Source organism: Dipteris shenzhenensis, chromosome 11 (genome assembly GCF_047967505.1).
Source record: "Dipteris shenzhenensis isolate YYH24624 ecotype China chromosome 11, Dip_SZ_1.0, whole genome shotgun sequence".
Taxonomy (NCBI): Eukaryota; Viridiplantae; Streptophyta; class Polypodiopsida; order Gleicheniales; family Dipteridaceae; genus Dipteris; species Dipteris shenzhenensis.
Window position 1 is genome coordinate 15,369,597 of NC_141606.1, and position 72,089 is coordinate 15,441,685.

The window sequence follows — 72,089 nt, forward strand, 5'->3', positions numbered from 1 at the left end:
GAGTTGGCAACATTTGCAAAACCTGGCGGCTTTCAACAGGCTGCATTTGCAGCATCTACATGCACTCCAGCCGGTTCTACTTGAATAGCAACAGAGCTGCAAGAATCGATCAATCCAATGACCCACTTATACGGCGCGAATAGATCGAAATACAACTCTTATCATGGAGTGGAGATAGAGCTAGAGACCTTGCTGCTACAGGTGATAATCAAGTCTAGAGGCAAGCTGGAGCAAATGTATAGCGAGTACCTGAGTTTGTGCTGGGTCTTGATGATCCAGTCAGCCAAGTGAAGTCGCTTCTCTTCTCTGGCGAGGAGAAGGTGGTTGCAATAGTTGGAGCCATGGGTGGAATCAGAAAGACAACCCTGTTGGTTCAAACAAGCGTGGCGGCCCTGGCGTAGGAGGCAAGCAGATAATAGCCATCGTTGCCTATTACACCAACATTGAGGTGGAAAATGAGAGATTCTTCTGGAGCTCTACAAATTGATCAATCTGGCAATGACATCGAGGGAGGTGCCTCCAAAGCCAGTGTTGGAAGATTTGCAGCGCAATGAGTATCACTAGCTGCGGCTGCGGATTCCTGGGTTGAAGAAGGTTTCTGGGACATATCACTAACAAGAAGAGGGGAACATCGTGTCGAAAAAGAAGCAAGCTTTGCATTTAATTTGTGTGATGAGGAGAAGTAAGGATGATCAGGGCCGGCTGTGGGCTAGGGCAGAGAGTCAGGCAATAATGACGATAATGTAAGGTTGGTCATATCATGGGTCTGTGGGGCGAGAATAGATCTGAATCGAATTTTAATCGTTGATGGTGGGTAGGAACAAAACGGTAAGTCAAAGGTGGCTCAAATCAGGTAAAGTGCTAAACCATAATTCGAATGGTATGCAATAGCCAGGGTATTGTGTGTTGGGGAGGGATTCTATAAATAACATGATGCTGCACCCGCTTCTTTCCAAAATGGATGGGGAAGCCCAACAACTTCGAGCACGCTTCGTGTGGCATCCAAGATCATGCAAATTTTGCATTTAGCTTTTCCATTGTGCTGCAAAGAATGGGGAATCATAAATAGATGTCTGATGCCATGAGATGCATAATAGTCTTCAATGGAACGTGAGATATGTTCATCCCCACTATCAAATCAAAGGATACGAAGCTTGGTGTTCTTTTGACATTCAATAAAGGCATGATATTGGGTCGTTTTCCCATAAATATAGCTTTAGCTTATAGATTGCAATGTCGTTGAGAGGGCTATGGAGTCCGGTTGCAAGAATCTGATGTGCCTTCATCCTATTATATCATTGCAATGTTTTAAGAAGTTGAGATTCTAGAATTGTTCTAACAAGGGTTATAACATTAGGAATTGAGGGTGTTAGCTACTAGGCAATGTGCATGCCATGCAGTGTTCTTCCTAGAGAGAGATGTAAGAAAATAATATGTCTGTGCTCAACAGATAATAGGATCTCGTACGCAAGAGAGAAAGCAAGATAACATGGAGAATCAAAAATTTGATTACTATAAAACTGATACAATAAATGGCGCTGCCTCCCAACCGTGCGCTCCTGTGAAAGAAGCTTCGATGGTGTGCTGGAAATAGTAGAAGACGGAGGCTGGATGCTAAGGAATTAGGGTTGCTGTAGCCAGTGATGAAATGGGCTTCACCACTAGTCGTAGTTACTTAGGCTCAATTGGGTGATCGACCCAGTCCACCCAAAATCGTCGACTGGGGTTGGTCCCGAAATAGGCCACCGATCATACGATAGAACTAGTGCACAAAACCAAGCCATCCGGGATCATTTGAGGCTCCAAATGGGCCTCGCAACCCGAGAGTGGGCTACCTCGAGAAATGCTCCATCTACCCTCAGTGCAGTCAGTCAAGGAATGCCTTCCTGCACTTGCATGTAGCCTACTTGTCGGTGTGCCAACTCTATCTGAAGCCGTCTAGCCATCAGGCCACACATGGCCCCCCATCTGGTGTCCAAAACAGGACCTACCAGATAACCGAGCTACTCAAATGCCATCTTCTCATATGGGAGGCTTACAAGTAGAGTTAGTTGGTTCTCGCGTAGTTACACAAGAGTGGAGCATTGATATCTATCACCCCCCCTCAATGTCCACCCTGAAGTGAACAACATTCTCTGTAGTCGGATAGTACACCAAGTCGACCTCTCCATCCATGATGAGTTCGCGTACAAAGTGATATTGAATCTCAATCTGTTATGTGCGAGCGTGGCACACTGGGTTCTTTGCAATCGTCATGCAACTCTGATTGTCACATGATAACTGCATAGGCTTGCTCTGCACTGCACCCATGTCCCCCAAAATCCTCCTCAACCACACTACCTTGCAAGAAGCAAAGCATGCAGATTTGTACCCGGCCTTGATAAAGAAAGAGCAACAGTGGGTTGCTTCTTGTTGACCCATGACACAACTCCAGATCCAAGTGAGAAACAGTACCCTGTCACTGATCTCCTGCTGTCCATGTCTCCTGCCCAATCCGAGTCTCAGAATCCAGTCAAGATGTTGCCCTTGGTATAGGTGATGCCATAATCAAGTGTGCCTTTGACGTATTTCAGTACCCACATCCCTACCCTCTAATGGTTCGCTTGGGGCTTATTGGAAAACCTTCTTAGTACACCAGTCGCAAAACTGATGTCCGGCCGTGTGTTACACAGGTAAATCAAGTTGCCCATAAGCCTTCTGTACTTCACTTCGTCCACCAGTGGTGATGAATCCTCGTTTGAGAGCTTCGCATCAACCTTCATAGGGGTACCAACTGTGTTGCACTCAGCCATGCCAAATGCCTTCACTATCTCTCCAGCATACTTCAGCTGTGAAATGAAGATTTGTTTTGGCTCCTGCCAAACTTCAATCCCCAAACAGAAACGCATCAGTCCGAGGTCTATCATTTCAAACTCTCTTCCTAGCAAATGCTCCGTCTGCGAGATCTTCTTTTCATGGTTCCCTATTATGACAAGGTCGTCCACATAAAGGACCACGATCATACATCTGCCTCCTTCTCTGAAGATATACAAATTTGCATCAGATGGGCTCCTCCTAAACCTATTTTGCAGAAAGTAGGCATCAATTTGCTGGTACCATGCTCGTGGGGCCTGTTTTAGCCCGTAAAGTGCCTTCTTCAGTTTGCAAACTTTACCTTCTGAACCAGGGATCTCAAAACTTGGTGGTTGTTCCACGTATACCTCCTCCTTGAGATCTCCATTCAGAAAGGCGGATTTCACATCCATCTAAAACATGGGCTAACTTTCCTAGGCAGCTAAAGCCAAAACACTGCAAATTGTGGTTTGTCGAGCTGTGGGAGCAAAAGTATCTTGATAATCAAAACCATGTACCTGTGCAAATCCTTTTGCCACGAGCCGAGCCTTGTAGTTATCCAACGTGCCCTTGGACTTGTACTTGGTCTTGTACACCCACTTGGTTTCGATTACCTTGCGTTTTGGTGGTCGATCCACAAGGTCCCAAGTGTTGTTCTTCATTATGGAGCCATACTCCGCTTGCATAGCCTCCATCCACCTATTATCACCCTGTGTCTCTTTAAGACACTTGGGTTCATTAGCATGGATCACTTTTGTCATCAAAGCATAGTTGACCAAGTGTTCCTGCGCCCTTCTTTGCTCCTCTAATCTCTTGGACCGGCGGTGTTCAGATGGTTCCTCCTCAATGGCTAGAGGTTCTCTGCTGTCCAAAAGCTGCTTTACCCACTTCGGGAATGGCTGTTGCCCTTGTGGTTCTACAGGCTCTTCTTCATCTTCTTTGTCTTGAATCCTCCCAAGCACCGTTGGGGGAGTTCGGTATGTTACTGGTGGCGGTACTGGATGGATATCCTGGTCTTAGTTATCTGGGAAGGAAGCATCCTCCTCCAATTGATGCGGCTGTTCTGAGAAGACCACATCGCAACTTAAAATTACCTTCTTGGTAACAGGGTTATAGAGATGGTAACCTTTCGCCTCTTCACTGTAGCCCAAGAAAATACACTTCTGGCTCTTCGGTTCCCATTTGGTTCTGGTAGCATCAGGGACATGCACAAAATAGTCACATCCAAAAACTCTGAAATGTGCAGCTGAAGGTTTCTTACCAGAAAAGGCTTGCAGTGGAGTCATCCCATTCACAGCCTTCGTGTAGCTACGATTTAGGATGTAAACTGCAGTATTACATGCTTTAGCCCAGAAAGTCTTTGGCAAATCTTTCACTTTCATCATACTCCAGCCCATTTCGCAGATGACCCACATCTTGCGTTCTGCTACTCCATTTCGCTATGATGTATGTGGCTCCATTTTGCGTTCTGCTACTCCATTTTGCTACGATTTAGGATGTAAACTGCAGTGTTACATGCTTCAGCCCAGAAAGTCTTTGGCAAATCTTTCACTTTCATCATACTCCGGCCCATTTTGCAGATGACGCAAATCTTGCGTTCTGCTACTCCATTTTGCTATGATGTATGTGGCGGGGGTTTCTGCCTCTTGATTCCGTGACTTTTGTAGTAACTTTCGAATTTAGTTGATGTGAACTCTCCACCTCTATTTGATCTCTCAACTTCTTCACCTTCCTCCTCGTTTCTTTCTCGACCATTACATGCCATTTCTTGAACCTACTAAAAGCCTCGTCTTTAGTCTTCGGGAAGTATATCCATATCCTTCTACTATAGTCATCGATCAGTGTCATGAAATAGTAGGAACCACCCAAAGCTTCCATCTCCATCTTTCCGTAGAGGTCCGTGTGAATGAGCTCTAAAGGAGCCTTTGCCCTGTTGGCCTCTTTAGGAAAGGGATACTGATGATACTTGCCTATCATGCAAGCTTCACATACATCGGGCATATCTGAAATTTTTGGTGGATCTGCAATCATTCCACTTTTATGCATCTCCTTCAAAGAACTAAGGTTTAGATGACCAAACCTCTCATGCCACAGCTTAGTGTTCTTCACATCTGCTCGAGCAATCTGCTCGAGCACTGAAAGCTGAGAGTTCAGCCCGTGTACCTTTACCAACGACCTTCCCTTGAAGATCTAGAATCTGTGCACCATTCTTATCGAATTGAACTTTGAGGTCCCGATCCATGATCGCAAAAACGGACAACAAGTTCCTTTTAATATCTGGCATGTAAAGAACATCGAACAACTGTTTTACAACTCCATCTGACTTGAGCGCAATCGTATCTTTTCCTTTTGCTGGACATTTTGCATCATTGCTGACTGCTACCATAATGTCATTCCCTACCGGCTGTAGAGAGGTATACCAATCCTTCTGACTGGTCATGTGGTGCAATGTACCACTATCAATGATCCACGGTTCATCCTTAGGTACATGAATCGCCTCCGTGCAAATCTCCTCAATTGCGACGAATAGCTCTACTGGTACTGCCTGCGCACTGTTGCTAGACTCTTTCTTTACTCCGTTCTTCTCATCTGCAATCTTCTTTCGACACTCATTCTGCTTGTGCCCTACCTTGTTGCAATAGAAGCACTTGATCTTCTTCTTTCTCTTTTTATCATCAGAAGAAGATGGGTTATCAGAGTCCTTACCCTTACCTTTCCAGTCCAGAAAGCCGAATCTTCTCCAGTCCTCGTCTTTTGATGCATCTCCTTCTATAGAAGCATCGCGCTGAAATCCTCAAAGTTGAGGGGTAGATTTTTGTTTTGCATATTCAGCACTATAACAAGACCGTCGTACTTTGGTGGGAGAATCCGTATGCACCTTCGTGCTAGATTCTCGATGGTGATGGTGATGCCAATCGCAGTCATCTGATCGCATAGATTCTTCACCTTGGTGATGAACTTCTCTGCCGCTTACAACTTCTCGTTCACGAGTTGAGTCTCCAAATTCTGAATCCACGTCTGGTTCGTGGTCTCATACTGATTTTTCAAGACCGTCCATGCCTCCTCCACTGTGGTGACATGTTGAACTAACACCATGATGGAATCACTAACACTGTAGACAATAGAACACAACGCATCTGCATTTCTTCTTGTCCACGCGAGAATCTCATCTGCAGTTGGTACTATCTGTTGTCCTGCATTGGCTGGATCTGGTCTCGCAACCGGCCTCACGTCCACCCCAGTAGCAATGTCCCAAAGCTCGTATGTGCTTAGGATGGTCTTCATATTGAACTTCCAGAGTGGATAGTTAGAGCCGTCCAACTTTCTGCTTTCGTCGAACGGTGGGATTGGCAGTCTTACGGGCTAGGCCATCTCTCACAATCTGCTCGCAAACAGAAAACACACTACCAAATCTTCTTGCTAGGATGGTCTTCATCTTGAACTTCCAGAGTGGATAGTTAGAGCCGTCCAACTTTCTGCTTTCGTCGAACGGTGGGATTGGCAGTCTTGCGGGCTAGGCCATCTCTCACAATCTACTCGCAAACAAAAAACACACTACCAAATCTTCTTGCTAGAGTCCCAGGCTCTGATACCATGTAAGAAAATCATACAATGTCTGTGATCAACAGATAATAGGATCTCGTACGCAAGAGAGAAAACAAGATAGTATGGAGAATCAAATTTGATTACTATAGAACTGATACAATAGATGGCCTTGCCTCCCAACCGTGCCCTCCTGTGAAAGAAGCTTCGATGGCATGCTGGAAATAGTAGAAGATGGAGGCTAGATGTTAAGCAATCAGGGTTGCTGTAGCCAGTGATGAAATGGGCTTCATGGGCTTGCTCTTATATAGCCACCAGTCATAGTCGGTTAGGCTCAATTGGGTGACCGACCCAGTTCGCCCAAATCGGTCGACTGGGGGTCAGTCCCGAAATAGGCAACCGACCATACAATAGAACCGATGCGCAAAACAGAGTAACTAACCTGCGGTCACCATTCGGCCCAAAGCCATCCGGGATCATTTGAGGCTCCAAATGGGCCTCGCAACCCAAGAGTGGGCTACCTCGAGAAATGCTCCATCTACCCTCAGTGCGGTCAGTCAAGGAATGCCTTCCCGCACTTGCATGTAGCCTAGTTGGCGGTGTGCCAACTCTATCTGAAGCCTTCCAGCCATCAGGCCACACATGACCCCCATCTGGTGTCCAAACTAGGACCTACCAAATGACGGAGCTACTCAAATGCCTTCTCCTCATATGGGGGGCTTACAAGTAGAGTTAGCTGGTTCCCTCGTAGTTATACGAGAGTGGAGCATTGATATCTAACACCCCCCCTCAATGTCCACTCGCAAGTGAACTTACCTTTTTGGCCCAATGCCAAGTCAATGAAGATGCCTCTCTAGCAAGTCTCTTCCAAGAGCCTTCGTGAAGATGTCCACTGCATTCTCTGTAGTCGAACAATACACCAAGTCGACCTCTCCATCCATGATGAGCTCACTTACAAAGTGATATTGAATCTCAATGTGTTTTGTGCGAGCGTGGATCACCGGGCTCTTTGCAATCGCCATGCAACTCTGATTGTTACATGATAACTACGTAGGATTATTCTGCACTGCACCCATGTCCCCCAAAATCCTCCTCAACCACACTGCCTCGCAAGAAGCAAAGCATGCAGATTTGTACTCGGCCTTGGTAAAGAAAGAGAAACTGAGGGTTGCTTCTTGCTGACCCATGACACAACTCCAGATCCAAGTGAGAAATAGTACCCTGTCACTGATCTCCTGCTGTCCACGTCTCCTGCCCAATCCGAGTCACAGAATCCGATCAAGATGTTGCCCTTGGAATAAGTGATGCCATAATAAAGTATGCCTTTGATGTATTTCAGCACCCGCATCCCTGCCCTCCAATGGTTCTCTCGGGGCTTATTAGAAAACCTGCTTAGTACACCAGTCACAAAACTAATGTTCGGCCATGTGTTGCACAGGTAAATCAAGCTGCCCACAAGCCTTCTGTACTTTGCTTCATCCACCAATGGTGATGAATCCTCGTTTTGAGAGCTTCGCGTCAACCTCCATAGGGGTACCAACTGTCTTGCACTCAGCCATGCCAAATGCCTTCAGTCCAGCATACTTCAACTATGAAAGGAAGATCTGTTTCGGTTCCTACCAAACCTCAATCCCCAAATAGAAATGCATTAGTCCGAGGTCTATCATTTCAAACTCTCTTCCTAGCAAATGCTTCGTCTGCGAGATCTTCTCTTCATGGTTCCCTGTTATGACAAGGTCGTCCACATAAAGGACCACGATCATACACCTGCCTCCTTCTCTGAAGATATACAAATTTGCATCAGATGGGCTCCTCCTCAACCTGTTTTGTAGAAAGTAGGCACCAATTCGCTAGTACCATCCTCGTGGGCCAGTTTCAGCTCGTAAAGTGCCTTCTTCAGTTTGTAGACTTTACCTTATGAACCAGGGATCTGAAAACCTGGTGGTTGTTCCACGTATACCTCCTCCTTGAGATCTCCATTCAGAAAGGTGGATTTCACATCCATCTGAAACACGGGCCAACTTCCCTGGGCAGCTAAAGCCAAAACACTGCGAATTGTGGTTAGTCGAGCTGTGGAAGCAAAAGTATCTTGATAATCAAAACCATGTACCTATGCAAATCCTTTTACCATGAGCCGAGCCTTGTACTTATCCAACGTGCTGTCGGACCTGTACTTGGTCTTGTACACCCACTTGGTTCCGATTACGTTGCATTTTGGTGGTCGATTCACAAGGTCCCAAGTGTTGTTCTTCATTATGGAGCCATACTCTGACTGCATAGCCTCCATCCACCTATCATCGCCCTGTGCCTCTTCAAGACACTTGGGCTCATCAGCATGGATCACTTCTGTCATCAAAGCATAGTTGACGAAGTGTTCCTATGCCCTTCTTTGCTCCTCTAATCTCTTGGACCAGCGGTGTTTGGATGGTTCCTCCTCAATGGCTGGAGGTCCTCTATTGTCCAAAAGTTGCTTTACCCACTTTGGGATGGCCGTTGCCGTTGTGGTTCTGTAGGCTCTTCTTCATCTTCTTTGTCTTGAATCCTCCCAAGCACCATTAGGGGAGTTTGGTCTGCTACTAGTGGTGGTACTGCATGGATATCCTCGTCTAGGAAGGAAGCATCCTCCTCCAATTGATGCGGCTGTTCTGAGAAGACCATATCGTGACTTATAATTACCTTCTTGGTAATACGGTTATAGAGACGGTAACCCTTTGCCTCTTCACTATAGCCCAAGAAAATACACTTTTGGCTCTTTGGTTCCCATTTGGTCCTGGTAGCATCAGGGACATGCATAAAACAATCACATCCAAAAACTCTGAAATGTCCAGCTGAAGGTTTCTTACCAGAAAAGGCTTGCAGTGGAGTCATCCTATTCCCAACCTTCGTGTAGCTACGATTCAGGATGTAAACTATAGTGTTACATGCTTCAGCCCAGAAAGAATTTGGCAAATCTTTCCCTTTCATCATACTCTAGCCCATTTTGCAAATGATGCGCATCTTGCGTTCTGCTACTTCATTTTGCTGTGATGTATGTGGCGAGGGTTTCTGCCTCTTGATTTCATGACTTTTGCAGTAACTTTCAAATTCAGTTGATGTGAACTCTCCACCTCTGTCTGATTTCAACTTTTTCACCTCCCTCCCCGTTTCTTTCTCGACCATTACATGCCATTCCTTGAACCTACTAAAAGCCTCATCTTTAGTCTTTAAGAAGTATATCCATATCCTTCTACTGTAGTCGTCGATCGGCATCATGAAGTAGTAGGAACTACCCAAAGCTTCCGTCTCCATCTTTCTACAGAGGTCCGTGTGAAGGAGCTCTAGAGGAGCCTTTGCCCTGCTAGCCTCTTTAGGAAAGGGATGCCGATGCTGCTTGCCCATCATGCAAGCTTCACATACATCAGGCAGATCTGAAATTTTTGGTAGGTCTGCAATCATTCCACTTTTATGCATCTCCTTTAAAGAACTAAGGTTTAGATGACCAAACCTCTTACTAGTGATGGTGATGCCAATTGCAGTCATCTGATCGTGCAGATTCCTCACCCTGGTGGTGAACTTCTCTGCCGCTTCAGACTCAGACAACTTCTCATTCGCGAGTTGTCTCAAGATTCTGAATCTACATCTGATTCGTGGACTCATACTGATTTTTCAAGACCGTCCATGCCTCCTCTACTATGGTGACATGTTGAATTAACACCATGATGGAATCACTAACACTGTAGCCAATAGAAGATAGTGCATCTGCATTTCTTCTTGTCCACGTGAGAATCTCATCTGCAATTGGTACTATTTGTTGTCCTACATTAGCTGGATCGGGTATCGCAACCGGCCTCATGTCCACCCCAATAGCAATGTCTTAAAGCTCGTATGCGCTCAGGATGGTCTTCATCTTGAACTTCCAAAGTGGATAGTTAGAGCCATCCAACTTTTCGATTTCGCCGAATGGTGGGATTCGCAGTCTTGTGGGTTGGGTCTCTCACAATCTACTCACAAATAGAAAACACACTACCAAATCTTCTTGCTAGAGTCCAGGCTCTGATACCATGTAAGAAAATAATACAATGTCTCTGCTCAACAGATAACAAGAACTCGTACGCAAGAGAGAAAACAAGACAGTATAGAGAATCAAAAATTTGATTATTGTAGAACTGATACAATAGATGGCGCTGCCTCCCAACCATGCGCTCCTGTGAAAGAAGCTTCGATGGCATGTTGGAAACACTAGAAGATGGAGGCTACATGCTAAGGAATCAGGGTTGCTGTAGCCAGTGATGAAATGGGCTTCACGGGCTTGCTCTTATATAGCCACCAGTCATAGTTGGTTAGGCTTAATTGGGTGACCGACCCAGTTCACCCAAAACGGTCGACTGGGGGTCAGTCCCAAATAGGCCACAGACCATACGATAGAACCGATGCGCAAAACAGAGCAACAAACCTACGGTCACCATTCGACCCAAAGCCATCCGGGATCATCTGAGGCTCCAAACGGGCCCTGCAACTCGAGAGTGGGCTGCCACGAGAAATGCTCCGTCTACCCTCAGTGTGGTCAGTCAAGGAATGCCTTCCTGCACTCACATGTAGCCTAGTTGGCGGTGTGCCAACTCTATCTGAAGCCATCCAGCCATCAGGCCACACATGGCCCCCATCTGGTGTCCAAACTAGGACCTACTAGATGACCGAGCTACTCAAATGCCTTCTCCTCATATGGGCGGTAGAGTTAGCTGGTTCTCGCATAGTTATAGAGTGGAGCATTGATATCTAACACCCCCCTTCAATGTCCACACGCAAGTGAACTTACTTTTTTGGCCCAATGCCAAGTCGATGAAGATGCCTCTCCAAGCAAGTCTCTTCCAAGAGCCTTCGTGAAGATGTCCACAGCATTCTCTATAGTCGGACAGTACACCAAGTCGACCTCTCCATCCATGATGAGCTCGCATACAAAGTGATATTGAATCTCAATGTGTTTTGTGCAAGCGTGGAAAACCGGGTTCTTTGCAATCGTCATGCAACTCTGATTGTCACATGATAACTGCGTAGGCTTCTTCTGCACTACACCCATGTCCCCCAAAGTCCTCCTCAACCACACTGCCTCGCAAGAAGTAAGGCATGTAGATTTGTACTCGACCTTAGTAGAAGAAAGAGCAACTATGGGTTGCTTCTTGCTGACTCATGACACAACTCTAGATCCAAGTGAGAAACAGTACCGTGTCACTAATCTCCTACTCTCCACGTCTCCAACCCAATCTCAGTCACAGAATCTGGTCAAGATATTGCCCTTGATATAGGTGATGCCATAATCAAGTGTGGCTTTGATGTATTTTAGCACCCGCATCCCTGCCCTCCAATGGTTCTCTTAGGCCTTATTGGAAAACCTGCTTAGTACACCAGTCGCAAAACTGATGTCCTCTTGTGTGTTGCACAAGTAAATCAAGCTACCCACAAGCCTTCTGTACTTCGCTTCGTCCACCAGTGTTGATGAATCCTCGTTTGAGAGCTTCACATGAACCTCCATAGGGGTACCAACTGTCTTGCACTTAGCCATGCCAAATGCCTTCAGTATCTCTCCAGCATACTTCAGCTATGAAATGAAGATCTGTTTCAGCCCCTGCCAAACTTCAATCCCCAAACAAAAATGCATCAATCCGAGGTCTATCATTTCAAACTCTCTTCCTAGCAAATGCTTCATCTGCGAGAGCTTATCTTCATGGTTCCCTGTTATGACAAGGTCCTCCACATAAAGGACCACGATCATACACCTACCTCCGTCTCTGAAGATATACAAACTTGCATCAGATGGGCTCCTCCTGAACTTGTTTTGTAGAAAGTAGGCATCAATTCGCTTGTATCATACTCGTGGGGCTTGTTTCAGCCCGTAAAGTGCCTTCTTCAGTTTTCAGACTTTACCTTATGAACTGGGAATCTCAAAACCTGGTCGTTGTTCCACGTATACCTCCTCCTTAAGATCTCCATTCAGAAAGGCAGATTTCACATCCATCTGAAACACGGGCCAACTTCCTTGGGCAGCTAAGGCCAAAACACTGTGAATTGTGGTTAGTCGAGCTGTGGGAGCAAAAGTATCTTGATAATCAAAACCATGTACCTGTGCAAATCCTTTTGCCATGAGCTGAGCCTTGTACTTATCCAACGTGCCGTTGGATTTGTACTTGGTCTTGTACACCCCCTTGGTTCTGATTACCTTGCATTTTGGTGGTCGATCCACAAGGTCCCAAGTGTTGTTCTTCATTACGGAGCCATAGTCCGATTGCATAGCCTCCATCCACCTATCATTGCAGTGTGCCTCTTCAAGACACTTGGGTTCATCAGCACGAATCACTATTAAGTTCCAAATGCAACCTCTTCCACAACGAAAGAAGGGCAAGAGTGTCTTCAAATTGGATTTAGACATGCATGAGCACCTCTTGGGGTGTCTTGGGGTGATGGACGAGGACGACTAAGATAGTACTAAGAAAATGTAGTCTCATTGCAAAAGGGAACAATATTCCACTTATCGTAGGAAATGGAAAATGTATTTGAGACTACCCTTCATTTAGTAAATCCCAAACTAACCACCACACTTGTTTTTGTAAATCCCAAATGATAAATCCCATTGTATGACCAACTTTAACTATGATGTCCTTAATGGAGTTACTACATATACCTCTATACAAACAATTCAATGTTCAAATAAATCATCTTTGGGAAAATCACATTAAAAGCATACAACAACATGAAAATGATTAGAAAAAGACATACAAGAGCCCTTTCCACAAGAAGAAGATGAACACATAACATATACCTTAGTGCATGGAATATATGCAAGTCAACGAGTTATGGACTTTGAAGATCAAACTATTGTTGTAGCTCCATCTGAAGGTTTCTCTCCTTTAAGTATATTCAAAGACGAGTTCTGTGAAGAACTAGCATACCCAAAGCTTTTTTTTGGGCATAAATGACAATATAACATTCCAAATCTTACCAATGTATTGCTTCTTGGGAGCTCACAAATGTTGACTGCCACTTCGCGATGTCAATTGAACACCTGTTCTTCAAAATAATGAAGATTTTGGTTAGGCAAGTTCTTTCGAAACATCGTGGGTATGAATGCATAAAGGTCAAACACAAGGAAGAACTTTGCAAGTAAAACATGCTCTCATGGATACAAATATTGAAAAACTTCTTCAATCAAAATATAGGTTTTCGTGGCTTCACACACTTGAGAACTTCCATTGATTACAAGCACTACCTCAAAAAAAACCTATTTGCTATGCTGTGACAATTGGGTCCTCCATGTTTCTTCGTAACACTTTCTGCTACGGAAAGGATTTGGCAACCACTACTACAATGTCTACAATAGCTAAGTCCTCCAAAAGAACAAAGCCATGTCAACACAAGTGCAAAAACACGCAAATGATTCGATCTGATCCAGTGGCCACAGCACAATATTATGTACACAAATTCAAAGCACTAAAAATGCTCTTAAGAAAAGATGAAACCATTCTGGGACAAATTAAGGACTTCTTCTTTGTCACAGAATTCCAAAATCAAGGTAGCCAACATGATCATGGACTATTGTGGGTTCAAGATGCACTTGTATTTGGAATATCTTCTAACCATGACATTGAATACTTTGTTGATAAATACATCACCATCGACATAGACCGATTTCCATATGAGATGCACCAAATGTAAACACACAAACATCGCAAAACATGCTTCAAGACAAAGAACAAGTGCAAATTCGGACTCCCAAGATTACCTATGGCAACCACAAAAGTTTTGATGCTGTTAGAAGATGATGTTAACATCAAATCCATGAGAAAAGAAATGAAACAAATAAAATCTTTCTTGTTGGAAGAAACTAGACAATCCCTTGATTACAATTCATTCTTGGAAGGATTGCATATGTCTAATGAAGAATACATCTACTTCATTAGATCAAGCATTTCACAACTAACCTTGTTCTTAAGAAGAAAACCCAAAGACATATACACAAATAATTTCAATCCAACATTGTCTAAGTTATGGGAAGCTAATACAGATGTTCAATTTATACTAACATCATGCTAAAAAAAAGATGCTATCCAACTTTTAAAATACATTTATTCTTGACTGGCAATGCTGGCACTGACAAAACTTTTATTCTTCTTCTAATTGTGCAAGCATTACTGCGACAATACTCCCACAAAGAAACCTCAAACATTGACCTTGCAACAGTTCTTCTTCTTGCATACATAGGAAAAGCAGCATTCAACATTGGTGGAACAACAATACATGCAGCACTACATCTGCCACTAATGGCATCGCACTACACAGCCCTGTCGTGGCAAAAAAACTACAAGAGCTGTTGCAATTGTACAAAGACATTGAACTTCTTGTATTTGAGAGTGTGAGAGAGATTGTGAGATTGAGAGTTCTCGAGAGTTCTTGTGAGAGTTCACTTCCGTAGAGAAATTTCCATTCATTTGAGAGGAATTTTTGTTCATTTCATTGAGAGGAATTCTTAGTTCATCAAGAGAAAGAGAAATCTGAGATACATCTCTTCCGTTGAGAGATTTTCGATGTGAGATCTCGTCTGAGAGAGAGAGAGATACATAGAGTTTTGGCTTGAGAGTTCGTACCTGAGAGGTTTCTAAGTAGAAAGAGAGGCTCGGTTTGTATCTTTGAGAGGTCCAATGACCCCATCTCCTTCTTCACAAGGCCATCAACTCCATTTTTGGCTCCATAAACCATAGCTCTAAGGCTCTAAGCCTTCTATCGACCTACAACAACTTCTGCAACTCCAACCGTGTGGGCAATGCCTTCTTTGCAACGAGTCTTCATGCAAGATACGCATCACAGAGCTCCTTGCCAGCACCAAGCCTCAGTCGATCTTCGACTCTAGCAATAGCGTATCTACAAGCTATGACCAAAGCATGAAGGCACCACTGTAAGGCGACTCTCAAACAAGCATATCCAAGGATCATGTGATCTTCAAAGGCAAGGGAGCATGATCGTCCTCTATTATTGACTCATAGGCAAAGCCTATTCTCTTGGTCTCGGGCAGTGCATCTATAGTGGCTCTCATTCTCGCCAACACCGACTGCATGCAATAGCACCTTCTTCAACTGCAATTGACACTACAATGATCAGCTTCAACATGCTCCTAAGCCTCTTTTATGACAGTGCAACTGCAACACAGACAACAACTCCCTCGCTACCAGCACTGCTCCTCAACGAGCAATGAAGGGCAGCCAGATGCTAACAAGCTCCTTCTAAGCTTCAACGGCTCTTCAACGACATCTACTGATTGGCAACCCACCTTCAACGACTCGCCAAAGATCTCCAACGACCGTCTGATGCCTCACAACTCCTCCATCGATGTCCAACAGCTCCAACCTATGGCTCCTTCTCCATAGCCGCTGATAGCCTCTCAGCCAGAGCTCCAACCGACCAACCAATGCGCGCACAGTCTCTCAATGGACTCCTAGCCTCCACGGATAGGACGCCTATGTACAGGCCTCCTCCCAATGAAGCAATGAGCTCCAACGAGCTGCAACAAAGAAGGAGATGGAATCTTCGTAGATTATGTCGAATCTTAACGATTTCGGCCACCCCTAGACTAGGACCATAGTCTGCCACATGCCAGACCTTATTTGCCATGTCATCACCCTCGCTCAACATGCCATATCACCATATTATCCTGACACGTGGTAGTCGACTGCCACATCATCAACCCTCATCCTATCTGCCACATCACTTACCACGGTGGCAACCACATCAACCTTATCTGACAATCAGCAGCCCCGTGAGGCTACCATGTCACCCCTGCCAGCTCAGCAGGCCACATCATCAGCCACATCACCCATGCCACATCAGCACAAACATGTCATCTTACCATGTCATCAATGCCACATTATCTACCACGTGACCTTGTTGACATCATCATCTGTGCCACCTCAACAATGCCACCTCAGCTGTCCAATCAGCACTGACCTCTGCAGACACACACAATGCTTCACAATCACTGCATGTGACTACTTCTGCTACCTCAGCACAAGCTCCACTGGCACACCTCTTGCTAGGCACAGTGCCACATCATCACTGCATGTGACTCACAGTGACACATCATCATTAAGCACATTTGCACTCCTTTTGCCCCTCCACCTAGATCAAGTCATATCTCTTGATCCAGGAAGAATTTGAGGGCATTCAAAAAAGGAAAGTCGCTCGTTTTTTCGTGCTCTACGCGCTTGTTACATCACGCACACATTTCGATGCAAGTTACACTCACATCTGAGCCTCACCGACAAAACCACTTCCTTCACGCACATTTGCCTCTACATCGACGCATCTGACCCAGCACTTAAAAAGAATAAAAGAAAAGGAATTATTTGTTGTTCTTTCATCGATCGACGGTTGGTTTAGATCTAGATTAGAGTAGACTAGATCGCCATAGAGGGGACACTTTGAATTTCCCCAAGTTGCCAATCTAAGCCATGCCCGAAATTCCTGACTAGTATCTACTCGGAGTCAATCCATATGCTCACATACGGTTTCACATCATTACATTACCTGAAACCTTATGTTCATCAGTTCAGTGAGCAGACTTCAAAGTTTAGAGGCATTGTAGATTGTTTCAGTGGGCAGATAGCATTTGATTTCACACACACATGCCACCATTGTAAAGCCTATTCAGCTATCTCACGGCATTGTGCACATCATTTTAGCCTTATAAAGCCTCTTGGCTATTCCCGACATCATTGCCACAAGCCTTGTAATACAAATCAGATTTTATATACTGTAGTTCTATCTTCACCGACGGTTCAGAGATTTCACTTGGCATAAATAGTGTATTTGCAGTTGATTCATACAGAGATTTTCACGACACTTTTTGAGTACATTTCTTGCACCATGTCGACTAGCAACCTCAATCTGGAGGCATCTGCTAAGTTAGACAACTCCAATTATGGTACATGGAAATACCGAATGGAGACCATTCTTGTGCTTCAGGACAAACGGGAGTATGTTGATGGGTCTACACCTAGACCATTGGACAATCCAACCACCAATAGCTCTACTCCATCTGTTGTCATAGCACCAGCAACGGGATCTACAATGGGATAAGAAAGACAAGTATGCCTATCACCTGATTAAGCAGAATGTGCAAGATGTCATGCTAGGATAACTCAACATAGTTAAGACATCGAAAGAAGTATAGGATATGTTCGCAGCTCTCTACGAGTCTAAGAACACATCTAGGATTCTCACCCTGAGAAACCAAATCAACCAGAGTTTTCACAACAGCAGTGAAACCAGTCATGCTTATGTACTCTGCATAAATGACTACAACAATCAACTAGTAGCAGCAGGAGAGACTATGAACCCCATAGAAATGGATCAAGTCATTTTGAATGGACTAGGAGAGGGATACAAGGATCTAGTCCAGAGTATTGCCATCCAACGGCAAATTCCAACACCGGAAGAACTTCAGTCAATCCTACTTGGTGAAGAACTTAGAACTCAAGCTATTGAGAAGCTATTCAAGCTCAAAAAGGTCATTCTAATGATCAGGCATTCACAACTTCAGACAAAAGCAGAGGCAAAGGCAGAGGTAGATCATACCAGAAAAGTAGTCATCATCAACAAAATCAAAGTTAGAATTAGCATCAGCATCAGCATCATCCTCAGCAACATCAGAATCAGCAAAGAGGAAATCATTCCAACTGAGGAAGATTCCAAGGACGAGGGAATGCATCCACCAATGTGTCAAACATCCAGTGCAACTACTGTCACACGCTTATACAGAATGCTAGCTACAGTACTAGATAAGCATGCCATGTCAGCTCAACCACAACAGATGCCACCATCTACAAAATGGCACAAGAGATATGGTCATGTCAACTCCGAGTACTTGTTAGATCTCAGGAATCAGAATATGGCAATTGGGATTCCGAAGCTACAGTTTCTTGGAAAGGTTTGCGAAGCATGCTGCTTCGGCAAACGAAAGCGAACCAACTTTGTCAGAAGTACCTCTCGTGCATGAGGTATTCTTCATTTGATACATACAGATGTATGGGGTTATGCCCAGACCCGCAGCATCAATGGTTCACTTTATTACTTGACTTTCATCGATGACTACAGCAGATATTGTTGGGTCTACTTTCTCAAAGAGAAATTTGAAGTGTTTTCCAGATTTCAAGAATTTAAGAATTCAAAGCCATGGTAGAAAACCAAACAGGCAAAAAGATCAAGGTCATAAGATCAGATAGAGGAGGTGAATACATATCTTTAGCATTCATGAACTTTTGCAGAAGTCACAGCATACGAAGACAATTCACATGTGCAGATACTCCTCAGTAGAATGCAAGAGCTGAAAGGAAGAATGGGACATTAACAGACAGTGCTAGAGCAATGCTTAGTGAAAAGCATCTTCCAAATCAGTATTGGGAAGAAGCAATAGCTATTGCAAACTATTTGCTTAATCGGCTTCCTACCGAACCGATACAGTGTATGACTCCTTATGAAGCATTCACTGGACACAAGCCACACATTGGGCATCTCCGCATATTTGGTTGCATAGCATATGCCCACATACATGATGATCATCTCAGGAAATTGGATGCGAAGTCATGCAAATGCATCATGGTTGGCTACAGTGAAGAAAGCAAAGCATACAAATTGTATGATCCCATCAACCGCAAAGTCATTATCTCCAGAGATGTAATCTTTGATAAGGAATCAGAATGGAAAACCTCACCTACACATGAGATGGAATCATTGACTTCACAGTCATCTACAGAATAGGTTGATGAAGAAGAGCAAGAATTGCCATCAACACCCCAAGTAGAGCCACAGTAACTCAGACGGTCTACTAGGGAAAGCATACCTCTAGCCAGGTTGACATATGCTCAGAAAGGCAAAGCAATTTAGGTGGAAACCACCAACTATACTCTTATGACTGCCATCATGGCTACAGAAGAGCCAGTGTACTTCAAAGATGCAGTAGACAAGCTAGAATGGCAAACTGCTATGAATGAAGAAATGGATGCTTTGTATAAGAATAATACTTGGGATTTATGAGACCTTCCACCAGGAAAGAAGGCCATAGCAAACAAATGGGTATACAAAGTCAAGTACAATCCAGAGGCAGTATTCAAAGATACAAAGCTAGATTAGTTGCAAAAGGATTTACACAACAATATGGTCAAGACTATGATGAGACTTATGCTCTAGTAGCAAACATGGATTCCATACGGTTCTTGATATCACTAGTGACACTCAGTAGATGGAATGTGTACCAGCTCAATGTTAAGAATGCATTTCTCAATGGTTACCTAGACGAGGAAGTCTACATGCAACAATCAATAGGTTATGTTGAACCAGGAAAGGAGAATAAGGTTTGCCATCTCAAGAAAAGTCTCTACGGCCTAAAACAAGCACCTAGAAGTTGGTACAACAGAATTGACAAGTATTTTGCTGATCTGGGATACATTAACTCCAATGCAGATCATCCTCTCTACTTCAAAGTTCAAGGGGAAGACATTACTATTGCACTTTTGTACGTAGATGATCTGATTGTGACAGGAAGCAAGGATAGCTTCATTAGAAAATTGAAACAAGACTTATCTACAGAGTTCGACATGAAAGATCTTGGACTTATGCACTATTGTCTTGGAATTGAGTTCTGGAGAGATTCAAATAGCACATTCATGAGTCAACTCAAGTATGTTGACAGTCTCCTGAAGAAGTTTCATATGGCAGATTGCAAGATTGCAGCCACTCCCATGGAACAGAGTTTAAAACTTACTAAAGATTCAGAAAAGCCTATAGTCAATGATAAATACTACAGGCAACTCATCGAATCTCTTATATATCTGACAATCACATGGCCAGATATTTGTTATGCAGTAAGCTCACTAGCACAGTTTATGGCAAATCCAAAACAGTCTCACTCAAATGCAGCCAAAAGAGTCTTGAGATACATCAGAGGTACAAGACAGTTTAGGATAGAATACAGAGGAACTCATCCACGGTTGCATGGATACTGTGACAGTGACTATGCCGGAGATCATGAGACCAGGAGATCGACACAGGGATATGCATTTTTCCTTGGTCAAGGTGCTATATCATGGTTGTCAAACAAACAGCCAACTATTTCTTTGTCTTCGACTGAAGCAGAATATAGAGCACTTACTACAGGTGCATGTGAGGCTATATGGCTCAGAAGACTATTGTTAGAAACAGATTACTTTGATGAGTCAAAGCCAACAACAATATACTGTGATAATCAATCTGCTCAAGCATTGGCCAAGAATCCAGTATATCACTCCAGGACAAAGCACATTGATGTCAGAGAGCACTTCATCAAAGAAAGAGTGTTACTTGGTGACATCACTCTGCAAAGCACATTGATGTTAGAGAGCACTTCATCAAAGAAAGAGTGTTACTTGGTGACATCACACTGCAGCATTGTGATAGCAAAGAAAATGTTGCAGACATCTTTACCAAACGACTCGGTAAAGAGCTATTCGAGAAACACCGACTAGCTCTTGGTTTGACGCAGAGAAACGACATTCCCATTAAAGGGGTGTGATGGAATGTAATGCTTAGTCCTTCGATTCCTCAGAATCATCATCTTGAGGAAAGGCCTACTTCATGATGTTGATCTTGAGGGAAAGTGTTGAGAGTTCACGCTCAACATCATGTGATCATGTGTGCATAGCACCATCACGTGATCATATGTGCATAGCACTAACCTTATAGAGTACTATAAAGGAAAGGGTTAGATCCCCTAACCCTAACCCTAAAAGGATTTATATATATTCTATTTTTTTAACTAAATCTAGTGTACAGTTAGTCATTTGTGGTGTGCTCTCTAGATGTGCCCTCTCTCCTCATCTCCACTCTTCTCCTCTCCCCTCTTCATATTTTGTCAGCCTTTAATTACATATACAAGAATACATTACACACGAAAGATGTGAATGCTTCCTAACAACCTTCACAACAGAAATTCTTTCAAAAATTGCAATAATTAACGTATACAAGTCCCCTTCAACTCCAACTTCAACTCTGCTCTCCCTTCTACACACATTGTTCAACAAAACTAGAAAATAACATACACATTAAAATAATGGGAGACTTCAATATTCACTATGACAAAAACAACCAAACAGTAATTAATTCATTCATGGCAAAATACAACTTCAAACAATTGATAGAACAACCAACAAATACTTATGGTTCAACTATTGACCACATATGGACAAACTATTACAATGACAATACATACTTCGGTTCAAAGTACATTTACTATTCCAATCACTCATTAATCTATACCAACATCATATAATAGGACGTGCCTCGTGAATGAAATTCAACTTGTTTCCCTTGCGCCTCTATTCAGTTCCCCCAATGAGCCCCCCCAATTAGACCTACCCGCTCTTGCATCCCACCATTTATTCCCCCCACAAGACATCCCTGTGTGCCCACATAGCCATGTTCCCTTCTTGAGCACCTGAAACCCTCCCCCCCCCCCTTTCCTAGCCAACCACAATCGATTGGCTCCCCCTCACAAACCTCAAACCAACCCTAAGCTTTAACAAAATTTCACCCTAAAGAAGTAAACTAACAAACCCTACTTACTACCCTCACCAACTATGAGGTAGTTGACTAAACAACTTTAACCTAACCATAATGTAATTAACCCCATTTAGGTTAGCTATAGCCAAGTTAGTTAAGTACTTTAACAATCTCGTAGTTCATTAACCACAACTAGGTTAGGTTAAAAAATCCATATTATAACCCTTCTTTCAAGGCCATAACTTGGCCATTTGGGCACCAAATTGAAGATAGAAATGTCATATTCCAGCTACAAGGAAATTGTCTAGACTAAGCCGCCAACATATCATACTTTATTTGTTATCTCACAACTTAACTTGATCTACCATTCCTACAATTTTTATCATCTTTTGATCCATTTCAGATCTGACTTCCTGGCCTTCACCATATTGAAAGTGGAAACTTGGTATCCTTAAGATTAAGAAGGCTAGAACCCACTATTTTTTTTGAACTATCCTGTACCTTCAATGCACTCCCATCTCTCCCACCACCAAACATGATGAAGAAGAGAAGAAGATGTAGATGAGGACATTCTCTTCTACAAAAAAGACTACGCCAACAAGAATGGGAGAATACATTTTGGCAAAGTTGAAATGCCAAAATACAATGGTTAAGAATGAGAGTAGGTTGGTGAATAAAGCAACTCATAAATTGAAATCTAAATGGATGGGGACACTAGTCAACAAAAAGTAATATTAGAATGCTCCACTTTATATATCTAAAGCCATGGCTTAGAAGATCTCAAAGAACCCCTTCCAAAAGGAATAAATCAACAAACATGAGTTAACAACACCAACCAATATGAATGAGAGAGGTCTTTCCTTTATGTTATGAATGAATTGAGAGCGTTTGGTTGCAACTCAAACGTCATGACTGCTTGCTCTCATCAGCCTGTTTCTTCTACACACTTGCAATTGTCTGAGGTCACTTTAGACTAGTTTTAACCATGGATCTCTCAATTTCTCATGTTGTCATATGTTTTTATTGCCAAGGAAAAAAAAAAACTTTTAAAAATGATCATAAATTTTGTATGAGCTGATGCAACTATGTACTAAAATTGAAATTACCCCCAACACGTTTTAGCCTCTTGGTTCAAACGTATTTTGAAAGTTTGGATTTCTGGTTGCATGAATTCATCTTGGCAACTCTGCAAGATGCCCATAACACTCTTTGTTACATCAAGAGATTACACACAGGTAATGGGCTCGTGTCTATTATGCAAAATCGCCCAGTGCAATCCCTGTTTTCATGTGGGAGCTGAGATTTTAAGTATACCCTCTCGTGCATTGGTCCTGAATGCTTTTGGGTCTTTGTCATCCGGGCTGTACAAACGGGCATAGCGAAATATAAGCTGTTGGGTGGCGATGCCGACAAAATGGGCGTTTTATTTTTCAAAGAGACGACTGTGGGTAGTGATTGCCAATTCAGATCCTCCATTTCCCTTACGTCAGGAGCTCTGCAATACTTCGTCCTGAGGATTATCTATGTTGGAACGTTAAGTATTTGATGCAGAATGCGTACATCAAGGCAAAGAAAATCGAAAATCCCACTAGGACCGTCGCTACGACACCAAGGAAGTCATATTCGTATCCCAACCGATGCTCTAGGTACAATTTCACTGTGGTTGTGTTTCCATTCAGTAGTTCGAGTGTGTCATTCACGTCGCCGAATTGAGCTGTGATAATGCCGTACACAGTCCATGCGACTGGACACAACCAGTAGTACCAAATCCACCAGCCAGGTATTCTCTGCACATAACACGTGTGTCTTAGACAAAAGTATTGATACAAGCATTGTGCAAGGAATGAGCTTTAGTGGGGATAGCTTTTACTTACTGGCTTGGGAATATAGAATCCAGAGAAAAGATTAAAGAGGGAGTAAAATGTGGAAGCCACAATAGCTGCCAGTTCTATGTTTGGAGTGATAGATACAGCCATCATGCCATAATACGTGAAATACAGGAACGTAAAATACATCATGAAGAAAAACCAAAAGAACTTTGAGGGTGCCCAAGGAAAGTTCATCATGGAGTACACAATGGTAGCGTACATAAGTGTCTGGAAAAATATGAAGGGAATCTCAATGAGCACCTGAAAAATGAAAAAAAAAAGAGCCCGATTACATTAGTAAGGGTATCCAATTACCTGGTAAATGAAACATCCACGTGATTCTCAAAGGTCACTTACATGTGCCAATGCATAGGTAAGAGCAGAATACATTCCTGCACCCCTTTCTCTGTAGAAAACAGTTCTTTCAACAGCAATCACTGGCTGTACGGTGGAACAGTTATTGATACCAAGGAACATCACTGCACCATACATTGCTCCCATAACGCTGAGTAGGTCCCCCTCATTGTTCCTACAGTATATCTCCACGCATGAAAATACTGCTAGATTTTAAATACAATTTAAAGAAAGATATTTTCTCTAGAGAGTGATATGAATAGGTTCAAAGAACTTACAGTTTATGGCCAATATCCCAAAAAACTGTGCCAAACAGCAAGGCACATACAAATGAGAACAAAAAACGTGTGCAGTTATAGTCAGGGCTACGCCAGTAGGTCAAGTATTGTTTCCATAGGCAGCATACTATTTGTCCCAACAGCGATTGTGAGTATAGTGTTTTGAATGCAATATCCTGGGCGTCTGCTGCAGGCTTGCTTAACTCTTTAACAAGTGTTTTATTGCACCTGTTGACAACGGCAACACTGGTAAATCAGAAGGCCGTAATCAAAACAGTTTTGTTTACAATTGATACAAAAATAAAGGATTGGATCGTACACGAAGAGATCAGACTTTTGGTATACTGCTGCAAAATCTATCTGCAGGTGGGTCTCTATAGAATTTGAGGTCACCTCCAACATCCATGTTGCAGGATTATAGTCATCCCTTATCTTGGGTACTCCTGGAATTGCCTGTTCATTAAATGAAAAGGCACTGTTATGTTTGTTTTCGATTGCTCACTATGAAGTCCAAGTGAATACTTTCGTTTTACCTGGAAGTACTCAATAACATTGGATGATCGTTCTCCCAAAGGGCCAGCATAGATCACTTGCCCTCCCCTTTTTAATAACAGTAGCTACAACACCAAAACACTGGACTTCAGGTAGTCTTTGATATGTTAGGGTTCCTGCTATAGTATGACATGCATTTTAAATCTGTCCATGAACTGCACACAACTGAGTCTAAAAGACAGAATTTATAGTTATAGGGGCTACCTCATCAAATGCTTCAAAGATGTCAATACTTGGCTGATGAATGGTGCAAACCACTGTCCGACCGGTATCCACTGTATTTCTGACAGTTCTCATGACTATTGCTGCAGCTCTTGCATCTAAACCCGAGGTGGGCTCATCCATAAAGATAATAGAAGGGTTTGCAACAAGCTCCACTGCAATGGTAAGACGTTTCCGCTGCTCTGTTGAGAGACCACTGAGTCCTGGTATCCCAACAAGTGTATCTCTCAAGCTGTCCAGCTCAACAAGCTCCATGACTTCATTGACAAATGCCTGTATGAATAATAATTGCCGTTCATAAATTTGAGTAATTCAAGCTGCTAGAAAGGAAGACCGGGAGAGTCTGGACTCAAGGCTTACTGAGGCAGAAAAGTTACCTTCTTATGACCTGTGCTGATAGTGGGAGATAGGCGAAGCCATGCAGAGAACAAAAGTGACTCATAGACTGTCACTTGAGGAGAGTGAATGTCATTTTGCTCACAATATCCTGAAATCCTGGCAAATGTTTCTTGTTTCTTTGGAAAGCCTGAGATTCTTATCTCACCCTCAATATAGCCACCAGTCTTCCGTCCAGCAAGCACATCCATGAGTGTTGTCTTTCCAGCTCCACTGACACCCATTAGTGCAGTGAGCACACTGGGTCTGAAAGCTCCTGTAATGCCTTGAAGAAGTTGGAGTCTGCTGTGTGTGACACCCTGCTCTCGCATCTCCTGCAACCACTTTGTACATCTTGTATCATTTTTCTCCAGCCAACAGGGTTGTGAAGGGCATGTGGACATCTTTCTTAGTCAGCTATGACCTATTCCTATAGATCGTTAGGATTGTAGATACCCGAGGCATGTCAACAGAGTAATTGATGTCATCGAATGATATTGTCAATGGTTGGAATGGCAGGATCATCCCTTGCTTGGGAGAATATGTATTGTCAGCAGCCACCTTTAATGAATATTTGTGAGCTGATGCTTGCTCACTCATCTGGTGCAACTTTTGGACTTCACCTGTCAAAACAGACAATAAAACTTGTGAGTATTGACCAAAAGTTGCTGTAGACCAGCTTAACAGGAACTTTATACGCACCATTGTTTCCTTTTTTGCACATTGAGTGTGAATTTGGTGTATGCATGCTTGATAATTCTTTCTTATCCATTCCTGCACAATCCTGGTTTCTTCGAATATCATCAAGCGTGTCTTTTGAAATGACTGCCTGTGACTTTCCAGGTGCTGCACTCAAACAATTGGATAACATGTACAAAATTGGTACTTTTCTATGGAGATTGCACACGTCACGTAAAAGCGCAGCAGCTCTTTTTCTTAGAATGGGGGAAATCCGGACTTGCCTTTTATAAAGGCAAGCACCACTGTGAAAAGAACGTTAAAGATTATGGATAGGCCCAAGAGAACTCCAGTGCCCAGCCAATACCAATAACCTTCAGATGGGATACCATGATGCTCCAATATCTTGACACCAAGGGCAGAGCCATTGCCTATGGGCTGCAAAACATTCAAGTGTGATTTTGGCAGTCTATCCAATTAAAAAAAAACGTTGTGGACTTCCTGGGAATCATCCAGCAAGAATTTTACAGGCACATATTTAACATTTACTGATGCTTTCTAGACATTGTGAAATACATAAATTTCTCCCTGTGTATATGAGGGGAGGGGATGCAGGTGTAGGTGCATAGATGCATAAATGAATGCATATGTGTGAGAGAGAGAGAGAGAGGGGGGCGGGTGGAGAGAGAGAGAGAGAGAGAGAGAGAGATTATCAGCCTCCAGAGGAGACCCGACAGGATCTATGGGGTAGAGAATGCTCGTGTCTTGGAGATTACAAGTTGCAGTTCCATGATAATTTGTCAACAGTACATTTTTCATGTGTTTGTACTCATGACTAAACTTGCTCAGGTGTTGCCTAGTCGAAGATCTTACCATGGTTCTCCATGATTTCTTTTATGTAAATTTCATTGTTTTTGCTGGCTGCCCAAAGAGACTATGCAGACTCATGGGTGAGAGAATTCTCTCTCTCTCTCTCTCTCTCTCTCTCTCTCTCTCTCTGTGTTGTGGTGCTGATAAGCACGGCATATAAAAAGTATATGCTGTTCATTCTCAACATAGCCTGATGGGCATAATCTGCAAAACTCTGTCCTCTCTCGGCACAAGCTCTGATCTGCTTGTCTCCACTTCGAGTTTATGAGAGCAGATTCTTAGGCATATTTTGAGGAAAGAGATGTTCTTTTTGAGATATTTTTGTCTTCCGTGTTTCATGGAGGGCCATCTTGCCCTTAGTTCATGTTTTCATCCATTCTCTTGCTGCCTCTGCCAACCCTTATGCTTGGTTGTTACCAGTGCCTTGTAAAAAAGTTTTTCCATGTTCATTTTTTCATCTCAGACAAGGCAACAAATTTGTTCGTGTAGAGGTCCCTTTTTTGTGATATCATGATTGTCTCTGCTAGCAGAATGGGGTAGAAATTGGACTTTATTTCTATTATGAATCTCTTCTGTAAGCTCTCCGCTCTCTTACAATTCACCTTGGCACGTCATGGGGCTCAAGCTTGACATCCATAGAGAATCATTGTTTGTACCAATGCATTTTACAAGTTTTTCTCATCCCTCAATTCAGAGGTGTGATTTTTTTATTTTACTCTGAAGAGCAAAGACTCTTGCCTGAATTCTTCTCTCGACACTTCGTAGTTGCTTGTGAATTGTGTCCCCAAGTACTTGTATGACTGAGCCATCTCCAAATCTTTTTCCTAATGTGAATGCAGCTCGTTTGTATCGCATTCCAATGGTTATGCTATTTGTCTTTGCAATGTTCACTTGCATGCTATAAAACTGGCAGAACGTAAGCCATCCAACTGTCTGTGTATTGTGCAAGCTGCTTTCAGCCCTTGTGAATGGAGCCTCATAATTCATCAATAAATGTGTGTGTGTGAAATCGTAGGAGAGGCAAGCACTATAATGGTGAAGGTTAGAACATGCTTTTGGCACTAAAGAAGGGAGTGTCTGGGACCTTTTGAGAGCAAGGTGCCTTCACTAGGGAAGGCTTGTGTGAGAGGGGACGTGGAATGTTTATGGAAGGCTTCATGTAGCTATTGACAGAAAAACCTAATTCAATATAGCTGGCAGTTCCGAGCCCTTAATGAGTTATGTCTACATGATAATGTGAAGAGCTTGCAAATTTCAACTCAAATTGAAAATTTGCAGACCATGACATTGTGACTAGCAAGCCTAGCTCCACACTCCTGAGCATGACAGCAACAGCAATGATATGTTCTGAATCTGATAGATACAAGATAATAGTTGCAGAAATGGCATGAAAGCTTAGTCTGTGACATGCACACTTTATACAGGAGGAATAATGATATGCAATATACATCATTGTGGTCAGCAAACATGAGAATTTTAGGCTCTTCCGACTGAAATTGTGCCACTACGGAACACAGAGTAAAAGCTGCATGATCCTTAGAGAGAGAGAGAGAGAGAGAGAGAGAGAGAGAGAGAGATGTCTACCGAACACACAGTAAAAGCTGCATGATCCTTTAAGAGAGAGAGAGAGAGAGAGAGAGAGAGAGAGAGATGTCTACCGAACACAGAGTAAAAGCTGCATGATCCTTTAAGAGAGAGAGAGAGAGAGAGAGAGAGAGAGAGAGGATATGATATGATATGATGTGTTAAAGTCCGCTTGAAACCCAACAGATCTTTGGGACTGGAAACTGCCGCTTTCAAAGCGATAGTAGCTCTTTAAATCCATCGGATACAATTCCTGGAAATTCCTAATTGTTTAACATGTGCTTGGCCAGCCGGCCTGCCATGCCTGGAATTTTACTGTGGTGTCCCAAAAGTTCTTTCAGGTATGCACCCAATTGTTTGCGTCGCTGACTCATGAGTACTCTTATGCTGAGGGCATTGCTGCTGTACTTTTCTCTGATATGCATGTATGCTCTACAGTGGATAAGTCTGTTCGTCATCTTCTATTTCCTTCCCCTGTTGGACATATTTTATAGATTCTCACCTCCCTTGAGATTCTTATCTGCCTTTTTCCACCTCTAGAGAGAGAGAGAGAGAGAGAGAGTCTGGGGGGGAAGAGGGGCCACTGGTGATTTGGGGCTTACATGATCCCATTCAGGGGCGAGCAATTCATTGACACTAATTGCATTCTGTGCATATGTGAGAGGTGAGAACCAATATCCCCATGACCACCATATTGGAAGTTTACCTGCAGAATAACAAGCTTGGTAAGACTAATTTTCTGGTGTTTTCAAAGCGAAAAAGCAATTGCACTCTATTAAAAATGGAGGAGAGAAGGTACTTCTGGGTATGATGAAGCCTCCCAGCAAGAAAATCAGGACGAGGGCTATGGAGCCACCGGTTCCAGAGATAACCAGGGTTCTGCAAACTCCTCCAATAAGGCGGAACAAAGATGATGACATTTGATGTAGAGAGAAAAGCAAGAGAAACTGTCTGAAGAATCTGCGAACAAACCAATGATGATGTGTTAATAGTGCCGAATTCAACACCACTTTTTGTTTGAGAGCTTTAGAGTCACACTCACTCTGTACCCATGCATGCTTCAAGCACGTATGTCCAGACATGCATGTGCACACATAGGACACATTTAATTTATATTATTTATTAAATCAGAAAGGATATAGGATGCATAAAGATACAATGAAGTGTGCTAAAACCAATATTAACATCTTTCTTGTGGGATACATCATGAGAGAGAGAGAGAGAGAGAGAGAGAGAGAGAGATGATATGATATGATTAAAGTTTTGTGAAAACCCCAACATGTAGAACCTTTAACTTGAAAAGTCTCCAAAACATGACCATAAAACAATTCCTATCTCCTAACACAACTTCCAAAGCTTGCAATAGGCTTAAGCATTTGGGCCTCTATGTCTAACATGGTATCAGGGCCATTAGCAAGACTCTTGTATTTACTTCGGAGGAAGGAGTCCCTCCACGCTTGAAGGCAACCCTCGTTCAAGAAAGGTGACTGTGGGAGAGAACCGAACATGTCCTATGATAGGGACGACCGCAGGCCCCCCTGCTGGTCAAGCTCCACCATTGCCGCATCGGGAGCTCCTAGGACGCGATGTTGCTGCAAGGGTGAGTGCAGAGGCTGAACCTTCGTATCGGGAGGATCATTTGGATGGGCGGTGGCCCTTGTCAAGGGGAGGTGGCTTCTGCTGTCCTCCTCCGTGCGTTTGGACCTTTGCCTGCGGTGCTTACGGGCATGTTTGCTTGGTTTCTTTTTCTTTTTCTTTTTAACCTGGGTCCAGTCCCCTTCTGAGGGGGTAACCTAGGGGGTCTGAGACTCCTTCCTGAGAGGACGTTGGACTCAAGCCTGTTGACTCTATTTGTTCTGCGGGGGTGGGGGAGGAGGCACTTGGCCATGGCCATGGGGGCAATCTTTGGCTAGGTGACCCATCAGTTGCAACGGAGACACTGGCTTGGTAACCCTGAAATCTCCGCTCGCTGGTGAAGTGTACCCCCTTCAAGGGTCTCTAGAAGAATCAACTCTAGAAGGGACTCTGGACTCTCAACCACCAGTCCGATCCTGGGGACCCTGTCATCTTCTTTCACTGCTGCGGTCGAATTTGGCGGAAACTCAAGCATTGTGCCAAATGCCCGACCAATGGAGGGGAGGATGGCTCTGTACTCCTCTGGGAACCCTAGGAAGCGAAGCGTAACCAGGAAGCGGGGAACATGGTGTGTCGTGTCCATGTCTTCCACTATAAAGCCATGGTACCAAGGAAAGAGGTACACCAGGCGCGAGCCAAGGAGGATGGGGCTTTGCTCCACCAGTGTCAAGGCTGTATCGGGGGAGCTCAGCTGGATGAGGAAGACGCCTCTCCCATAGATGGTGACCTCCTGAATGTGGTTGTCCTCTAGTGCCAAGCTCGCCTGGATCCACTCTCTCACGTGTCGCCTTGTGGGTGTGAGACCCACAATCGCCTTGGCCTGAAGGGATTGAACTACTTGCTGAACGTGTTGTTTGTCGGCTGGAGAAAGAAGGACCTTAAAACGGCTGTGGGATTCAAGGGTGTTGCTATGGAGCCCCTCTAGCTAGACCAAAGGTCACCACCAAGATCTTATTCCTTCTGACAAACACGAATGCTCCTACTGCTGGTGAAGAAAGGAAGGAAAAGGAAGAGGGGCTAGGGGAATGGACAATGCAGGAGGGCGGAGGCGAAGGCGGGGGAAGAAAGGGAGAAGTGGAGGGGGGAGGATGGAGAAGCAACGAGGGGGGGGGGGTTCAAGAAAAGGGCGGAAGGGAGGTGGAGGGGGAAGGAAGCCCGGGGCGACGGAGAGGAGACGAGAGGGGGGCGAAAAAGGGGAGACGAGGGTGAAGGTGTGAAGGAGTGGGATGGCGGTGAGAAGAAGGCAGGGGAGGGAAGGAGGTGGCGAGCGGAGAGGTGGAGTGGAAGGCGGAAGGGGAGGCACAGGCGGGAAGAGATGGTGAGCGGGGAAGGTGTCGAGAGGAGGGCGGAGAGGAAGCGGGGCGGAGCAACGGTCGAGGTGGGGATGGAGTGACGGCCTAGGTGGAGGGGAGGCGAGGTGAAATGGCAACTAAGGCGGACGCGAGGGTGAGGCGAAGAGGAGGTGGAGGGGAGGCTAGAGACGGGGTGGCGATGGCGGGAGCAACCAGGTCCAGTGGGAGCATCTCGGCTTGTGCTTAACACTTGGGACTTGGTGGATAGACCTCTCAAATAAATGGCACCAAGTGAATGTATAAAGCAAAGTACAAGTTTGATGCAGTAGTATAAAGCCATTTACTCATTAAGATTGGCTTTCTAGGTACACAACAATCAAGAGTATTAATATAGTAAAAATTGGGGATCTTATTTTACCCTAATAAAGGAGAGTCTTGCCATCCATTGCTTCAATATTTTATCCCAATGCACCAAAAACGTGATAGAACAGCCCAGGGTTGCCCTGAGCTGATCTTCAAAATCCATCTTGAGCACTATTTATGTGCCTTGTCATTAAAAGCATCCAACTTAGACCTCCATGCTTTTGGGTAGGGGAGATTTGGGGCCTCAAAAGGACCCCAGATTAGTGTTTCTTGATCTTTAGGAATTAGGGATGATTTGGAGAAATGGGAGTGCTCCATTCTGTGGGCCAATGCCATGTTGAGGTGGCATATTCAAATTACTTTCCCATTGTTCGAAACCATGTGCTAGGACCCAAAGAGTGGTTTTCAAGAAACAAAACCATGTGCTCTAGCTTAAGCGTGGTTTTGTACCTTGGGCTGAGGGAGTGATTGGTGGGATTGGAGGGGAGTGGGGGTGTATTTATTGTATTTTTTGGCGAGCTCAAGGACGTAGTGACATGTGGCAAGCATGGTGGGTTGGTTATAGGTGCCAATTGGGTGACTTGGATGTGCCATAAACGCACAAGTGGCCAATTTGTAGGTGCAAGTGTGCATGCTTATGACACATGGCAATTAACCCACCTTGTTGAGAACTTATAGGTTTAACAAGTGGGCGTGCCTCTTTGGACTTATCTAGGATTGGACCGTGACCTCTTGTCCATGGGCCTATAGGCTGACATTCACCCAATGAGCCACTTGTATCTAGGACTTGAACTGTGACCTCTTGTCCATGGGCCTATAGGCTAACCATCTAACCAATGAGCCACTTGTGTGTAAAGCTTCTTATCTCTACCTATTCTAAATGCACCTAAAACCACCTATAATTTAAATGTATTAACCTAACCTCTAGTAATATGTAGAACACTAATCAAATTTTTAGGTTTTAATGAAAATACTAATCTATTCCTTTTGAGACCTCAAACCTCCCCTAAAGATAATAGCACCAATAATTGCATAAGAGACCTCATCATCTTTTTCCTTTTACAATCTCTATATCTATGCTTTTGTACAAGCAATTTGTATTGCCTTTTGGCTACAATTCTCATGGTCTCATAGGCATCACATGCCTATTTGTCAGAGAGGGCCCCCTCATCCTTGTGATGGATTTTCTATTTTTAAAGATGATGTGATGGATTTTTCTGTTTTTAAAAGAACATAAGTAACGAGCATATGATGGTTTTGTTTTTGAATTTTTGCAATGAAAACACTTCTATTGAGTAGGGACAAAGGCCGAAGAGCATATGCTCATGGTAAGAGTACATCATGTATAGCATGAAAAACAAAATATCCAGCATGGGTCAAAAACTTACTCATCAAGAAGAGCCACTCAAGCTTCTAGGATGAGGTGGACATCGAGCAAAAAGGGAAGCCTCTCCACTCCTTGAGGAAGATAGCCCTCCTTGTAGAGGCCACATGGGAAGACCCTTGCATGCTCAACCATCAAAGCATGTACAAGGTCTATCCAAATATTGGTCAAAGTGTGAGATGGGTAGACTAGGGAACAATCAAGTGCCTTTGTGCATTTGGATCTCCATATATGCCACGCTGAAATTCTCCCTAAGATCTCCCAAAAAGTATCCATCGAGGTAGGTGCAGATTTATAAGGAGAAGGGAGAACCTCATCAAAAGAGCAAGACTCAACTAAATGCCGTCGAACCAAAAGAGCCCAAGAGGAGTCACACTTCTCGTAAAAAGACTGAGGCCCCAAGACAAGGAGCCAAGCCACCGAGCCCAATGCATGAAGGGGGATGACTTTGCCTTGAGACTGTTGCCTTGAGACCCCAACCCACCTCTCTATCCTCCGTGCTTCCCCCTTGCCCCCTTTTGCTCCCTCTACCAAGCCACCAAGCCCCATGTCATGAAGAAGGGGGAGGACCTTGCCTTGAGACCCCGACCTACCTCTCTATCCTCTAACTTCCCCTTTGTCCCCTTTTGCTCCCTCTCTACCGGTTATTATCACCTTGGTCATTCACCAACGCTCTAGAATGTCACCCCCTTGATCCCCCTCCCTTGAAACCACCCATAGGCTTAGGCCCCCCCTTGCATGTCATGAAGAAGGGGGAGGATCTTGCCTCGAGACTAACCCACCTCTCTATCCTCAATCCTTCCCCTTTCGCTCCCTCTCTGTGGTTATTATCACCTTGGGCATTCACCAACCCTAGAATGTCACCCCGTTGATCCCCCTCCCTTGAAACCACCCCGTAGGCTTAGGTCCTTGCCCCTTCACCCTTCCCCCTCTCTCAGAGCCTAGCCTAGTTCTCATCAACTTCTCCCTCTCCAAGTTTGGCCGTCCGATGTCTTTTCTAGACTTGGCTCCTCTATACTATGTTCTAAGATGCAAGTCTTGCCCAAGCTAGCCACCCTCACAAGATTTTTGGGGCTCAGGATCCAGATTTTTGGGGCTCAGGATTCTAGAACTACACTGAGGTACACGAAAGAGTTACCCTCTCTAAGCCAAGGTCTAGGTCTAGGTCCGGTTTTGAATCTAACATATTCCCTAGACCGCTTCTCTCTTTCAACTTTCAAGATGCAAGCCTCACCTAGGCTAGCCACTCCCATGAGGCTTTTGCTACCGTGGTGCCTTGAAACTACATTAAGGTACCAAAAGAGTACCCTCTCACCCTAGATATCTTAGTCCTAATCTTGCAGCCCCTAAGGGGTTACACCATTGGAGCAATGGTTAGCTTCACAATCCTTTCTAGGACTTTAACTTTGCGGCCACAAGAGAGGAGCTGTGGATCCTAGTTCTCTTTGACCTTATGATGAAGGTCGAGATGATGGAGATGTGTAGGAGTGGCTGATTGGTTGGGAAGACGGGTAGGGAATTGTTGATGACGCATCCATGCTAAGAGTCGACGTCTGATATTTTGGGCCCTCAAGGTGGCTTTGGGCCAACTGGTGCAATGGCACATGGACCTAGATTACTCCCTAGCAAAGTGTACTTAACTCGAAGGTGGCCACGTATTTGTTTGCCATGAACTCGACATTAGTGAGTTGCAGACGCTGCAGGACTGCACTCTACATTCAAGATGGGAGAAGGTGATCTTTTCATCATCTCTAGTTTGGCAAAAGTTGCAGAGAGAGAGAGAGAGAGAGAGAGAGAGAGAGAGAGAGAGAGGGATCAAAGAAAAAAATTTGCTAACAGGTCAGCACAGTACATTGATCACTGTTACTTTGCTTTATACAATTAAAAATTGATTCAGCTATGTTACTCTGCTTTACGCCATTAAAAATTGAATAAGTTGTGCTTCATACCTGCTGGCCTGAGGAGCAAATCCCATAGAATAATATGTCATAGTCACCCAAATGCCAGACTCAAGAATTGACATGGGAAGCCTTGTTAAAATTGTTGGCAAAGTGAAGGCCCAAGCAGGGTAAAAGAGCAGGTTCCTTTGTTTGAAGAATACTGGAAGCCGGAATATTATGAATGAGATCTCAGGGTAGCCATTGAACATGTTGATAATAAGAACAAAGAAGAGCGCCCCAAGAAAGGTGTCCCCATCTTCCTCATTCTTGCGATGCATCCGTGTGCGGAAAAATACTGACATTGCAATAGCTGCCATGATAACAATCTGCAATTTTACAAGTTTGTATTACACAAATGTATAAGGTATTCTATCAGCTTACAATGTTGGATAAGAAATGCAATTACCTGGGTTGTCTTGAACACAAAGACAAAAGCGTTTCGTCTGATCAGAAGCACCTCTCTGGCAAAACATGTCTTCAAGATTTCCTTTCTGCTTACAGAGCATTTGCTGAAGGCTAGTGAAGCTTTGTGACTTTTCGATTTGTCGAAGGGGAGAGACAGGAAACTGTTGATACTTTTTCCCACATGAAATTCCTTATATCTTTCTGAAAACTCCCTTGCAGGAATATATCTGTAGGGTTTCTGTGTGTCACTCCAGTATTGCTCTTGATCTTTGCGGGAAGTAACCTGCTTAGAAGCTTTTATGAGTATTTTACTTCAGGAATCAATATATACAGTCAATATAGGCTTACAAAGCAAAATATTTTTAATACCTGAAAATCTGCTTACCTCTTGTAAGAAATCTGCAGCCCCTTTTCTATCAGGGCATTTGAAACCACAGCTTTCAAAAAACTCCAGTATATGCTCTCGAGGGCCCTGATAGACAATCTGCCCCTCTGAAAGGAGTATGATGTCATCAAAGAGTTTATATGTTTCTGGTGCAGGCTGCAGAAGAGACATCAGAATAGTGCCTTCCATATGATGAACGAATTGACTAAGGCACTTCACTATTTGATAGGTTGTTGAGCTGTCCAATCCTGTCGAAATATCGTCCATGAAGAATGTCTTTGTTGGTCCCACAACCATCTCTCCTGTTGGCCAGGGGAAAAAGTTTATCATGCTGAAAGAGATGGAAGGGCCTTTGCATGAATCTTGTTTCCTAAAGCACATGGGCTGTTGCACTCATGGTTTAGTATCAGGGAGACAAATGATGGTCTAGGAACAAGTTTTGGGTACAAATCTTGACCTTTTCTCACCCAAACCTCAATATCGCTATAGTTGTTTGCTCTTCCTGGTTTAGGAGAGGTTTTTCCCTACATTCTCACTTTAGCCAGATGAGTATGCTTCTTGGGGCAGTAGTTTGCTGGCACCAGTCTAATGGAGCTCATGAAGGTCAGTTTGAGGGGTCTATCTTCAATACGGAATAATTACATATGGACCCAGGATATGTTGTTAATATGAATACTCGACTGCTCCTTTTTGTATTTTCATATGGGAATGAGGCAGTATTGGACACCCTTAGTGAAAGTCCTTGCACCATATGCACTAAACTAGAAGCCTTCTCTACAGAGTCCTGAGTTCCTACACTTATAATCCTAGGTGTTTGCCCTCCTCATCTCCGCTCAGCAACCGTCATGCCATGATTGCTGCCTCATATGCTCAATAAGCTATCTGGAAACCCTGTTTACAGGCAGGAAACCTCTTGTGCATGCAAGCCCTGTCTTTCCTTCAGGTCGGCCTATTCACCCTCCCTCCTGCATGTGTGGACGCATGGTGTCCCTTTCCCTACGGGGTCAACCCTTTGCCCCTTCAGGTCTGCCCCAAACTCAAGCCTGTGTAGGACCCTCTCTTGTTTCCTGTTTTCAATCATACAGATGGCTTCACATGCACAACTGCACAGGTGTCTAGTGTGGTTGATTACCTCATAATTGATCCGCACGCAACCCATGTATTAAAAACTTTTGAGATTGATGATAAAGAACTTGAAGCAGACCACAGAGCAATTTCCCTGTCTATACATGGTATAACAAAAGACAAAATACGCACTGAGACCAGGAGATCCCCTTGGATCAAGATGGACAACAGCAAGCACCATGCGTACCAAAACGACCTAGAAAGCACCCTACACAAGCTCAAACGGAAGGGCAACTGCATAGAGTTGAACAACCAGCTAGCAAACTCTGAAACAGAAACAGCCCACACGTGCTTTAAAAAAGCCGAAGGAGCAAAGGAATGCCCTGCAACAGCTGGTACGATACGCAATGCAGAGATGCCAGACATGCATGGAACTCTGTAATAACAGAAGAAAGAATAGCAAGGGAAAGGGATTACAAAATAGGAACCAGAAAAAAGAGAGAGATTGCTGCAAAGTATACAACATGAGGAAGTACAAACAGCTCGAGATGGACCCAAGACAATTATAAAAGAAACTTCTTGCAAAAAATTTTCAAAAAGGAGGGGCGAAATAGGAAGACATGATAGCATTTATCAAGAGCCTCAACGAGAGAGACCTAGGAGATGACAAGGAAACAAAGCCACTCTTTATCAAAGCATGAGATATCATGTCAATTGAGAACATAGAAAGTGGACTAAAGAAACTAGGCAATGGCAAGTAACCGGGTGCTCAAGGCCTCCTCGCAGAAATACCGAAATGTGGGGGGAACAGAGAGACGCTCACAATAGTAATGAACAAGTCAATAGAAGTAGGTTCCCACATGAGTGGCAACCAACAATATACTTCCCATATTAAAAGGAAGAAATGGGCAAGACACAGAAAACTATAGGACAATCATGGTAAACAGCCTGATGGCCAAGCTCTATGCGCGATCTTGGAACAGATAATGAGTGAATGGGCAGAAGCACTGGGGCAAGGTTACCATCCCAAGCAGGTTTCAAGCCCAAGAATTCTAACGTGGACCACTTAGTCACAATAAGAGCAGTAGCAGTAGGAGCGATGGGTAAAGACAACACCCTGTTTTGCTGCTTTGTAGACTTTGAGAAGGCATTCAACACGGTACCTAGAGAGAAGAGTTGGGCACGAATAATAAAACTAGAGGTCCTCCAAGATGTAAGGGAAGCCATGCTTGAACTTAAAAAGATGTTGGCTGACCTGGCGAGGCTACTAGTAGACGACTCAAACTAAAGTGAAAAAGTCAGTATACACAATGATATAGGATTCAAGCTAGGATGTCCCCTCTCACCAACACTATTTGGGCTGTGCATTGATGAACTAGATATTGGATGCGGGATCACATCAGAGTAGGGTCACCGAATTGTAGGCTACACACTCCTATTGCTATAAGCAGACGGTGTGGTCCTATTTGCAAAGGATGAACATGGACTACAGAGACACTTGATGCTTTACACGACTTCTACAAATGTTCCAACATGCTAGTAAACATTGTAAAGACCAAGGTTATGATCATTGGAAAAAGACACATGCAACCCACTTTCACATTTGAGAGAGAGGACTCGGATGTGATACACTCCTGCAAGTAGAATTCACAAACAACTACATATGCCTTCATACTAGAATATATCCAATCTCACAAATTACAATTTTTTATAGAACAAGCAAAAGAACAAAATAGAATGTTTTTTAAAAATGCATAAATGAGAAAAATAAAAAAGAAGGAAAAAAACTTAGTATGTTCTCATCAGTACCAAACATATGGAATATATGTGCACAGAAGGATACTAGGGGGAATGAAGGCACTTTTTAGCCTACAAAGAAAACACCAAAAGTACCACATCTGGAATGCACAAATCTCTATACACTACACTAGTGCAGATCATCATTCTTTATTGGATCCCAAGCTTGGCTTCAGGTCTCACTAGAGGCTCATGGAAGAGTGTGGAGAGACTTTGTAATTGAAGAGTTAGGTTCAAACTCCCTACCCCATCTTATTATCAGGCATGCTACCACTAGAAGGGGAAGCCCTATGCCAACACATCAGATAAACTTCCGGACACCGACATTGACATCAGAGAACTGGTTGGAAAAGTCATAGGCAAACTATGGCAAGACCCAAAAGATAAGGTGGCCCTTTACAAAAGACAAACCAATTCAATGCTCCCCTATGGGGGACACAATTATCTCAAATCAGAATGTATCTCTCTTTAAAAGGAAACTAATATGCCAGCTCTGAAAAGGTCCCCCGAACTCCAAGTAGAGACTGGCAGATGGAAAAATGTGCCGCAAGGGGATCAGATTTGCAGCTTATGCCCTTCACAAGACATAGAGGACAAATGCCACACACTCCTCACGTGTTGAGCCTATCAGCACATTAAGGAGAAAGATGAAATAAAAATGTACATAGATACGAAGTTCTCAGGGATACAAACACATGAAATATTGTGGTTGATAGCTATTTTCAGAGCTGCAACATGTAATTTTTTCATGGATTCACCTTTGTCCTAAAGTTCCTGCTGGTGTCCAACAGACATTTATCATATCATATCATATCATCTCTCTCTCTCTCTCTCTCTCTCTCTCACACACACACACACACACACACACACGTGTACACACGCACACACAGAGGTTTGCAAGGTGTAAATTATCTCTCTGGTTTGAAGTACTACCTGTGGTAACCCGCTTTCTCTGCCCACCAGAGACTCCCCTGATCATATTGCTTCCAACAGTTATATCAGCACATGCATCAAGTCCAAGCAACTGCAATATTGTTTGAAATTATTAGTCTCAGTTTGGGGGCTTACTTTTTATTGTGTATTGGCTATCAGTATGGGGATAAAAGGGCCCACTTCTTACTCACCTTTAAAATGTAATCTGTCTGGAGGCTGCTTTTGATCCCTTCCATTGCAGTTGCCTAATTTGAAAATCAAAATTTTGTTAAACAAATTACATTTGTGTACGGGAGTATGGAGTGAAACTTCAATGCTTTAGTGACCTCACCTTCATAAAGATGTCAAGATCAGCATCTGGGAAAATGCCTGCTTCTTTCTCTCTTTTAGAAACTTCTGACAGCATCTCTGTCATGTGCATGATGTGAAGGTCAGTTAAGTTCTAGACTCTCAGCAATAGACATTCCGTCTTCTATTGCTTTACTTGAACAAATAAATTGCAGTTAACTCACCGTATCGGGAACCAACACCTTGGCATCTAGCTGAAAAATTTATAGTCTCTTGTACAGTCATTTCACCCAAGTGCAAATCACTTTGACTTATATATGAAGATGTTTTCTGAGGCACAAATTCTTGAAGTCTATGTCCATTGTATGTAATTTCACCCTTCACCTACAAGAGCCATAAAATTTTGCAATTCAAGAATTTAGGACAGGACCTCTAGATTAGGGATATCCCAAATGTCTGTTTTATTCTGAGGGAGCTTGTTTTATTCAAAGGTCCTATATGTGAGGACTAACGATTGCCTTTAATGCTCCTAATTACGTCTGCAAAAAGATGTTAAAGAGTCGTTATTATCCTCATTCACTCAGCAAAGGAAAGGAAAACTGTCTAAATTTTCTTCATTTGACAAAAGAACCCACTGTAAAAGCTATTAACTAGAGTATCATTCTTATTCTGTTATCTTGATAAATGGACTTTGGGAGATTCGATCTGGAGGAGTGATGCAAGCGGCCCTTACTTTCAAACTTGCATCTAGCTGTCCAGCAAGGGCTAAGAGCATTGTTGTCTTTCCAGAACCTGGCGGCCCCAAAAGAAGAGTCATTCTGCAATGCCATTGGATGCAAGTTAATCCAAACTACGTTTAAATGTCATTAATTTATGGTTGCAAAGATTTGAGCATACAAAATGTCGAATGTAGATGTGCCTTACCTGAAACAATTTGGATATTATCGCACATCACCTGTGTTTTTGGATCTTCCCAAGTAATGCATGCACCCTTCTATCGAGTTCTCAATGAACAGGGCTTTTAGTTATATGCCTTGATGTACAAGTATTATTTTTGGTCTGGTGAATATGTGGCATGTTTGTAATTAGGCTATGTAAATATAGCTAGGTCATAAAATTGAGATGAGGTAGATGGGTGTGTTCCTATTTCAATGATATAATCAATCAGTCCCAAAATTTTCAAGACAGTAATATGGAGCCTATAAATCTGTTCCCAGGAAGACCTGCTAGGTTTTAGCAGATTCTGTTTTATGGTTTAAGAAATTTGTAAACGTAGCTTTCCTGGAGGTGACCAACGAAGCATCAAAGTGCCATTGAGTTTTCTCTGGAGTTGATCTTATTCATAAGCATTCAAAACACAATCTCTTTTTGCCACCTTTTGTACAAGTTTCTGATTGGAAGGAATGTATCCAGTGCATGAGAATTTTGGCATCTATATCTAGAAAATACGGAATTTCAGAATCCATGAAATGCAAGCTCAAAAGACAAAAAACCCCATGGAATTTAAAAGTAAGAATCAGACAAGTTGTTAAAAAGCTCAGGGTGGAGACAGTTGTTACCTTGAAGGTCGGATAGCCCCGTTTATTTCTTTCAGTATGCTTAGCGTTATCTTTTTTGTAGGGGAAAGTCCAACCAAGCCTAACAACCCCTGCAAATAAGGAAGAAAAAGTTAATGACTGAAAATGTGACCTTTTCCCTTTTAACTAATATGTTTCCCAGTTTTTCATCCAGCCCTATTTACAACTTATCACGCATGCATTGCAACTTTGAACGTGTTTGTCTTTGTGAAGAGGTGACCAAGGAAGGCTACATCTTACACAAGCAGTGACTCTCTTTTGAGTGGGTGCTCAGATCTAGCAATCTCGTATGAGTAGAAACGTAGAATAAGGGAGATCTGATGTTGTAGGAGTTCAAAACCATCTAAAAAACATTGCGGGGTGCACATGCGAAGGAGAAAAAAAAAAAAAGATCATTGTATGAATAGAACGTAGAATAAAGGGAGATCTGATTTTGTGGGAGTTCAATACCATCTAAGAACATTGCAAGGTGCACATGGGAAGGAGAAAAATAAATACAGAGCATTAGTCTATTCATTACTCAAAAACAGCAGACATTCTTTTGAACTCCTTTTTCTGTGATTGTCCATAGAAGCAAGTAGGAACAGGCTCAATGGTCGCATAAAACTTGTCCTACCACAGAACTTGTAGGAGAAGCGGAACACCTTTTATGAAAGTGGCGTCCCAAACAGCAATAACTGAGTTCAGCGCGTGACCAACCTTCTTGGATGGCCAAGGGGGAAAGTAAGAGTGAGTGAGTGTGTGTGTGTGTGTGTGTGTGTGTGAGAGAGAGAGAGAGAGAGAGAGAGAGAGAGTCAATGGATTGGCTCTTCCACTGTGTTGCACACACCTCAATTGAGTTCCTCGTCGCATTCCATAGAGTAGGCAATGCCCTATCACCAACATAGCATTCGGCATTTACTCTGAGATTTTGAAACCGCACTTCAACTGTGGGCAGCTTTACATCAACCCTGAAACAAGAGTAAGCAAGCCAAGGTATTCCAAATTAATAAGATTGAATTGTATTCTCTCTCTCTCTCTCTCTCTCTCTCTCACACACACACACACACACACACACACACACACACAATCTCTCTCTAAGAGCCTAATCAATTTCTAGGCTTATCTCTCTCTTTCTAGGCTGAACTCTACCTCTCAAACTGTCGGCTCCTTTTCCTTGGACGGAAGTATTAGTGACAGATTTTCACGTCCTTAGCCCCCCCTCCTCCTCCTCCTCTCTCTCTCTCTCTCTCTCTCTCTCTCTCTCTCCCCCCTTCCCCCCCTGCTCAGGAGGTGTAATCTTCTGGGCGTTTTAACTTTCCTGCAGAAAGGAGACCTATGACCCTGTGCTCACGTGCGCTACATGCTCTACACAGCAACACTCCAATGCAATTGATTATGGCTCGTCCAACTCCGAATCACCTGTCAGTTCGGCTCCTAACTTTTTTCAGGAGCAGGTCATTATCTTCTTCAACATCTTTTAGAAGGTTCTCAATAACAGTTTGGCGTTGAGATCGGCCCAAATTTCTGACGTCGACCTTGTGGTGCACCTCCTCTCCGTCGTACACGTGACTCCTCAAGATACTCGTTCGTAACCTATCGTACGTTGGAAGTTTCTCGAGGGCGGCCCATTTCAGCGCTTCTTCGTCATCTTCTGAATCGAAGCTGGCGCGGGAGGGAGAAATGCCTGGGCTCTCAGAGAACCAGCCTTGCGTGAAAGTTTTGGCTGTATCCGACCTTTTCAGTGTCTCAGCACCTGGATGAGCCATTGCTGCGTAGAACAGCTGGGGAACGTCAAAGTTCTCTTGGTCACCGGATAGTTGGCATCCTTTTTTATCGATCGGTCGTTGAGTCTCGCTTGTCTATACCTGCTTCGAGTGCATACCTGTCGAGAAACGAGAATTGCTGTGCATAGCATGAAGGACTGCTTTCACAAGCAGGACACCAGGCCTATCAAAACAGAGATGACCACGCGACCGAGGTTCTTCCATATTGGAGCCTTTTGAGGAATCTAAGCAGTCAGGGGAGACGTTGCTACGTCGAGCCCAACCGGTCGTTTCCTCTGCATGTGTGCAAAGGCGTGAATAAGACTACGGCCGAGGCGAGAAGAAGCTAAGATGCAATTAAGAGAAATATACTTCTTGGATGATCTCCGGGTCTAGAACATTGATATGTCGTCTGAGTTGGGCCCAGACTCCCTACTCCCCACTCCCGACCGGTCCAGAGATAGAAGACCGTAGGATGCCTTGTGAACCAAGAATCTCTGTCGCTGCCGACGATGTAAGCAACCGTGAATGCCGATCAAGGGACGCGCTTGTCGTTTATTGGATAGTTCGTTCCTTTTGTTTCGCGAATCGGCTGACGGCGCAGTTCAACGCGATTCAGCCCACGTTCAGCCAGTGGTAGCCGTGCCGGACTGCTTTGAAGTCCAGGTCGATGCTTTTATGCGGTTTGCTAGATTGTGATATGCTTCATGTGCATTCGTCGGGGGTACGCGTGCTAACACGATGAGTGGGCACATGCACGTGTGTTTGGATGATAAACCTGAATAATGCTTGTCTTGGGCAGTGATTAGAGAGCTAAGTGGGTTGGGGAACGACGACAAAAACGGCCATGCTGTGAGGTGCAGCAAAGATGGGAGAAGCGAAGCAAAGAAGTAGCAGCACAATCGAAAGGGGTACGCAACGAGCGATGATGAAGAGGAGGAAGCGAAGCAAGCAAGCTGCAAAGCGAGCGAGAGAGCGGGGATGATGAGAAGAAGAAGCGGCGAAATTCTGAGAAGGAGATGAGCAAAAGAAGCAAGGAGGAGGTGGAAGAAGCTGGAGTGGAGATGAAGGAAGGGGAGGAAGGCGGGGATATATAAGAGAAGTCGGAGGGAGCTGGTGCATGCAACGTGAAGAAGATGGAGATGGAGATGGAGATGGCAATTGAAAAGAGGCAGAGAGAGGGAGAGAGAGAGAGTGAGCAGGAGGAGTAAATTGAGAATGGCTGCGCGACGGCGTAGAAATTTAGAGCGCCTGAGCAGCTTCACAAGCAAAGCTGATGAGGCGATAGTAGATACAGATGATGATGAGTCCAAGAAAAGGAGCTGATATTATTACAGATGATGAGTTCAAAGAGAGAGCAGTTTAAAGAGAGAGCTCGCTTCATGGCGGATGCTGCTGCTAAATAAGCAGCAAGATGAGTGAGCCTATACAGATGATGAATCCTAAGTACGAAGATGAGCTCATACAGATGATGAGTTCGAAAGAGAGAGAAGTAACAAGACTACTACTATAGAGTTCGAGAGAGAAGATCATATACAAGAAATATACAAGACTACTATAGGCTTTGTAGACTCTTATAATACCATTCCACTCCTTACTATGCCTTTGTCGATTGAGATCATATTACATGACTATTATTAATGAGGGGCTTTTACAATGGGCTTTATGAGGTACTCAGCAGTGCAAATTGGACTCTTAATTATACCGTCGCACTCCTTAATGCCTTTGTAGACTCTCACCAGAGTCACCACCACCCAGTATTTATACTGTAGACGCTTTGCCACCTTACACCTCCTGCTGCTCCTGCTCCTGCTCCTCCTCCTGCTTCTGCTGCTGCCAGCCTTTTATAGATTTCTTCGCCTCAACTCATCATCATCACCCTTCCATGCTCCCCCTGCTGAGCTTCTCTCAACCCATCTCCTTTTCTCCATTCCCCATCTCCACACACCATCCCCCAAGATTGCTGACCGCTTGCATCAAGCGCTTCTCTCTCTCTCTCTCTCTCTCTCTCCTTCCTTCCTTCCTTCCTTTCTTCCTTGTAGCTCAATTGATGCACGGTTGCAAAAGCACGTTTGCTTCCTCTCCATCTCTCTCCCTCGTTTTCCTTCAAGCAATTTTTCAGTGCCTTTGTAGCACATAATCCTTTCAAGCAATTTTGTGGGATCTCTCTCTCTCTCTCTCTCCCTCTCTCTCTCTCTCTATCTCTCTCTCTCAATTTTCATTCAAGCAACCGAACAGTCGCCCTTTGCGTGCTCTCTTTCGACCTTCTTTCAAGCAAAAAAGTAGGCTTACCAGCATCGCATTACAACACATACTCACATATCAATACACACACGCGCTCCACACACAACACACACACACACACAACACACGTATATATTATATGTAATATATAATCCACACCACCCCTTCCTTCTCGTTGCTTTCAGTACCTTTCCTCATTTATGTCCCGCCCCGTCCTTATCCTTGCGCACTAACCCCGGCACCAACGGTAGGTTGCCATCCCAGGGGCGTCAATACCCTTTCCGGCCGTCGTCATGCTAAAGCGACCAGCTTCCTCGCGTCAAATTATAAAGCCTGCATTTGCACGGCCACTTGGCACTATTCTCACCTAAATGCAACGATTGTGGGTGGGGATGTTTTGCTAGTAACGTCATGAGAGCGATCTCTCTCTCTCTCTCTCTTCAATGTACAGACTTCATATACTGTGTATGTGTGCTACGACATCCTCTACTTCAAGATGACTGAGGACACACTAATTTTTCGTCCTCTTCCAAACTCCTATTCTCTACTTCAAGATGACTGACTGCACTTTAATTTTTGGTCCTCTTCCAAATTCCGATCTGCAATGTAGTACACAGTGCACACCTAGCTTATTTTATGAGGATGGGAAGCCACCGGCTTCATTAATTTACGTTCAGCACCGTCCCGTTGTGGATGTCAGTCAAGAATATTTAGCTCCAGAATGCATAGATTTCGGAGGCTTCTCGCTCCACTCAAAATGTTTGTTTGTGGACTGATTTGAGTGGCACCTACAATTTAATATGTCTTGCGAAGATTTTCAGTTACTAGCGCAGGCACAGCTTTTCTGGGGATTAGGGACTGATCACTCCACCCAACATTCCAGGCGGACCGGAAAGAAGATCAGGCGGCGGCACAGCGTAACATGCAACTGTGGGGTTGCGTGTTTAATATGTGAACGCGATCTACAAGGCAGCTTGTGCAGTTTCGTTGTATGTTTTGGATTACTGTACACGCCACCCTGCGTGCTCTGCGCTTCCGGGGAAACATTCCCTCATATCTAATTATAATATTGTGCTTGTGGAGTTTATATTGACCATTACATTCTGCTAAACTCCCTCGTCTCATAATTGTTGTTTGTTGGCATCCGGGTCTTGGACACTGCTCGGAGCTCCTCGAGAAGTTCAATTACAAAAACCGAACCGCCCGGCTAGATATTCGGCGAATTTCTTGTTGACCACAAAGCTTGGTCCGCCGAATCGAAGGTCTAGCTGTTTGAATTCACATCACGCTTCATGTGTTCAACATTTTTTCCTGTGAACTGCAGCGCATTTATCTATGAGGCGCCATTTTTGTAGTGTGCTTGCGTGCTTGTGTGAGAGAGAGACAGAGAGAGAGAGAGGCGCCATTTGTCAAGTTCACATTTTGTGTGCTTGCGTGCGTGCGCGACGCACGTGTGTGTGTAAAAGAGGCGCCATTTGTCAAGGTCATATTTTTGTGTGCTTGTGTGTGTGTTGTGAGAGAGAGAGAGAGAGAGAGAGAGAGAGAGAGTGAGTGAGTGATAGAGAGAGGGAGAGGAAAGAGAGACTCATAAACAATGACAATAAGATGCATGCACACTCAGCAACTAGAGCACAAAAGTTGCACACTCAACTCCTAGAGCCCAACAAAGGGGGTTGCAGGCGTTGCAAAGAGAGAGGGCATTAATGTGCCCCTTGGAGCACAAATCGCACGCCAAAAAAGTGAGGCATGAAAACTAGCCCCAAGAGTTTGTTTGGCAAAATCCATCGACCTGTGACATAATATTGTGTATAGGGTGATGGAGAGTGTGTACAAGCATGGAGAGGTTTTGAACAACCGGTGACCTTGGACAAGGTACTCCCAAAATTCTTGCACATGAGCCAAATAATTGCGAGCATTAAAGTCTTTGTAGCCCTCATCCATGAATATCTCAACTAGTTGCATGCATATGGTTGCATGTGCATTCGCTCTAAGCATCTACTAATACATGCACAAGAGTGACAAAGTGAGAGTGAAAGAATGCATGCATACCAATGATTTTGATTTTTTCTTGACATCATAATATACGTACTCATTATCATAGTATACAACATTAGTTTTGCTATTCACACAGATTGCTTATTTGGGTACCCTAGCACATTGGAGGTGCAAGAATCAAGTGAGTCAATTTTCGCATGAATATTCAAGCTATTCAATCTTGTCAAGCATAACGCTTTAAAGTTTAGTTCTCTTATGAATTGCAAGACAATACAGTTATATAAGTGCATCGATAGATCATATTATCTTTCTAGTTACTAAAGTCGAAGCATATGATGTCCTTGAAACTAAACAATTGTCCACGTATGCACGTACCGTAAATTTATGCAAACATGTGTGCAAAGAAACAAGATCCTCACACTAAAGCAAAGCACATGCTCGAGTCCACATATAGGTATATAAAGCAAAGCACATGCTCAAGTCCACATATAAGTATATAAAGTGGCATAGAAACGTGCAATTAGCCATCTCTTTTCACTCATTATTCACTTTTCTTTTGATCTTTATTGCTTCATATCCTTGCTCTTGATCGTGTGGGGGGCAGGGGGGGGAGGGGGCACTATGTAAAAATCCCATATAGCACATGCGCTCAAGGAGTATTTACAAAAATCCCTACCTACGGATTTTTATAACCTTTATATACCCCTTGAGTAAATTTTGAAATGATTAAAGTATCCCTTATATATGGAAATTTTTACTTTTTAAATTAAAAAACCCCTTATATATGGATATTTTTTGTAACTCCATAAAAATATTAAACCCCTTCCATTGATCACACACATGCTATCGTACATATTTCTTAGTGGCCCCCCGAGCTCTTGATAAAGTATGTAAACATGGATATGGAAGGAGAAGAGACCACTTGAGGACCAAGCACAATATGACCTAAAGTATTCACCTAAACTATGATATATATGAAAAAAAGTATACTTACCACAGAAATGGAACGCTCTGTGACTCAGTCCAACTATGACACATTGTTGTCGTATTTGAGTGCTCACATTTTAGGAATCACAATAGCACTATGCACAAATCTACATATGTATTCACACAATAGATGTTGAGATCATGGCTCTTTCGTTAAGCTCGGCATCTCAAGGTTGGCTTTCCTTTTAGATAGCATCTTCATCTTGTTTTGCCATTTTTTTAATAGTCACCCATTGGGCCATCTAGGTGGAAGGGTTACACAAGTGAGATGTTGCCACCAGAACAAGGGACATTTCACCCTTTAATTAAACACTATAGAATAAACTTTATCATAGACATATGATTGGTTTATCCACAATGATATTTTTCACCATTTACTCTGCATTGTGTGCACACACGTGTGTGTGGAGCGCATGTGCATGCATGTAAACATGTACAAACACACATTCATGCAGGTGTACACATGCGCACGCGCGTGCATGCACACACACATAATATTTTTTATTAGTGAATGTATCTTACAGACACAAACACTTATTTCTTTACACACACACACACACACACACACACCCACACACCTGTATACTTCCCCAACTATGAATTATTCTTTTATGTACCCCTCCTAAAATCTCCCCTTTACACTCTCTTTTTAACCACCCCACACACCAAGCCCACTAATCGTCCTATACCTCCTCTAATCCCTTCTCAACAAATGCACTCATTCGATCCTTACTCCACTTGTGACTTAAACTTCACTTGTGACTTAAACTTTCTTAATTATCTAAGAATCCATATGGTTGTCTATATTCCTAGGTGAAGCGATTAAAAGCCGAGGAAAATAGGCATTACCTGTCTACCCAAATGTAACTATGATGTTCTAACACCTAGTTTGTTTCGATGGTGGCAAGTAAGTAGATCTCGATCTTGGAACCTGGGCTGCCTGAGGATTCGATTGTTCAATACTATGCTTGTCCAACTTAATATTATTAAAATTTCTTAATTTTTGCAAAAAATTTGCTAACTCTAGTTGTTGCATTTCACAACTTGGATGTCTCATACATTTTTTCCTTATATGTCCCTTTTTTAACTTTTATCCAATTGATGAAATTAATTCTATGGTGCAATTATTGATGGGACTTTTTAATCTAAACATTCACGCACCTCTCTCTCTCTCTCTCTCTCTCTCTCTCTCTCTCTATGAAAGCATGTTGATTTGCTTAAAAAATATTGTCTCTGGGGCACTGCTATTAGATGTGCTAATAATTAGTACTAGTATATTAAGACCTAGATATTTAGATATTTAGAAGTGCTAATAAGCAGTCCTAGCATGTCAAGATATATATTTAGACGTATCAATTTATGTTGAATCGTGTACATTATGTTACTACATAAAACTTTAGAATTGTTATTTATAGTTATGCTATGTGGAGATTTCATGTGCTAACAATATATGCAAATAACCATAAAAGCATGGCATGTTAATATGCTTTGCCTCTCTCTCTCTCTCTCTCTCTCTCTCTCTCTCTCTCTCTCTCTCTCTCTATGTGTGTGTGTGTGTGTGTGTGTGTGTGAGTGTGTGTGTGTGTGTGTGTGTGTTCCTATGACACATGGATTCTAGCAATGTTTTAAGACTAATTAGATAGGATGATAGAGGTCATTTGATTGGTTGAATTGTTGTTCTACTATCAGTCCTTTGATGTCGTGCAAGGGTACAAGATAGGTGGGTGTATTTTCCATGTGATCATATAGATCTAATGCCTTCAAAAAGGTGCAACATTCCTTAGGCTTCATTTTTTGAAACAAACAATGCCCAATTATCACCTATGTTACGATGTATAAGTCACGTGATTGTCCCTTGCCCTATTTTTATAGACAAATGCCAACTAGTTGCACAAGTGGAGGAATAATTCAAAGATGTTTGTCACCACATCCTATAGTCCTATTTATTTAGTACAATCCGAGTCTTGGATAGTGCACACATTACTACATTCATGCACCCATGAGTCCATCTAGGTGGAAATAGATTCACTTTGATATTGCTAGGGCACTAATTTTGACGGTGACCTTTCTCCTAGAATCCATATCACATGACATTTGTTTTTTCATGTGACACTTGCACTACCCTAGCCTTCATTTCCATCAATCCATCAATTCAAGGCAAACCATCCAACATTTGTGAGGTCCTTGACTGAGGATTATTTTGTAGGTGGGAGAGATGGTTCAAGAGGGGGGGGGGAAGAAGTCTGAGGACATTGTTGAAGAGATGGGTACTTCGAGAGCTTGAGGATCTTAATCTATTGAAGGTGGGGAAGCCATGGCCAAAGCAAGGAGGTGGAAAGGCTATCTCCTTCTTTTGGTTGGGCATATCTCTCCTTTTATTACACTTGCTTTAGTACTATTTACAAAATCTTAGTCATACATGCGCTACCGCAAAAGACGGTCATGGAAATTGGTCTCTCTAGATGCCCATAACTTCTATAATTTTTATAGATGACAACTTGCCCATGTGCTTACCTTCGATTGGGTCTAGAATTCTTCTATTTAAAATAAGATCCTTTTTCCAAAGAGTCTGCCAGCACTCCATTAAAGACTCAAGAAATGTGATGGATTGTTACCATTTGAAATTCCTAGCATAGTTGTATAGCTTATGGTGATGTAGTTGTAGAACCTAGATATGCTTCCCATCGTTAATTATGCATAATAATACTTGTGAGAAGAAACATTAAATTTCAACAACACATTGTTAGTTTTTTTGGAACAAATAAGTTTGTCAAATATTTTAAGTCTTCAAACCGACTTATTCTTCCCAACTTTGACTCTTGAGAGATTGAGGATGTCTGCATCCTTATGCTAACGTAAATGCGAACTTGGAATCTACCATTTGATAGGGCTTATAAGCACTCAATAAATATTGTGGGTGTTAATATGGAGGCCAATACCAACAATTAAGTAGAGTATGCCTTCCTATACACTTTTCTTTAAGTAGAATTGTGATCACTCAGAGATTCACAACTCGTGCCATCAAGCACATGTGGATTGAAAACTATACAACTAATTAGGGAGAAAGGAACTTGAGGCTAAAACATACTTTATAATGCCTAACTTGAATAAAATCCACTAGGCACCTAGCATATACTCCTTGGAAATTTTCTTTTAGGGATGAAACACAAGAACATATTTCTAGTATCATCAAGCAAGTCCCAACCATTAATAATGCCTAACTTGAATAAAATCCACTAGGCACCTAGCATATACTCCTTGGAAATTTTCTTTTAGGGATAAAACACAAGAACATATATTTAGGATCATCAAGCAAGTCCCAACCATTAATAACTCTTATTTACCAAATGTAGCTAAAGCTAGTAAATATCTCAAATAATGCACTTTTAGATTCATAAAAGAAGAACAAATGCCTACTGGCTTCTGATATCCCCTTCTATACTTGGCAAAACACTAGACCCCATTTGAGGTATTGGCGACGGTTAATGATGGCTCTTTGAAGATTTGGTGAAAGATCCAAGACTAATTCCTTGTATTTAGTGGGAGAAATGTAGCCTTATGGTTGCAAGGAATTAAGGATCACCATCTAATGCCATATAGGAATTCATAACTCAATAGTAATATTGGTTGATGCCAAACTACTAGGAAGAGCATGAAATAATATTTTCCCCTTTATGACATACTCAACTGAAATACCCATTGGGAAAAAATATTTATTTTCAAAATAGGACATTCCCATAAAGCACTATTAAAATAAACTTCTAAATTAGAACCTCTTCAAATCTAGCCCAACACCTAAATCTTCCCTAACAATCTTGAAGAGCATGAAAATATGATAGTTTTTTCGCTCATGTATACTACTAAAATGCCATCATGACAACTGTAGGTGTAACATTTGTTCATGTGTACTACTAGAATGTCATAGTAAATGGTGCAGTTTTCAAAGATAAATATTTGGGAAATGGAGCTTTTTCCATGATAAAACATTGTGTCCATATGAAGTTTAGCCCTTTATTTATGCAAATTGAAATTGCAAGTCACCTTTATAATCAATATATTGGCGTTAGGTTTAGTGGCTTATGGGAGGTTCTTCTTGAGGAAGAGGTTATGTGTTATATCTCACACATGGCATCAATTTTTTCTAGTTTCTCTTTCCACAAATTCCATGTGTTAAGACACTAGCCAACTATGCCTCATCTTTTTAGAGAGAGGGAGGGAGAGCTAATGCACAAGCCAACCATGCCTTCTCTCTTTAGAGAGAGAGAGAGAGAGAGAGAGAGAGAGAGAGAGAGTCCAAGAGGGATAGAAAAATGCCATGATGGCCATAGGTGAGAGCAAAAGGCAGACGAATAAGAGAGGGAGGTGGAGAATATGAAGGGGATGGTAGGTTATTACAAGGGGCCAAAGATGACAAAAGAAGGGAGGTACAATGTGAAAGGGTAGGGATAGGCTATAGCAAGCGTTATAATTGAGAGAAGGAGAGGAGAGGGTAAGGGTGGTACAAGGGGTATTAGGGAGAGCTTTGCAAGGCTATGGTGAGAGAAGGAGGGACTGAGAGAGTGTTTAGGGTGAGGGAAAAAGGAGAAGAGTGAGAGGGATGAGGATAATGCTATGGGGGAGGGCAAGTAGATAGGAGGAGGTGGAGAGTCTAAAGGGGGTGGTGGGCAATTGTAGAGGCTATGACTGAGAGAAGAGGGGAGGGTAGTGAGAAAGGGAGGCAGACAATGAGGGGGCTGGTAGGTTTCCACAAGGGGCCACAAGCGAGAGGAGAAAGGATGGGAGTGAGAAATAGAGGTAGAGAGGGTATGGTGGGCAGTCACAATGAGAAGGAAGGGCAATGAGAGAGGGGTGGAGAGTGTGTGGGGCCAAGGGGGACACTACAGGGGCTAGGATATAATCACTGCCATTGTAGTCGAGATTCACATCCCAATATTGACACCATATCAAAACTATAATAGATATGCTTGTCACACTATATTTATATTATAATGCTATGCTGCTTGAGTGCAAGATCAAAGCATCATCCAATGGGTTGTGAGTACAATATCACCAATGGGTCGCATAGCAAGAGAAACTTAGCTATTATGCCAAGAGGGAAGCAAAAAATAAGCAGTTTCTAAATGATGGAAGTGTTCATTATATATAGAGGGAGAAGAGATGGAAATAGTATGGATGGAAAGGAGAGGGACTCCATCAAATGTGAGAAAGGCCTCACTTGCATAAGCATAGAGGAGATGGAATACAAATGGCATAGACATGGGAGAACACATCCAGTTAGAGCCTCCATTTGTACAAATGGCATATACATGGGAGACCATTGTCACATCCAACAAGATCCCCTATTTTATAGCCAATTCTTTCTCAATTTAATCGGCTTTGCATGCATAAGGTGGGTGGATCTATCTACCATGTGAACATAAGGGTCTAATACCTTCGTGTATGTGTGAAAATCCATGTAGCCAGCTCCATGTCCATAAAAATTAAATACAATTCTCCTATGTTAGGCTTGGATGAGTCATATTCTTGGCCCCTACCCTATTTTAAAATGCACATTGAACACCAGTTAGGCAGACAAGTAGGGGCATCATTGCAAAGATGTTTGCCACCTCATCTTATTCTCCCATTTTTTAGGTAGTCTATTCTTGGACTTTGCACAACCTATCCCATCTAGGCACCCATTTGGGCCATTTAGGGGAAATGGGTAGCACAAGTGAGAGTTTGATAGGAACAAGGCTCTTTGAGCCTGTTATTGAACACTATAAAAATATATGTTACCATACATATAATTAAGTTAGCCATAATTTTATTTATGTTTTTGGAGGTCAAGGCATCCCTAGCCATTAGTAATTGGGGGAGCAATATTGATCTTGGTTTCCCTAATAAAGGATAAAAAGATGCATAGAGTTGATATCTACATTTGGACTAATCCTAAAATTCCTTTCCAAATGGAAAGTTTACTTTATGAAAATGTTGTTGGAGAATCAAAAGTTTACTTTTTGGCACTGTCATTTCCACATAATAAATTTCAAAATATCTCTCTATAATGTTGCCCTTAATAACAATTTAAATTAATAATTTAATAAAAATAATTGTTTAATTACATTTAAATTAATAAAAGTAATTTAAATGTATGAAAAAATTATATGAATACATGCATATGTATGCATGTATGTATATATGTATGGCCCATGCATGACATTAATTTACCGTAAGAGTCCTCTAAAATCTTCAAGATATCATAACGGTATTAATAAACACCTTTTGAGAGTTCAAAAACTCTAAAATTTGGTAGATATGGAGTCACACATGACACTACACATGCATGCATGGAACATACATGTCCTTGGTTCATCAATGGAAGGCCATTGATACATATGGTGGGACAAGTGCACTGCACTTGACCATGTTGCATGGGCATGCCCGTACGGCTTTTAGTTGATCCGTGTCGGTGTGGGATTTACACTACGACGACTGTTGATGGAGGGGAGGCAGGGGGAAAGAGAGAAAGGGAGGGAGGTAAGAAAGAGAGGAAAAGGAAGGGGAAAGGGAAGGAGAGGGGGAAGGGAAGGGAAGGTAAGGGAAGGAGAAAGGGAGAGGAGGGGGGGAGAGAGAGAGAGAGAGAGACAGAGAGAGAGAGAGAGAGAGAGAGAGGGGGGGGGGGGGAGGAAGGGGGAAGGGGAGGGTAGGTGAAGGGGAAGGGGAAGGGAAGGGCAGGGTAAGGAAGGGGGAAGGGAGAGGAGGGGGAGGGAGGAAGGGGAGGGGAATGGGGAGGGGAGGGAAAGGGAGAGGGGTGAGGAAGGGGGAAGGGGAGAGGAATGGAGAGGGGGAGGGGAGGGAAAGGGAGAGGGGTGAGGAAGGGAGGAGAAGGGGAGGGGAAGGGGATGGGGAGGGGAGGGGAGGGAAGGGGAAGGGAGGGGAGGGGGAAGAGGGAAGGGGAGGGGAGGGGAGGGGGAAGAGGGAGAAGAGGGGGGGGGGGGGGGGGAGGAAGGGAAGGAGTGGGTAGGGGGCCTCCCTAATGCATGCTCTAGCGGCCGCGGCCATGGCCGTTGAGTGCCTAAAGAAATAATAGAAGGAAAGGAAAATTGCAAGGGGGAAGGGTAGGGGAGGAGTGAGGAAGGGAAGGGAGAGGAGGGGGAGGGAGGAAGGGGAGGGGAATGGGGAGGGGAGGGAAAGGGAGAGGGGTGAGGAAGGGGAAGGGGAGAGGAATGGAGAGGGGGGAGGGGAGGGAAAGGGAGAGGGTGGAGGAAGGGAGGAGAAGGGGAGGGGAAGGGGGATGGGGAGGGGAGGGGAGGGGGGAAGGGGAGGGGAGGGGGAGAGGGAGGGGAGGAGGAAGAGGGAGAGGGGGGGGGGGGGAGGAAGGGAAGGAGTGGGGAGGGGGCCTCCCTAATGCATGCTCTAGCAGCCGCGGCCATGGCCGTTGAGTGCCTAAAGAAATAATAGAAGGAAAGGAAAATTGCAAGGGGGAAGGGTAGGGGAGGAGTGAGGAAGGGAAGGAGAGGGGAGGGGAATCACAAATACATGCTGTGGCGGCTGCGGCTACCAAGCCCATGAATTATTTTATTTTATTTTTTTGTGTTTGGCGGCCATGGCCGCCCAATTTATGTTTTGGATTAGAAGGGGGAGGGGTGAAGGGAAGAGGAGGGAAGAGAAGAGAGGGAGAGGGGAGAGGAAGAAGAGGGAGAGGGGAGGGAGAAAAGAGAGGGAGAGGGGAGCAGAAGGGAAGAGAGGGAGATGAGAGAGGGAGAGCGGAGAGGAAGAAGAGGGAGAACAAGGGACGAGAGGGGAGAGGAAGGGGAAAGCAAAGGGAGGGAGAGGGAAGGGGAATGTGAGAGGGGAGGTAGATTAGAGGGGAATGTCGACATATAAGACATGAAACCCTAAATTTTTTTAATTCAAATGGGAGGAGAGAGGAGCGGGAAGTTTGAATTTTAGGAGAGGGAAGGGAGAGAATGGCGAGGAGAGAGAGTAAGACGTTCAAATTCTAGAGAGGGAGAGGGAGAGAGGAAAAAGAGAGGGAAATTCAAATCTTTAGGGTTCCATGGCTGATATATAGACTCTCTTATTCCCCCTTTAGGGTCTCGTGGCTTATATAAAGACTCTCACATTCCCCTCTCTTTGCTTTCCCCTTCCTCTCCCCTCTCCTTCTCTCCTCTCCTGTCCCTCTCTCTTCTCCCCTCCCATCCCCTCTCCTTCCTCTCTTCCCTCTTCTTTCTCTCCCCTCTCCCTCTCTCTTCTCGCTCTCTTCCCTTTTGCTCCCCTCTCCCTCCCCTCTCTCTCTTCTTCCTCTTTTCTCTCTCCCCCTCTCTTCTCCCTTCCCTCTCTCTTCCCTTCACCCCTCCCCCTTTTAATCCAAAACACAAATTGGGCAATCGTGGCCGCCACCACAACATGTATGTGTGAGCCCCCTCCCCTCTCCTTCCTTTCCTCACCCCCTCCCCTCCCCTTCCAAGAGCATGAAGTTAGAGCCTTGGTGACCACGGCCGTTAGAGCATACATAGGGAGTCCCCCTCCCCACTCCTTCCCTTCCTCACCTCTCCCCTCCCCTTACCCCTCCCCCCCCTTACCCCTTTCATGCTCTCCCCTACCCTTCCCTTCCCCTCCCCATCGCCCTTCCCCTCCCCTTCCCTCCCCTTCCCCCTTCCTTACCCCTCTCCCTTTCCCTCCCCTCCCCATCCCCATTCCCCTCCCCTCCCCTCCCCCTCCTTTCCCCTTCCCCCTTCCTCACCCATCCCTTTGTTGGGATATGTGTGATCAAGGGCTTGCTAGGAGCATGTGTGCATCCACTAGCAGTCATATGGTTGTGTGTGTGTGTGTAGAAGAGGCACACTTAGTGCCATAGGCCATGACATAGGTGATGATGTAATGCAAAGGCCCCCACCTTGGGTGGTTCCTATGATTTAGGAGTTAACTCCATTGATGTAGGAGTTAGCTCCATTGATGTAGGAGAAGTGCCATTGATTTAGGCCACCCTCTCTCCATTTCTATAAAAGAGGGACTTTCCTCCCAAATCAATAGAACACCCATTGCTACATCTTTTGTGTTCTCACTCCTCTTGCCACAATGCATCTATTCTCCCCCACGTTTCAACATTTGGTATCAGAGCCAGGTTGAGTCCTTAGCCCATTCTAGCTTCAATATGCCACCTCATCATCTTCTTCTCAACCCTCCACCTTCTTCTGCATTTCTGCCCTCTTTCTCCCTAGATTTTGCTTAGCTCTGTTCTCCTCCATTAACAACCATTCCCAAAGCCCTTTGCGCTAAAGTATCCTCTACTTGGGGCACACCTCTGACACCAATAATTCTCTGGAATTTTGCTTCGTTTGCCCATGCCAACACGTTCTTTGCTCGCCAAACTTTCATGCAATTTCGCCTATAGACACAACCATTCATCAATTCCTCTGAGCCACGAGTGGGCAACACTATGAGCTTGCTGCTGATGATATTTGAGCTTAAATGCTTGCTGGAGTAGGGGGGAAATTTTAGCTGAGGGGTTTTTAAAATACCCCTTGAATGCACATGATACCTAAGGTTTCTAGTAGTGCACCCCACGAGCGTACATCAACAAATTTCTACATGCTTATCAACAAATTTTGAGACCCTTTGTTTGTGAATTGTGTGCTAAACTTAGACTATCATTGCAACTGGTCTTTTTAGAATTGGAGTTATACACCATAGCAAACATGTTTTGAACATGATTATCCCATTATGTACCCATATGGGAGAGTAATTAATAGAAGAGTAGGACAATTACAAGCTTTTTTTTTTCCCCAGAGAACTACCAGATATTATAAAGGGGTGGTCAATCGCAAAAAGGCTAGTATACAAAAATTGCCTCAATCGACGGTAAAAGCCCTAGGCCTACACTACAAGCAGCATGGGTGGTCTAGTAGCACTCATCCCTGGATGTGGGTACAGATTTCCAGGAGGCTATGGCTAACTACGAGGTCGAAAGTCTTGATTACAAGACTAAGTCGTGCATGTTTGCCCTAACCATGGTAAGGATTGCTGTTTCCCTGTAACCTCCCTGTAACTGATGGGGACCTTCTATTGGAGGACCATTCTAATCATAAAATCGCAATGGGTGAGTAGCACAGAAGCTTGGCTAGCTCATCGTGAGCGTGGACGGGAGGGACGAGGTGTCTCCAATCAATGGGAGACATTTAACAAGCATTTTGCAATTGAAGAGGCACGGTACATAGAAGCATTCATCAATGCTCTTTAATAATCCAATGATCCTATCATTTCACCCGATGCTTCACATTGCTCTAATTATCTCCCTCACGATGAATACTCATAACGTAATAAAAGAAAGAAAGAAAATTGAATAAATAAATAGGTATGATGTCATCAAAAAGTCTTGAGGACTGTCGGATACATACTAACCTTGGAAGTTGACATTGTCAAAAGGTTTGAGCAATCCAGATTGGCATTCAAAACATTAAAAGCTAGTAGCTTAGTATCCTAGCAAACCATCTTCAAATCAATTGCACTTGTGCACAATGAGTGGACAAAAGTTGACCATGGGGATAAAAAAATAAGGAAAGGCCAGGTGTGTTCACGGTCCAAGAAAGGCCCATATAATGGGACTTTGGCCATACAACAAGTAACTGAGTGTAACTTATTTGCATCATAGGAATCATACGTTTGCTTCATTTGCCCCTACCAGTGAAGACAACGACGACCACTAATAATGCTGTCATACATTTGCTAGTTGGATTACAAGCGGATCAGATATGATTGTTAGATGGTTGACATTCTTCTTTAGAAGAAATTTATAATTATAAGCTGCAGGAAGTTGATAGAACGTGTCCCGGAGCTGATCCAGCCGTGCTCGAGTGGGATTAGACCGAGACTTCCTCAGAGCAACGACGAGACACGATGCGACCCATTTCACCTTTCTTTAACAGCCTCTTTTGCCTTGCAGACTCTTTTTCGTTTAGAAGTTATTGGAGCGACTCCAAATTTCACGCCACGATGCTAGAGTTGCTGCCTTCATACTCTAGTCAGGGACTAGTCAGTGCTCCAGGTGCTCGTAGATCGTCGCTATGGCCCGGAATTCTCTTCAGTTTGGCGTTTGACGGGGACCCGGAACTAAGGGACTCGTTGGGTCTCCCACGTCTCATGATATTTTTATGAAAGCTTTATCTGCATGTGGGGGTAGTTTTGCAATGGCGATGGCGAAGGCCCATCATGCATTTGTTTTCTAATGCTACTGTCGGTGATGGAGATGGTCACTGACTCACTTGATTCTGTGTCTTAAGCTGGGAAGGTGTGTCTGTGTCGCCGCCCCGCTTTACAAAGGATCTCTGCCTTTTCACCTCCATACCTGCTTGACACTTACATCCCAACGTTGATATAAGGCGTCCATTGCGATCACCAACTCTAACTTCTAAGAGTCCGCTGTGGGGCTAAGTTTAACGTTCATGGCTGAATGTTCTATTTACCGAGCTTCAGCCATTAACTTTTGGATATTGTAAGTTCGGGACTGCCATGAACTGGGTGCGCTGTGCGCTTCTGATCAGCTGAATGTCCCAGCCGATCAACGATAGCGATTGACAATCCCTATTAGACACTCTCCGCCAATCCACACTGGCAGGCAGATCAGCGAAGATCTTAACCCAAAAGGTCGGCTTTTAAAAATCAGTACGGGAAATCATCTCCCAAACTGTCAAATTCAACAACAAGCAGCAACAATGGACGGTGCTGAGACTCGCGAAACTCTCTTTGAAATTTGAGCACCTCATGAAACTTTCTTTTAATTAATATAGCCCCCGAATCTCAAATGAGTAGGAGGTAGAGTGAGAGTCGATAGATATTAACGGAAGAAATGTATTGTTGTTTTTCTACCATTGTTCTTCTTCCTTCGACACGGAGGTAAAACTCCACGAACAAAAAATCTAAAGGGCTATATCGAAAGAGAAGCGTCACTACACATTAGTTTTCTAAGTAGTGGTTCTCCTTCATTGACACCATTCAATTGATTATAAGAAATGACAATCTAGAAATAGGACGTGAATATCAATGAGAAATCTAAGTGGATTACAACCATGAAAATATTCTTACCCACTATGTGTGTGTAGTTGGTAGGTTAGTGTGTTATCATTATTTAGAAATAATGCATGTACAAGATTGACTTAATCTCAATATAATTATTAGCATGAAACTTATATCTTACATATTATTCATATCAAAAGTGCATCTTAAGATAAGTATTATTATACCAACAACATCGAAAAGTATATATTCAAGTTTACTATGCCCAAGGCACCAAGCCCAATGTAGTTTTACATGAGTTTATGATAACATATCCATTCTACCATCTTTTGACTTTATTTTCATATATTCGTACATTCACAACTCAAAGGATTTGACCAAGAGCTTTGCTATAAAACCAAGGCATGGTTTGACAGCATGATGTCATGAATACCACACTATTTAGTGCATGCATTCAAGGAGATGCACTTTCGTGGAGCGTTTCATGCCATATTTAACTCCATTCTTTTGCATTTACATTGTATACAATACTACTTTCATGGAAATAATTGATCATATTCAAGACATACCACATGGATTTTGTTCGTTGTAGAAGTCTCGAATCCAAAATTAAATCCCTATATTAACTCCCTTATTTTTATCCTTTTTGAACCTACTCATTTGAACACCTGTCTTTTTCGAATTTATCTCAATGTACATTTTGCAAAGGTGTCAATTGAATGGCATGGCTTGCATTAAGAAATAATGAGGTCTATTTGTTTGTAATTATCATAATAAGATAAGAATCCTTATCTATACATTTATTAGCAAATAAATGATCAAGTTGGCATGAAATAACCAAGCATGCATCCCATACCAACATACACACACTTATTATCAAATAAATGACCATGTTGACATGAAATAAGAAATTACTTATCCATCCCAACATACAAAATATTAATGTCTACATCAAACAAAAATATCACCAACCCTAGAAGGTATATTGATTATAACAATAGTAGTTTTCCATGGTCCTAGATGAAATTACAAAAAAAATAATATGGAAAACATGTTTTATTGGAATGTCAATGAAGATCACTCATACAAAAAATCTATATGCAAATATTCTTCTAATTTTCAAAATCTTATTCCAATCTTTGCATTAATAATTAATACATCATGGCATAGGAATATAATAGAACCACCTCATTATAAGTTGGAAGTAGACAAGTGACACAATGCTTAAGTGGCAATCTCTCTCTTAAAAACCTTCAAACAACACCAAACACACATGTAATATGCTTAGTCAAAATTTTCATGCATTTAAACTAGTACAACAATGTATGCTTCTGAGTAATACGTGTCCAAGCATATGCATACATGATGTATGCATGGGCACATGTGGCACACTTGCTTATGTATGGATGTATATATGTATGTACGCATGCATATGTACACACTTTTATATGTATATATATATATATACATACATATATGGTTCTAAGTAAAATGTGTATTGTAAGCATATGCATGTGCACATATGAGTATGTATGTAGGTACACACACACACACACACACACACACACACACACACACACACACACACACTTTTTTTTTTTGTGTGGAATTACACACACACATCTTTTGCTATGAAAAATTATTTCCTAACTTATATTTCCCTTAGGTTATTAATTGCTCTAGCTTACACTTGTTCCTCAGCCCTTTTAGTTGATCTTGAGTCTTTCTATGTTGCATGAAAAAGAAAATATTTGCTATATATATATATAGTTTAAAAAAATACTTTTGTTGTTCTTCAAAAAGCTTGTTTGTAGCCTTTTGTAATCTTCCTCTTCCTTTTTTAAGGATTTCAGACTATATTTGCCCTTAAATTTTCATTGCGCTTCAATTAAATTATGTGCTAAGCTAAAACTCATTTCTTTTTTCTTTAAATCCTTATTTAAATAATGTAATGGTTTTTTCTTATAAATTTGTATAATTATGCATATGTATAATTTAATTGGTTGCTTTGCAATGTCATTTATAAGCTTTTTACTCCTCCATAACTTATATATATTTTCATTTTTGTTCCTTTTTCATTTAATTTTTCCTTATTGTCTGTCTTTAGATATGCCATTACTTTGATGTATTTGCCTTTTTTTCAAGGGCGTTGACTACCCCCCTTGGAAAGTTTTTCAAATAAAGATGTGGACCATCTCTTGGTATCTTGTTTAAAGAAAAGAATCTAATTTCTATATGGATGCGGGATCCTCCCTTGTTAATCTTAATTTTTTGATGCTCCATCTTTTTCATTTTAGAATCTTGATAGGTATCTTGCTCCTGGTATAAGCAATCACAAGATGGGGTTTTAGAGGTGTTACATGTCTTCCCTCACAAAACTATGATGTTCTAACACATTGTTTTGTCTGGATGGTGGCAAGTAAGTAGATCTTGACCTTGGAGCCTGGACTACATGACAGATTCGACACTTTTGTATCGATTCTTTGCTTAAGTTTGCAAACTCAATATAAAGGAAAATTCTATTTCCAATCCTCTTGCTTTCCTTACCAAAATTTTGGATTGGAATATTGTCAAAATTTACTTCAATTTAGTTTTCTTTAAAAAAATTCAATCCATTTCTCATATGGAACTTTTAATAAATTTCCAAGCAATTGAATTAATTGTATGGTTCATTTATTGATGGGATTTTGAAATCTAAACACACACAATGCTTGAATGGATGCATGGATGGATGGATGGATGGATAGATAGATAGATAGATAGAGAGAGAGAGAGAGAGAGAGAGAGAGAGAGAGAGAGAGAGAGAGAGAGAGAGAGAGATGCATGCATGCATGCACAAAACCACACGCATACATGCACAAAGGTGCACATGCACGCGTACACACACACACAAGCTTTGAGCACAATTTCATTTAAAGTGAGGTGCAAACCATGTGGTGACAAGTATGAAGGGGTGCACCCACAAATTTTGATCCTCATTGTTTCAATTATCACTTCATCTACCCTTAGCCATAGCGTTACCTTCCATATAAAAGTTTTAAATTGTGACTTTATCCACCTGTAGCCATAGTCTTCATTTACCCTCATCCATAGTCTTATCTTCCATGTAAAAGTTTTGAGGAAAAGATAGGGTGAAAGAACTCATAGAGTCCAAGATTATGTGAAACCTAGGATGATGTGTAATCCTAGCAAGGGTACTTGGGTTGAGGAATTTGGTCTATGGAATTCAGGATAGAAGATCCATATAGATATACATCCGTACATGCATACACACACACACACACACATGTACGTACTTATGTGTGTGTGTATATAGATAGGTACTCCTACATACATGCATATGTACGTACACACACACACACACATGCTCATGCATGCGCGTGTGCACACACATACACACACACATGTCAGTATTGTTTCACTACAAAGACATGCTAACATACGAATTTGTTGTTGTTTTTGCATGTGTAGATATGTCCTCTATTGGTCATTAGGGTTAGAGTCCTCTTGGCCTATTTAGTCCCATGTATCTCAAATGAGTCACAATGAGCATATTGAGTTCTATGGATAGCCCCCACAACCCCATATCCCACTATCTCTCCTCATCCTCCTCATGTGGGCTAACTCCCAGGTGCACTCAATCCTCGAGGGGGCCACTATATAAAAACTCCATATAGTACGTGTGATCAGGGGGTATTAAAAAAATCCCCTACCTATGGAATTTTATAACCTATATACACCCCTTCTGTAAATTTTGAGATGATTAAAGTATCCCTTATTTATGAAAAATTTTATTTTTTAAATTACAATCCCTTTATGTATGTATATTTTCTATGACTTCATAAAAATATAAAACCCTTTTCGTTGATTGCACATGCTATCCAACATATTTCTTAGTGACCCCCCTAGGACCCTGTCATCTAGAAGCCCCCTCTTTGAACTCTCATGCATCTAAGACTTGGTGAAGAAAACCATATCTCTACCATTATAGGCCTCTAAAATCCCCCCTGGTTAGACTAGAGGGTACACTATAGTTCCATACTACCATATTAAATCTATTTTGCGCACTCATTCCATGATTTTGACACCATCATGTGCTATCCATTTCCCCCTCTTCCCTCTTGTCTTTCTTCCCTCTCCACTAGACTCTCTTAGATAATCACTTTACCATCTCTATAGTCAACCCACTTTCTTGCTTGTCTGGTTTCCATTACATGTACCATCACCTCCATTTGGTACTCATGCTATAGGAGTATGAGGTCAAAAAACAAAATAGGTTCTAGAAAGAATTTTTGGGTTTTGTTACAGCTCTCAAATCCCTCAAGCTACTTTCTTTTGAGATATATGCACATTTTGTGCCTTACTACATGTTTATATGTTTGGGATTTGGCTTCCTTCTAAACTATTGGATTTGTTGTTTTCTAGGCTCTATTTGCATCCTTACAATCCTCGTCATACCAATGACTACATGGCCTCCTACACTTCTCCCGTCGCTTCTAGTGAAACAATTTTTAGGCTATTGATAGTAGTGTATTTGTTGTTATGTATTTGCTCATTTCTTGACATGTTGAAGGCATTTGATCTTATGCCATTTTTGCCCCTATCTCCTTTTCATAAATATGTGCTTTTTGTAGTCCATTCTTAGCCAGAGCTGTGCGGTAATTCTCTACTTTTATTATTGCATTGCTTGTCACCATTGTGCCTATAGATATTGCTTTTTGGTATGACTTACGGGACCTATCCTTAGTCTTGATGTAGTCAATCATGTGCCTTGCATGTGAGTTTTTGATCACGTAATCAGCTTCACTTGGCCCTTGAACTGTCTTGCGTGTGTATCCTCTTGTGTTTTTTTAATTTGTTGTGCCATTACATATTTGTAGCCCAAAGCATCCACAGAATGTGAGGATCTACCTTGCTATGTGAGTGATATCCCCTACAATATCAATTGATGTTTTTTTCCATCACCTTCTTTCTTCATTATCTTCTTCCACTTCATCAATCCATATGGGGTTTCTCCCCTTTGTCTTAATGATGCTTGCATTGATCCTATTTGTGCACTGAAATCTCTTGTTGGAATAATTGTGCTCTCTTCAAAGAATGTGAAGGTCTTGAATCGCTATGCTTCTCCTATGCTTGTTTCCCTCTCCCCTTTCTTTTTTCTATAATGATTGTTAAAGATAGTGTAAATTGCACTATCCACATATTAGGGACAAACCCTAACCCTAGCCCTAACCCTAAGTGGTTCACATGTATATCTTCATGCTCATTGTCAATACACAGTGTGTATAGGTAGCTATATCATGTGCACTCCTCTCTTTCTCCCTCTCTCACTTCCGCTATCAATGATAACCTTTCCTATTTGCATGTATGCTTGCTTGCCTTTCTTTTTTTATTTTTTCCAACTCCTCAAGCTTTTGGACATATTGAGTCTGTGTAAGGTCCTCAATAGTCTAGATGGATAGTCCCTTCAAGTGTTGCTTGTGTTTAACACTTTGAGGTGGGATTGAATATCTTGAAATTTCATGAGTATTTGCCTTGGCTTTTCTCTTTTCCTACCCACCCTGAAGGCTTCTTGCCATGCAGTGGATGATATGTGCATTATATTTTCAAAAACATGGCTGAGAAATTTTTTTATGTCCTCATTCTCCTCTATCCCCATAGTCCAAATATTGAGAACCTTTTCCTTTTTTTCTTATTGTCTATAAGCAAGCAAACAAAGGGCACAAAGTTGTAATAAATTTACACACAGCTAAGGAGACAAAGCTCGACACACAGAACACAACCGCCGCAGCATACAAACACACTGTACATAGCAATCACAAACAACACCCAAAGCAAAAAGCAAAAAACACCACCCAAACCCACCCGGACATAGAACACATAGCCCACTTGGACATAAAACACACCACTCAACTCACATATAAAGGCCACAAACATCAAACATATCACACACACAAATACAAAATACAGCCAAGCAAGCACTAAAGCACAATTGTTTCCAAGTGAAGTTATGACCATCAATAGGTGCCTTCTGCTAAAGACTCCAATGGACCAAGGCCTTACTAAACATAAGGGAGCAAAGTTCTAGTTGTACTAGTCATGACTAAACACTTGACATATGCATGTATGCTTTAAGAAAATTAGTTTTTAACAATGATATTATGCCAAACAAGAACAAAAGTATCACAATGTTAGGGATAGAAGTCCTATGAGGGAAAGTGCCTCACATTAGAAAAATTGTGAGGTATCTCCATCTAAGTCTAATAAGAACTCAACTATGCTCATCTTTGTAAGCATATCCTTGTCATTATCTGGCTAGGGAAAAGTCTGGAATGCCCCATAATTTTTTTTCCATTATAGTTTTAGCTTAGCCTTATGGGCTACTAAGAGTTTTCGGATCATGCAATCCAATATAGAAAAGCACACTTGTGTAGGAGGTCTAGATGCCCACATGGAAGGTAATGTTGAAAAGTTTGTAGAGCACTTTCACCCCATCTTTTCCTAAAAACTTTTACATGGAAGATACAGCTATGGCTGAGGATAAACAAAGGCTATTGCTAATACATAAAAGAAGACATAACTACATTCTTTTGGCGTATTATATGAAATGTAGCAATGTATGCACATACATTCCTACATAAATACAGATAGACAGACAAACATACAAACATGTGTGTGTGTGTGTGTGTTTCCTATTATTATAATACTACTCAAAGCATGGTCAAGCAGCCCAAGGTAATACAACCATGACAATCATTTACCAATAATTTGGACAAAGATTTGCAAATGCATTACATTTCTCAAAGAATATGATAACCAACAACTTTAGAAACCATTTAATAAGGGACACAATTCCAAAGTAGTGCAATCCTCCTAATAGTTAGCTATTATATTGCTACATTTATGTACAACAAATCTATTGTACTTTTTAGTATTGTAATCTTAAGTGGTGGCAAAAGTGCTCTAGTCTCACTGGAATCATCCATGTATTGAAGGTAAGGCAACTCGCTTGGTACCATTGCAACAACAAAAGTGTTAGAGCATTTTGTAAATATTGTGGAAGCTAGGGATCAACATTAACTTATGTTTGTAATCCTTGTCATCAATACCAAGGAAAAACTAATGGGACTTTTAGGAGATCAATTTTTCCAATGATACATTATAGTGAAAGATCATTATAAATGAATACCAATGCACAATACAGATACAATTGATGAAAGAAACTATTAGCTATTCTCAATTACTTTGCACTTATTGAGCTCCATAATTTCAATGGTAATCCCCTCGATCAGTAATCTATTCCAAGTCTAGGTAAAGGAGATCTTATTGGTTCCTAGTTTAATTAGAATCTTAATGTAGCCAATCAAGTTGTAATACATGGCTAAAGAGTGCAAAGATGCTTTTAGACTCATATATATGGGGCCAACAAAGATGCTTTTCACTTACTTGAAAATCAAAATAATAAATAAAGAGTATAACCCAAATCTAATTCATAATAAAATATCGCATGATAAAAATTATTTCGAATAAAATAGATAATACCCAACTATACCTATTGACCTTCCTATGTGACATACACTATAGAACTTTGCTAGAGATATGATTGGTAATCATAGAGGAATGCAGGTCCCAATAATTGCCACTAGAGAACACTAAGAACTGATAAAAAAACTTATTTATTCTTAGCCTTAGGGCCAAATAAATGATGCTCCTAAAAAGCATTGGACATAATAGAAGAATCACTATGTACTATATTATGATGCTCTTAAATAGCATTGGACATAATAGAAGAATGACTATGTATCTACACCGAACAAAAAGTAGATTAATACCCTATTAATACTTACCTTTTAACCCTTTGACATTCTAAGAGACTCTGGATAATAGTACCTTTTAACCCTTTTGCATTTTAAGAGACTCCAAAATTCTCAACCACTATCATATATAAAACAATAAGCACCCCTCCTATGTTGCTATCACTTAACATGCCCAAAAAGTGTTGCCAAAAGTAAGACATTCAAGTGAAAAAATAGTTGCATGAAAGTCAAAGCCAAGGGCTCCTACCCATGTGCAAAGTGCTCTCTCTGTAGCCCCTCACATGGATCCTTAGATATGGTTATGGAGCCGACATAGTGCACTTTGTATACACTCTATGTAGTGAACAACTGACAAGTAGTGGGCCTGGGAAAGATGACATATCAGGTGGTACTTGCATTGGGATGTCATAGAGTGAGCCTGCATATGTGTGCCAAACATTTGGATTTGTGATGGGAATAGGTAGATTCCCTTTAGATAGAGGCCCCCACCGAATGGTAGGATCTTCCCCTCAAAATGATCAGATCACCTCATCTTGTGTGTGAGGAAAGCCCACCTCTTATGATGTGTCAACCATCCCCTATGCCTCAAGTGTCACTAGCTAGGCACCAGATGGACCAAGGCGTGATCATATGTGAGGTAAGATATCATCTCTCTGCACTCGTCATCAAACTAAGAGTTTTAAGGCATTTTCCCAACTAGGGCATGGGTGGTGGATTGAGTTGTAGGAAAAGATCTAGTAGAAGCCTCCTATACCACTGGTACAAGGATGTCCCAAGCATGGGCACGGTCTGTGTTGTCTACAAATAACTCGTCAAACTTTTGGGAATATTGATTCTATGCAAGGTCCTCAATAATCTAGATGGATAGTCCCTTTAAGTGTTTCTTGTGGTTAACAGTTTAATACGGGATTAGATGTCTTGAAATTTCATGAGTATTTGCCTTGGCTTTTCTCCTTTCCCACCACCCTGAAGGCTTCTTGCCATTTAGTGGATGATATGTGCATTATATTTCAAAACCGTGGGTGAGAACTTTTTTAATGTCCTCATCCTCATTCTCCTCTATTCTCACAATCCAAATATTGAGACTAGCCTTTTCCTTTTGTTCTTGTTGTCCTTTCATTGCATCCAATTTTCTTTACAGCTTACCAGATCATTAATCGTAGTGATGATGTCCGGTTTTGGTCACTTTGGTGGAGTATAACTAGAGAACAAAGTAGCAAAGGTAAGGAAATATGATATGAAGCTACATTTGTCACATGTATAATCTTAGTATCAAGCATGTGTAGTAGCAAACATAGCAACAAACCAACTCATAGCAACAAGCAAAATAGCAAACAATGGCACATAGGGACAAAACACAAACATACATACACACACACTAGAACCAACACAGACGTTGTGTATAAAAACAATCGATAATGAAAACACATAAAAAGAAAAAAAAGGGCACAAAGTTGCAACAAATTCACATACAAAAAACACCACAAAAACCCACCTAGACATAAAACACATAGCCCACTTGCACATAGAACACAATACTAGACTCACACACAGAGGACACAAACATCAAACATCACACACACAAATACAAAACAAAGCCAAGCAAGCACCGAATATTAATTTTTTCCAAATGAAGATATGACCATCAATAAGATACACTAGACCAAGGCCTTAGTGAACACAAGGGAGCAATGTTCTAGTTGTGCCTTTCATGACTCAACACTTGACATATGCATGTATACTTTAACCAATTTAGTTTTTAACAATGAGATTATGCCAAACAAGAAAAACAAAAGTGTCACAATGTTAGGGATACAAGTCCTATGAGGGAAAGTGCCTCATGTTAGAAAAATTGTGAGGTATCTCCATCTATGTCTAGTACAAAATCAGCTATGCTCATCTTTGTCATCAACATATTCTTTCATTATCCTACTAGGGAAAACTATGCACTCTGCCCCATACTTTTTTTGCCATTATAGTTTTAGCTTAGCTCGATAGGCTACTGAGAGTTTTTGGAATCATGGAATCCAATATAGAAAAGTGCACTTGTGCAGCAACTCTGGTTGCCCACATGGAAGGTAATACTGTCACCAAGCACAAATGCGAGTTGCATTATCAATTAAGAATAATTATTATTTGACATAATCCTCCACAATGTAAGAGATAAGCTAAGTAAGGATTGATACTCACTCCTCGTGATATGCAGTAAAGATAACTCACGCCGCAGTCAAATCAACAGGTTGCAACCACTTAAAAACATCATCTATGGTCTTTTGCTTATTGCTAAGTACATTAGAAACAAGAGGATCAACCATATATGCACATATCTGTATATATAGGGGAAGCTGTTCTAAAACCATACCGCAATAAAAATAAAAGAATATTAGTTCATTTGATCCAATGGAAATACAAAAGCATAAAGTCAAGAAAAAGCTTGTGTCAAACCTAAGGATGGCTATTATGACCTTGTTAACCTTTTTCTTGGAGTTTAAAAGGATCGAAATGTCATCTTCATCGAATAGAAAAGTAAGAGGTTGTTCTCAAACTTGAAACCTAACTTAAATTCCGTCTAATCTCCTCGGCCAACAAGCTACCCACAACATCATCAAATTTCAGTACTCCACCAGGTGCAGAGTTACTGACAGTTGTACGGAAGGTGTCCCATGAGGATGGCAATGAACATAAGAGAAATATTGCCTTAGTCTCCGCATCAAAATTCATCTTCTGAGCCTGAAGCTGGCTAAAAATAATATTGAATTCATTCAAGTGAGAAGCAATGGAGACCCCTTCCTTCATCTGTAGCTCAAACAACCTCTTCATCAGGTAAACTTTATTAGAGGCAGTTTCCTTTTCATAAGTGGCACACAGTTTCTTCCACAAATCTTCCGTAGTTTGCTCATTTACTACTGTGAAAAATAAACAGACTCTGCAAGATGAAGTCTAATAGTACATTTTACTAATGCATCCAACTCATTCCAATCATCCTCAGACATATTTGCAGGTTTAGCTTCAATCCCTACCAAGGGTTTAATTTGCTTCTTTTGAATAAGCACATCCCTTATTTATTCTTTCCACAAAGAAAAGTTTGTCCCATCAAACTTTTTAATGCTAAAAAACTCCTTTTCAGACATGGAAGAGGATGCCATGATGCAAATGAAATAAAATCCCAAGTGCTAGTGCCTGCAAGAGAGAATCACACCAAAGACCAGGTGCACCCAAATGTGTATGCCACAATAGACTGAAATATCACCAAAACTCAAAGCTCAAAGCATCAAAAGATGCAACTGACTCATGTGCATATACTATGCATCCATATGAGCAAATCTGGCCCAAAAGAAAATGCCAACTGCAATGGCAATCCAAAATGCCAATAAGTGCCAAATGACTCAAGCATAAGCACCATCCACTGGCATATACATCAATAATATCTCATCCAAGAGAGCATAGCACTATCAGTGCATCACCTGCAATGTGTCAAAGCTGTCCCTCAGCATAAAATAGCATCCATGTGCAAAGCGTCCATAAAAAACAG

At 42.3% G+C, this 72,089-nt stretch overlaps 1 protein-coding gene across 1 annotated transcript; it reads right to left on the bottom strand.

Moving 5' to 3' along the window:
- Positions 1 to 23,042: 23,042 nt before the first annotated feature.
- On the bottom strand, positions 23,043 to 43,839 carry LOC147896667 (ABC transporter G family member 29-like). Its single transcript, XM_087381978.1, has 24 exons — positions 43,177 to 43,839; positions 42,605 to 42,725; positions 41,758 to 41,846; positions 40,932 to 41,016; positions 40,423 to 40,582; positions 40,242 to 40,318; positions 40,102 to 40,155; positions 39,911 to 40,001; positions 36,116 to 36,417; positions 35,732 to 36,013; positions 35,335 to 35,651; positions 29,511 to 29,671; positions 29,314 to 29,417; positions 26,542 to 26,695; positions 26,282 to 26,425; positions 26,036 to 26,202; positions 25,582 to 25,914; positions 25,187 to 25,477; positions 24,964 to 25,047; positions 24,750 to 24,883; positions 24,431 to 24,658; positions 24,156 to 24,327; positions 23,805 to 24,059; positions 23,043 to 23,717 (listed from the first exon to the last, which is right to left on the bottom strand). The coding sequence occupies exons 1-24, from the start codon at positions 43,521 to 43,523 to the stop codon at positions 23,448 to 23,450; spliced, it is 4,422 nt and encodes a 1,473-aa protein (XP_087238104.1). The 5' UTR covers positions 43,524 to 43,839; the 3' UTR covers positions 23,043 to 23,447.
- Positions 43,840 to 72,089: the final 28,250 nt, after the last annotated feature.

Coding starts and splice junctions, on each gene's coding strand:
- LOC147896667 (XM_087381978.1), bottom strand. CDS start 43,523: ATGGCTCATCCAGGTGCTGAGACACTGAAAAGGTCGGATACAGCCAAA. Junction 41,847..42,604: donor CGACGAGGAACTCAATTGAG/GTGTGTGCAACA, acceptor CCTTATTTGCAG/GGGTTGTTAGGCTTGGTTGG. Junction 36,418..39,910: donor GAGAAAGCGGGTTACCACAG/GTAGTACTTCAA, acceptor CCTGGCCAACAG/GAGAGATGGTTGTGGGACCA.